The 69,098-nt window shown below is 46.3% G+C and overlaps 2 protein-coding genes, 2 long non-coding RNA genes and 1 pseudogene across 5 annotated transcripts; 1 reads left to right on the plus strand and 4 right to left on the minus strand.

The window, feature by feature from the left end:
* Nucleotides 1-3,067: 3,067 nt before the first annotated feature.
* LOC136467170 (uncharacterized) lies at nucleotides 3,068-12,692 on the minus strand. Its single transcript, XR_010761536.1, has 3 exons — nucleotides 12,111-12,692; nucleotides 10,236-11,065; nucleotides 3,068-5,323 (listed from the first exon to the last, which is right to left on the minus strand). It is a non-coding gene; the product is annotated as an uncharacterized lncRNA (long non-coding RNA).
* Nucleotides 12,693-16,079: 3,387 nt separating this feature from the next.
* On the minus strand, nucleotides 16,080-18,583 carry LOC136463584 (uncharacterized). Of its 2 annotated transcripts, XR_010761041.1 has the most exons (3): nucleotides 17,998-18,583; nucleotides 16,853-16,952; nucleotides 16,080-16,245 (listed from the first exon to the last, which is right to left on the minus strand). It is a non-coding gene; the product is annotated as an uncharacterized lncRNA (long non-coding RNA). The 2 variants fall into 2 exon arrangements; XR_010761040.1 differs by having other exon boundaries at nucleotides 16,080-16,952.
* A 7,455-nt stretch (nucleotides 18,584-26,038) lies between these two features.
* LOC136465737 (uncharacterized) lies at nucleotides 26,039-32,539 on the minus strand. Its single transcript, XM_066464355.1, has 2 exons — nucleotides 32,177-32,539; nucleotides 26,039-26,131 (listed from the first exon to the last, which is right to left on the minus strand). The coding sequence occupies exons 1-2, from the start codon at nucleotides 32,537-32,539 to the stop codon at nucleotides 26,039-26,041; spliced, it is 456 nt and encodes a 151-aa protein (XP_066320452.1).
* A 12,469-nt stretch (nucleotides 32,540-45,008) lies between these two features.
* On the minus strand, nucleotides 45,009-45,850 carry LOC136463585 (uncharacterized). Its single transcript, XM_066462570.1, has one exon. It carries the CDS (start codon nucleotides 45,615-45,617, stop codon nucleotides 45,282-45,284), a length of 336 nt encoding a protein of 111 aa, XP_066318667.1. The 5' UTR covers nucleotides 45,618-45,850; the 3' UTR covers nucleotides 45,009-45,281.
* Nucleotides 45,851-49,676: 3,826 nt separating this feature from the next.
* Nucleotides 49,677-53,081, plus strand: LOC136465738 (uncharacterized; annotated as a pseudogene).
* Nucleotides 53,082-69,098: the final 16,017 nt, after the last annotated feature.

A 69,098-nucleotide genomic window follows, 5' to 3' on the forward strand; every position in this document is an offset into this window, starting at 1 on the left:
ACCGTAAATCTATTTTCGAAGGCGGGCGCTCTATAAGGCCCGCCTCAAAGAAAAGTGCCCCAGCTCGCAGCCCAAAAAAAGCCCATCTCTGCCTTTCTACCGGGCTCATATATAAACAACACTTGTTGACCCTAGCCTCACATCGCCCCTCCCCTCCCAGCGCCCCTCCTCCCCTCCTAAATAGATCGAGCGCAGCACCCCTCCTCTCTACTCGCGCCCTCCTCCCTCACACAGGCACCCTTTCCCTCGAGACCAACCGATGGTTGTGCCCCTCCTCCCTCACCGGCTCCCTCTCCCTCCAATACCAAGCGAGAGGTGGTGCCCCTCCTCCCTCTCCTCCTCCTCTCCCCACTGGCTTCGCTATGCGAGAGGCCCTTCTTCGGCACGAGGGGTGGGGTGGCTCGAGGGTGGCATGGGGATGCGGCCCCTCATCCAGCGGTGGCGGTGGGCTCCCTCCCTCCCAAGCCTACCCGTCTCCCTCCCTTATGAGCCCCTCCCTCCCAATCTAGATCGGTGGTGCAAGGTGGCCGAATCTAGCATGTGGCAGTGCAAAGGAGGCTAGATCCGGTGGGTGGTGGCGTAGGAAGGTGGATCCCAGATAGCACGATGGCTCCTCCTAGCGGATCCGATGGATTTGCTCCCCCTTCCCAACCACGACGGTGTCTGGGTGGCTCCTCCAATGGATCTAGTAGATTCACGCCCCTTACGAACCATGACGGTGTCCAGGCAGCTCGTCCTAGCGGATCTAGCTCGTGGGCTAGAAACAGGCTTGCCGGTGGGCTTAGGAATGGGCTCACCAGTGGGTTCATGGATTTTTTTTTTATTTTTTTAATTTATTAACCAAGGTGGGCGTTCTAAGGCATCCGCCTCCATTAATAGATTAACGGAGGTAGGTAAAACAACCGCCTCCATAGGTCCCATATTAACGGCGACCTTTGATTGGAGGCGGTTGCTTTGCCCACCTCGATAAATCAAAAATGCCCACCACCAAAAAAGATTATGTAGTAGTGGTACCTTTTGGCTCTCTGCTAGGGAAATGCCAAGAACCCATCACAATTACCATGATCAGAGCCAGAGACAAGCACCACCCTCCGCTCAATGATCCTCACTACACCAAGCCATCTAGGTGGCGGCAACCACCAAGAGAAACAAACAAAATCCATAGCGAAACACAAACACCAGGTGCCTCTAGATACAATCACTCATGCTATGCACTTGGATTCACTCTAAATCTCACAAAGATGATGAATCAATGATGGAGATGAGTGGGAGGGCTTTGGCTTAGCTCACTAGGTTGCTATGTCAATGAAAATAGCCAAAAGGGTGAGCTAGAGCTAGCCAAACACCTTATATAGAGAGGCCCTTAGAAAAGAGCCATTGGGAACATCACAGAGCGCTACTCGGGGTGACTGGACACGTAGGTCCAAATGCTAGGACTTAGATGCCCCAACATTCGGTCATGCGCTGCCATCCATGTGTCCCCATGATTCAACCTCGGTCGCATGATCCCAATAGTCACTAGCCTTCCTTGCACAGTTAAGTGATGACTAGATGTGCAATCCCAAAGATCGGATGCACCGGTGCCACACCTACTCACGCGCGCTCTTGCTGCTTGTCCCAACGACCGAACACGCCGCTCACTTCACATGATGCCACGCCAACCGGAGTCAGGTTGATTCTAGAGAGGATCTAGAGCCAGCAAAACATGATTGGACGCGTCTGCTGGACCTTGATCGAACGTAGGCCAGTGTTCGGTCCTCACACGCCATGCGCACCGCCTTGTGTTAGTGTACATCAGCCTTCACCAGACGCACCCCATGTGTGTTCAGTCACTTTCTACTTTAGCATCCAGTCAAAGACCCTAGCTGCTTCCTCACTACGCAACACTTGACCGGACACAAGCACAGAGTTTGGTCGCTGTGAGAGCAGCGTTCAATCACTGAAAAACAGTGCCTCCACTTCACCAACTTCTCCACCCTTGCTCAAATGTGCTAACCACCAAGTGTTTCACCTTATGCACGTGTGTTAGCATATTTTCACAAACATTTTTAAGGGTGTTAGCACTCACTAGAATCTAAATGCATATGCAATGAGTTAAAACATCTAGTGGTACTTTGATAACCACATTTCGATATGAGTTTCACCCCTCTTAATAGTACGGATATCTATCCTAAATGTGATCACACTCGCTAAGTGTCTCAATCACCAAAACACAAAAGCTTCTATCAAGTTTCACCTTTGCCTTGAACTTTTGTTTTTCTCTTTCTTCTTTTCCAAGTCTAAGCACTTGATCACCATGGCCATCACCACCAACAAGATCATCATCATTTGCTCCACCACTTGGAATGTGCTACCCTATCTCATGATCACTTAGAGTAAAAGGGTAAACACTTAGTGTTTCATCAATTCACCAAAACTAAACTAGAGCTTTCAATCTCCCCCTTTTTGGTAATTGATGACAACCCTTTCATAAGGATATGAATTGAAATTCAAATGAATTCATGTTGCTTGCCCAAGCATATTTACCATGTTTAAAAGGATTTGGAGAAGTTTCATGAATCTGAATTGGTAGCATTAGCTCCCCCTACATATGTGCTAAGAGTTTAGATAGAAGCTTGCACATATGTGAAAGGGCCTTGAAGTCACCAAGAGGGGGGGAGGTGAATAGGCCTATTTAAAACAAACTCGCAGTGGAAGTTAAATTGTAGGTGTAGCACTGCTGCTCCCAAGGTGTAGCACTGCGGCACTGCCTCACTAAAAGTGTGGCACTGCTGCACCTATAGACAAGCTCGAACTACAATTCAAAAACTACCCAAGGAAAAGTAGATCGATCAAATTACTGATGTTCCTAGGATAGTGTAAAGCCTATTCCACCACCAAGATGTTGGCGGAAGTGCACGAGCAAGTAGATCGGGACCAAACCCTAGAATCACCACAAATACAAGTATATCAATGCAAATCACAAGAACACAAGTGACACACCGATTTATCCTGTGGGTCAGCTCACCACTAAGGCTTGCCTATATCCATGTTGTTGAGGTAGCCACAAAGGCTTTGGTCTATTTTTACCTTATCCTCGTTATCAAGTTAAGAGAATGAACTCTTGAGATGAGATGTGATTTTACTAGATGATTGGGGTGATTACAAACCTCCTGGGGCTACCACACAAGTTGGCAAGCTCCATGGGCGATGCTCTTGCTAGCTAGGAGCGAGCTCTAATAGTATCAAACACAATCCACTGGCTTGAACACGAACCAAGTGCTCTAGGTGATGAAGAACAGTTGGGGCTGCTCTCTAATGCAGTTGGAGGCTCAAACTCTCTTGGATTTGGAAGGGAATCAAAGGGAGAAGCTTGAGGGTCTATAATGGTGAGTGAGGGAGAGAGAGAGAGAGAGAGCAGCTCTTTTCTATTTTTAACAAGCTGAAATGAGCAGGAGGTTCAAGAGAGCCATTGGGGAGGAAGAGAAGGGGTATAAATACCCCTTGCTCCCAATGGTCAGTTTAGTCGCGGTAGTGTTGCTGCTGAACTACAGCAGTGCATCACTTTAGCGCGATAGTGCCTCACCTGCCAGGCAGCATAAAAGATAGGATTGCAAAGCTTGCTGTCTTGGCTAAGGCTTTAAGGATATTTGGTGGGTAAATGAGCACTTGGTTGTACATTAAAACTTGTGCATTGTATCCCCCCTTTATAGTACGGCTTTTCCTAAACTCAAATTCAAAATATCAAAGAATTTAAACACCTTTAAGTCGATCACCACATCCTTTTTATAATTGGGGGCTCCACCATCGAATGTATTGTTCTCATTCCCATTATACCTTGAGCATGTGACTTGAACCATTTTAACACATGTGAGTTCAATCCATGGCTTCAAGTCACTTCCAATAATGATTTGATCCTCAACACAATATGACTCCTCATAGCTCGATTAGTTCCTCAAATCAACGCAAGTACTCTCTTCTTCACCTTAGCCATGGTACCTTGGTCTTCAAGCCATCGCTTGCCCTTCACCTTTGCTTAGTCCCTCGAAGCCCTTTCCTTGCTATCTTCACCTTATCAAGCCATACTCAAGTCACATCATATTAAGTATCCATTGAAAACCCATTTCTTCAAAATTGTGATCCTTGCTTGAATATCTTCTAGATATGAATGTTGAGATCAATCAGGCTTTAGTTTGATTCACATAAAGACATATGAATCAACATCAATATGGTCAAGCTAATTCATGATTCCTTATGTCCTCTTCATTTTGGCTTGACACTCCTAATACTCACTTCAATATCTATCTTCATTCTTTTAGCTTGATCAAGTCAATGCAAAGTGATTTTTCAAATCTTTATCCATACAAGCAAACCAATGTAGAGAACATCTTATATCCATTATACATTGTCTCCATTGTCATTTCACCTTTGCTTAACATTTCCTCACTTATATACTCTTGATTCATTCTTCAATCCTTGATCAAAGCTAATCCACTATCAAACTTTTCATGTTCATGCAAAGCAGGCCATTATTGAGATCAATCCAAAATCATCAACTCATGTCTCTTTTAACATTTGCCAAATATGATTGCTTTCTCATGATACTATGATATTCCTCAACATGGAAGCCATTTCATCAACTCCATTTGCATTGTTGTCCACTGGAACTATATTATTTCCATGATCTTCCAATACAACAATACACAATTTTGGCCTTGATTTGAACATTATGTGGAATATCATCAAGTTTGCCTTCTTGTTGAACCTATATACACTTCTCATTCCATAATCCACAAGTGTATGCAATAAACTCAATTTCCTATTCAACACTTAGCAAACTTGTTAGACCTTTAATGGTGTTGTCATTCAATTCACCAAACCCCACTAAAGAGCTAGATGCACTTACAATACACATGAATTTGAGTTGTGGGAGAGTAATGTCTACCAAATTTGAGTTGTGGAAGAGTATTTTTTTAGATTAAATACTAGGTTCACAAGCCCACAAATATGTCATATTCTACCACTAGATCATGTCAAGCAAAAAAGCAATAGTGGTACCATACAATCATCAAATTCATTTGATTTTCATGAATGAGCCTATAAAACATGAGGAATGACTAGATACACTAAACATGTCCTTAGCAAAGGATGTATGCATGCCAATCAACTTTTACCTTGGATTGCTTGAAGGAGATCTTGACGCCAAAAATTCAACGCTAGGAACACAGGGATCAATGCCGGGGAGAGGTCGTGTGGAGCAGATCCTGAGCTTTCTCTTCGGGCTTAGGAAGGGCATCACCGAACCAGACGGTCATGACCTTGGGGGCGTGCCAGTCAATTTGACCTGCAATTGATAAGGGAGCAAGATTGATCAGTAATTTAAGGTGGAACATGTCGGTCGTTTGTCCAGACAGTTCCAAATGTGCGGCCAAGTGGCCAGTAAAACAAGGCTATCGAGTAGAGAGCTGATATACAACATGTTCATGATGTATGATAAGTAAAACAAGCATATCGACAATCATCAGTTACTCAATTACATAGATCTAACCTGTCGATTATCATGAAAGCATGCAAAAGATATAAAAAGATAGATGTAAAAGCATATGATTTGATTGAGAAATATACTAGCTTTTAACCAAGACAAAAACAAGTAAAAAGTGTGTAGACATCCAATATATATTCTCAAAAGACAGGCTATCGGCTAAATAGCTGATTCCAGCGAAAGAAGGGACATAGCATGCAACCACTCAACCATTAGATGTGTATAGACCCGTACACCTATCAGATCCAATCTACTATCTTTATCAGTGGGGGTCAGATCTAACTGATGTAGCCATAATAAGGATAACAAATTAAACCTTCAAAGCATATAGATCTATAAACGCTTATCGAGATTATGGGAACATACTATGATCATGAAAGCTCAAACGATCGGCTAAATAGCCGATGCAGACATAGCATGCATTCGAAGACTATGTTTGGCCATAAGCAAGGCTTACTACCTGACGATTTCTAGTCTATGATGCTAGCAGTGAGGATCAGACCTAACCAATGCAGCCATAAAAGCACTTCTAGACCGGATCTCATCAATTAGCAAGCCTTAGCTATGGCTAAACATGCCTTGACCACATGTTATATTCGACCAAGAGCGGATTAGAATGGATAGACTAGCAATAACCATCGTCAAAGTAGGATATGAATAATGTAGGCAACGGGATGATGACGATTCAAAAAAGATATAAAGCTGATCTATCTCAATCTTAACCGGGTAGGGGATTTGTATCAAAATTCATATGAGATCAGACTTAACCGAGGGTAGCCATGTGGATTTTGATAAGAATCGAGGATAACAATCGACAATTGCAAGAGATCAGACTTAACGAGGACAGCCTTACAATTAACTGACGATAACTAACTTATACCAAGCTTGTAAGAGGTCTGACTTAACACTACTACAGTGCAGGGATATAGTAACACCAACTTGTGTTATTATAGGTTAGAAAAAGTGCCATGGCAATAATGCTAACTAATTGCAACACAATTCTAAAATGGTTGTAGTAGCACACACCTATTGCAACGACAAACCACACATATTGCAACACATTTAGTCCGTTGCATTATAGGCACATATTGCAACCATTTTATGGAAATGTTGCCATACGACCCACCTGTTGCTACCAAAATAGTGGTGTTGCAATGGTGTGGTGTGGCATTAGAGGGAAAATGAGTGATAATCGAACCAACTTTCTTATGTGTTGATTATATAATTGCAGGGTCAAGTAAGTAGAAGGTTTGACCAACATGTTCCTCAGTGTACATGTTGCTCTCATGATTTTGCTCAAATTTTCATCTTTAGTGTACATGTTCCTCTAGTGATCATGCTAAATCTACACTATCTTCAGCTTGGCCCAATAGCTTCATAATAGGCTCAGACACACAACTTTTTCAATCATCTACTTAGTCCTGCTCGGGTGTCATGTGAGGACCTCAGTACAATTGTCTACCAGCTAGGATGACAGTAGTGCAATGCCTTTTGCCAACCACGAATTGGAAGATGATCCAAATGTATATGTTTCTCTATAATACTTTGGTTGTAACATTATGTCGTGTTATTATAGAGAATATACTTGTCACACATTTTACGTGTTCCATTTATGTGTTACAATATAGTACCACTTTTGTAACATTTCACTTGTAATATTAACTTTTGTGTTACTATAATCATTGTTAGTAACACATTTTTATAAAAAATGTCTTTTGTGTTACAACCCAAGTCTGTAACACATAATTTGTGTTACTATGAAATTTCTTAAGAACACATTGATGAATGTGTTACAAGCTAGTGTAACAATATCCTTGTTTTGTAGTAGTGTAATCGAGGGCAGCCTTGCAAACACAATATAAGTTATGATGGAAACTCATAGGCAAATCGGAGATCGGACCTAACCAAGGGCAGCCCTGCATACCAAAGAACTCATCGAAATCTACTCTACTCCTACTCCTAAGGTGTGGCATGAGCCAAAAAGTAAAGGTACTGATTTGTGATGATCGTTGGAGATGTCCATTACAATGACCAGGGTTCAATATTTATACCCAAGGCCTGACTACGAGTCCTGGTCGAATAGGACCAGTTACAAACTTGGAAAAGAAAATCAAAACTTCCTAATTTAAGATAACTTGGACTCCAATCTTTTCCTTCTGAGGAGTCTGACGTGTCTTCTCGTTCCGTGCCTTGCTGATCCTATCGATAGGGCTCATTCCGTTGATGTCGTCATTTCGCTAGCTGATCTGGCAATCTATTTTGCCGATTTGATTGGAGGACTTAGCCTTCCTTGATAATTTCTTGTCTTCAAGGACTCCCTATCTTGAACCAAATTTTTGTGTCAACACATGCTCCCTAATTTCGAGATAGAAGTGATTTTATTTCGAAATTATCTTCTGTGCTATTTTGAGGCCGTCAATGTGTCTTCAATAGGGACTGAGAATTTTATCCTGGGCCTCACTAGCTCTATTTCTCTTTATGCTCTCAGCCATTTGCATGCTTTATGGGTATGCCACTTCTTTGTTGGCATCCTATGTCCTACAGTTCCACGGGTGTACTATTGCTTCATGGGTGTTTGGATTCGGCTTCTCTGGTCAGCTAAATACTCATATGATCTTGACGAGAACGACCCAACAATCTAGCCATGTCCCTCTCGCTTTTGCTTCGCTAAGCGCCCTCGGCTTTATTAGATCCTCCTTGGACCAACGTGTCACCATGAGAACCCCTGGTGGCTAGAAGAATTCTTGTGTTTAGGGTGATTGTGTCGTCCATTTTAGTGCCTTGTCAAGCAAGGGAACCACTCGCAGTGGTTAGAAGAATTCTTGTGATATCACTTGAGTCTTCTCACCATCGGTATAAGGCTGTTCCAGTGTTTTCAAGGGCTTGAATATGTGGACACCTTCCCCTTATTTGCTCTGCCTATGCCAAGAAGCCTACAAAGTTGACCAGTGTATTCTTGATGAATAGGTCTATTGCTACTTCCATCTCTTAGCCGATGCGATGTTTTTTGGCTTTATGGGGTTCAGACTCTCTTCAATCCAATGAAGTCTTCTTAGGCTGGCTAGTCAGTTTTGGGTGTAATCCTTTTTGTAATAACCCTCCATGATCTGAGGTATCATAATCATGGAAAGCAATAAATTTGAATCCGTTGCATCTCCTAATTTTTCACAAACTATCCCCTCGATCCTTGGAGTGACGATTCCTTTCCATAACCGATTCTGATTGCGCACCCTCAAGGAGGTCTATCATCATGTCTTCTGTAACATCTTGCCTCTATAAGGTCGGGTTCGCTTACATCTGGTAGCTTTTCTAGGACATAGACTGCCCTCACAGACCCACACAAGTTTTTTCTGCACATTTTGTCCTCACTCATGTGCACCCGGGAAGGACTTCCTAGTCGGTCACCCATCGCTACAGGCCAAGCACGCTTAACCTTGGAGTTCTTAAGAGATAGGCTTCCGAAAAAGAAGTTGCAACTTATTGGTATGAGTATCCTATTAATCCTATTAAGCCCTGGGCCGGGGTATTACATCCTCACCCCCTTAGGAGACCGACGTCCTCGTCGGTCAACCCCAGGCCAGGAACGTCCCCTCTTGGCCACGTCCGTGTGTCCAGTGCCAGAGCATGTGCCATGCTGGGTGACCACTCTGGGTCCACACCAGCCATGCGTACCATGCCTGCGCAACTGACACACGCGCCCATGAAACCACAAGGGTCGGCTCTGATACCATTCTGTAACATCCCGTCTCTACAAGGCCAGGCCCGCTTACATCTGGCAGCTTTTCTAGGATATAGACTACCATCATAGACCACACAAGTTTTTTCTGCGCACTTTGTCCTCACTCATGCGCACCTAGGAAGGACTTCCCGGTCGGTCACCCATCGCTACAGTCCAAGCACGCTTAACCTTGGAGTTCTTAAGAGATGGGCTTCTGGAAAAAAAAGTTGCAACTTATTGGTATGAGTATCCTATTAATCCTATTAAGCCCTGGGCCAGGGTGTTACATCTTCTAGGCTATAAATACGGGCCATGGTCATGGACGAGAAACCAATCTACCACACCTCAATTTTCTTGTGTCCCGAGCGCGAACTGCTCCTCTCATCTTTAGATCCAAAATCATCATCTTTTCCATAGAGATGAAGAATGGCAAGCGACCTGCCAATGAGATTCCTGATGCATTCGTGCCGCCATACCAACATTCTCGTCTCTAAGAGTAAGGATGAACATGGTTTTGTGATCCTTGAGTGAATTAATCTAATCTTTCATATCTACAGGGCCAACTCAAATGGTGGCCTCCTTCCCTGCATGATCGTTGGTCCTAGTGGCACACAGGTGGTGGCTCTAGTAAACTCCTCCATGGAATCCTCTAATTCCCATGGGAACGACATCTGCCAACTTCTTCAGGAGAGAGATGAGGCTCGGGCATGGTATTCCAATGCGGCTCGCAATCTTGGGCGCATGGACTTCCATCTGAATGCTCTGCAGGATGCGCTTACCATCTTAGAGAATAGGGCCAACTTTGCTCAAGCGAGGTTGGCCGAAGCTGAGGCTAGAATCACAAGTGAGATTTCTTGTAACACCCGGTTTTAAGGACAAAGCCGAATGCACACCATATGTGAGTTTTTAGAATCAAATCTCATATATAGCTACAAATGAAGGGGCAGTATCAATTCACAACGCTTAATATATAGCGAACTTAGCAAAAGAGATAACCTTAGAAAGCAATCAACGGATAGAAACCTCTGATCTCCGAGTGCAGACTTTACTCCACTGGATCCAACTGACTGGTTGATCACAAGCCTAACTCCTTCAGACTCTAGCAAACTGATATCCAGCCTGAGGTGTGGGGGAAATTGCAAGAGTGAGTCCATGTCGAACTCAACAAATATAGCAACAAGGTATTGTAATCCATAACCACATGATCAAGTGTAATTGAATAATGAATTGCACATAAACAATTTAAATGAACATACAACAATTCCCTCAGTTTTCCGGGCCGCCCGTATCCGTGGGCACGGCTATTATAATAGTTTTACACTCTGCAGAGGTTGTACACTTTCACTATGAGTCATTATTTCCAAATGTATGGGTTTGCAAGGTCCAAAACACCGAAAACCATATAAAGCCACCCAAGAGCTCGTCTAACCGGCCAGGGCCGCAGGGTCATTAGATATAGGAACCTCCCTTCCAAAAATAAAGTAAAAGGCCGCTTCCAAAGCTAGGCTCAACAGGACAGAGGCTGTCCTATACCCAACTCGCAGACCTCTAACCAGCTAGAAAAGGGTTTCTCAAATAACTAGAGCCAGAGCCATATAGCCCTCACAGTTGTACTGTAAATCCCAGCTTTTGCCAAAGGATAACATTCATCATTTATGTTTATATCACATTTCATTAAACAAGCCCAAGATCATGGTCACAGAAAGAAAACCCAAGCTATACTTGCCTTAAACACCGATCCTTCGGTAAGCTTTAATCTTCAACGTTTTCTTCTTCTTCTTCTTGATCTCCAACTTCTTATAGATCACCAACGTAAAACTCACCGACTGGACAAGACCGAAAAGCACCACACAAGCATCCGAACAAGCATGCATAGCAACATAGTAGATTAGAACAATACACCAATCAATTGAAAAGATTCGAAATCTAATCTACACATTGCTGCGATCACACACACGCGAAAGGCACGCTAATCGGAGCTACGGTGCGAAAGAAAAACGACTATCGAAGATTTACTATTGAAAAGAACTCTTAGCTCCATTTATTTTAATTATATAAAATTATGTATATGTATATCTAGAGAAATATCTAAAACATACTGAGTCAATTTGTATTTTAAATTAGAAAACTAAGATAAACTTATTATATTCTCCGTATTAATGTTGTCGTACAAATTAAGCAACCTAAGCTTTAACTTTACAAAATAAAATAACATGTGAGAGCAACTAATAGAACAATTATATTATGTCTCATAATTGATCCAAGCAAGTCATAATTAAAAAGGCATTAGTGTTGGCATAAGTCATATTTTATAATTATGAAGGATTATACATATGCTTTAAGTCATTTAAACATTTAACACGAAAAGATAAAGAACATATAATAACTAAACGAAAGCACTTATGTTTCAGGATTAAACTAAATCACTTATAAATCAAGAGAGATTAAGGGTAACATTAATTAGATTTACAATAATTTATAAATGACCGAAGTATATGCCTATGTTACTTTTAATTAAAAAAACTCAATTGCATAAGCACAAATCAATTAATATTTACTTATAAAATTCAAAGATGTGAAACACGATAAATTTTCCTACTAATGTGTACCTCATGATCAGCACGGTCGTAAAAGAACAAGAACGAAATTAAACTGATTGTTTTTAATTGGAAAACCACTCACTAATTATTAATGCAATTAGTATTAGATTAATAAATTCATAATTAACTGACTTGAGAAACTTTACTACTACTGCATAGAGCACAAAATTACAAAGCTAACGCAACTAGAATCGCTCGAAACGGAGTTAAGACGATGAAACGGTAAAGGGTTAACGATCGGTGGCAAAACTGTAAATACATCATCTTGTACCTTGTGATCTTCACGTACGCAGCCATGGGGAAACTGCTGTTGCTGCACACGCGCTGGGCAGGGAGGGGCTCGGCTGGGGCTTGCTGGCCGGCCAGCGGCGCAGCGCCGGGACAGGGGCAGCGCAGGTCCACGGCAGCGCGGGATGGCTGGGCCTGCTCGGCCCGCACCAGTGGCGGTGGCCAACCGACCATGGGCGGCGGCGCTTGCTGCTCTCAGACGCAGCAGGGAGGCCGGCCGTGGGGCGCGCGGCCCTAGGGGCAGGCGGCCGACGGCCGTAGGAGCGCGGCATGGCAGCGTGGGCAGCGGCCGGCGCCGGAAGATGGCCGGGCACCCAGAACACGTCGGGGACCATGGTGGAGCTCGCCGGAAAATAGAAAACGAAGTTAGGGAAAGCATCAAACGGACATGGATTCGAGAAACGGAAGGCACGACGGCGTAGAGGACGAAGAGAGCAACCTCGTGGTGGTGGTGGTTTTCGCCGGAGACGTCCGAGGTGGCCGGAAAAGCTCGCCGAAGGTTCGCCGGAAACCTAGCTATGGAGAACTTCGGCGTCTGATCTGCGGGGCTACGTTTGGCGGCTCGAAAAACGGGCTGTACTTCTGGAATCCACGCATCGAGGGTTACGCCGGCATATATATATACGTAGGGTTTGGATATTTTGGAAATCCGAGATATTTTAGTAAATATTGATTTTCGGAATTAAAATAATTACAGAAAATCGGGAATTACTATTTAGGCTCCGAAAAATATCTCTGAGCTCCGAAAAATACTAGAAAAATTCCTGGGGATAGATGGAAGAATAAGGAACACAACCAAAGTGGTTTAGCTCCCGAAAAAGACTTTTGCATTGATCAAGGAAAAAGATAAAACTCCAAGAAATATGAATTTAATCCCGAAAAAGGTCGGAAAGATTCCCGGAAAGAGAGGCATCGTCCTAACGTGTCTTAAAACCTTTTCCAAGCCTTTAGATTTTAAAAACAAGGCATCTTATCTAACTTTTGTTTTTGCAAAATTTCAAATTCTTTTAAACCACTACTTGAAAGCAATATTTTAAAGATTGAGATTTGAATTTATTTTCCTAACCACTCATCACAAAAGTATCAATGCAATGGCATGTATGCACAAACATGTTGTTACCCTTATGTTGGATTTTAATTTAAAGAAAAATTTCTCTTACCTATGTTTTTATGAGCACAAAACTACAAAATAAATCATTTTTACTCTATTTCTAAAAGTGCAAAATTTGGGGTGTTATAATTCTACCCCCTTAAGATGAATCTCGTCCTCGAGATTCGGAAGATGGTGATCAAAGACACTAGAATACACACTGCCATTAGATCTTCTTCACTTTCTCGAGTAGTTCCACCATCTTAACAAAGATTCCTCTTGACTTTGCACACCTGTTAACTTTTACTCCAAATAGCATACTCGCTGATCCCAAGATGTTGATAGGCCCTCTAATTAACTATCAAGTATCCACAAACAACTCTCTGGTACTCTTCCAATTGTTAGGCCTCTTCTCTTTTCCTTTTTTTACAACCTCAATGAACTGTTGCAGCTGGGTGCTAGCTTATTCTTCACACTGACACTCCATATGCTTCCCACAAAGACCACATTGGAATCCATTGGATGACAAACTCTTGTCCTCACTAATTCCAAAATGTAACACAATACTTCTCAACATGTCTTGCTAGATTTTTTTAGGCCAAGATATCAAATCGACCACTTCATACATCCATATTCCAATTGATCCTCATGTATTGCTCTCTTGGTCCAAAATAGATTCCAACTTCAAAACACTATTAACTATATATATGCTCAGGTTGAGTTGTGACTCTCAAACACAAAACTTAATCCATGGTGCCGTCCAATCTGCTTAGCATAGCTCTTCCAATTTGCTAACGGCATTGGCAACGACTTTTATTTCTTCTAAAGATAACACATACTTCTAAACCAAAAACATTTGGTTACTTGAACCCAACACTGATGTCACAATTCTCAAACCAACTTATTGAAAATGTCCCTTAGATTCTTATGATTCACGTAGATATCACTCTTCATGTCCAAGTAGATAATACCACTATGCTCCACAATGGATAACTCCAGATCTCATATGTCAAATAGTCCATCTCAAGCCTCCATAGTTGTCTTGATGCACAATTCACTGCTTTTCTTACATAGAGCACATCGATATCCTTGCCAACCGCTTTATAAAAGAAACTCTTGTGTTCAACACTATAACACCTCTAATGAACGTGTGATAGAATCTTACCATTTCGAGGAACTCTGAATCCCTCTTGCATACTTAAGCGGGTTCCAGCTCAACACATCTCTCTTGAGCGATTGTCCATATAATTCTATCATTAGAGACATCCCACAACCAAAAAGAGAACTCCATCCAAACTAAACTCACTTGAGTTGCCAAAGAACCAACTGTAGAGGAGTCCAATCATCATATTTTCGTATGCCATCAGTGCCAACTTGTCTTGAGTTGAAGGTTGAACTCCCAAGTGATGATAGCTTGAAGCGAAGACCAATCCTGACAGAATATTTGAGCTCCTTGTAGATGATCCAACCTGTTAACAATCTTGAACAAAGATCCTTGTGTCTGATAGTGATTCCTCAACCGTAGGAATAACCGATACTTCCAAGTGAAGCTCTAGATTGTATGAGACCTCCATCTTGCGATTCCTTTATGCCTTGGCTACCCCCCTTAAGAACACATCAACCAGGGGCACCAAAGAATAGCGTGCATCTTCTTCTAAATGAGATAGTTATCATGATGTCGTCCTATTATCCCAAAGTGACTCATGTGCATTGGCAAAAACCAGAATCTGCAGTTCCTCACGAGCATAAAAACAGCAGCGTAGTAAAACTAGTATAACTTCTGTTATGTAAATCCAATGAAGTTGTACTTTATACCATTGGAAATCTTATGAAATCTTCTACAACTTTATTTTAGAACACTTTTCCAGATTCGGCAGTTAAGTTGGTCAACCACAGCACATAACAGAAACTGTCCCAGATTACAGACTGCACAGAAACCGTGGCTTGTGTTGTTTATATCTCCCAAAATATATTAGCTATGATAGTGATTCCAGAGGCATATGAAAGATACAAAGGTCTAGTTGTATCCAGAAAAATTCCACAAACTTTGCACCCACCAAAATTGCATTATGACTAGAATACCACAGACTGCTCTAGATTTCTGACAACACAGATATATCCTCTTATGATTTTCATAACTTCATAACCATAATAGCTATCAGGGTGATTCTTGAGGTCAGAGAAACATGTTGAAGTCTAGTATTCTCTAAAAGTTTACCATGATTTTTGATTGCCCGAAAACAAAGATATAAACCAAGGATGACAGGTTGCTCCAGAAAGATAGGATAGGAAAACAGGAGAAAACCAAAACCCAACTATCTATTCATTAATCCTTATGTCTATAAACTAAATGAATTTGTGGAAAATCCCACAAAATCATTGCACTCATTACAAAGATTCAAAACAAAACATAATCATAATGACAAGCCAACAAGCACTTATGGTGCACAATTCACTCATTGACTTAAACTTGCGATACTATCATCTTCTTCATATTATGGGTAAAGATCATATAGCTTAACTTCAAATTGCGCGAGAAGGTGGTAAGACAAGATTCTAAAAGCATATCAAAGCAAGGAGTAGATGGGAACAAAAAGCTTTTAAAGAAGCATCAAGGAGGGGACGGATATCAAGGGTAAGAATGTAGTAGGGAAGAAAATATCAAGGTTTATAGAACAAGGATTTTTGCTGTAACTTGTAAATCTTAGAACGACCAGCTTCTACTAGGCTTACGTCCTACAGTCAGCATTGCTCTGATACCACTTGTAACACCCGGTTTTAAGGACAAAGCCGAATGCACACCATATGTGAGTTTTTAGAATCAAATCTCACATATAGCTACAAATGAAGGGGCAGTATCAATTCACAACGCTTAATATATAGCGAACTTAGCAAAAGAGATAACCTTAGAAAGCAATCAACGGATCGACAACTCTGATCTCCGAGTGCAGACTTCACTCCACTGGATCCAACTGACTGGTTGATCACAAGCCTAACTCCTTCAGACTCTAGCAAACTGATATCCAGCCTGAGGTGTGGGGGAAATTGCAAGAGTGAGTCCATGTCGAACTCAACAAATATAGCAACAAGGTATTGTAATCCATAACCACATGATCAAGTGTAATTGAATAATGAATTGCACATAAACAATTTAAATGAACATACAACAATTCCCTCAGTTTTCCGGGCCGCCCGTATCCGTGGGCACGGCTATTATAATAGTTTTACACTCTGCAGAGGTTGTACACTTTCACTGTGAGTCATTATTTCCAAATGTATGGGTTTGCAAGGTCCAAAACACTGGAAACCATATAAAGCCACCCAAGAGCTCGTCTAACCGGCCAGGGCCGCAGGGTCATTAGATATAGGAACCCCCCTTCCAAAAATAAAGTAAAAGGCCGCTTCCAAAGCTAGGCTCAACAGGACAGAGGCTGTCCTATACCCAACTCGCAGACCTCTAACCAGCTAGAAAAGGGTTTCTCAAATAACTAGAGCCAGAGCCATATAGCCCTCACAGTTGTACTGTAAATCCCAGCTTTTGCCAAAGGATAACATTCATCATTTATGTTTATATCACATTTCATTAAACAAGCCCAAGATCATGGTCACAGAAAGAAAACCCAAGCTATACTTGCCTTAAACACCGATCCTTCGGTAAGCTTTAATCTTCAACGTTTTCTTCTTCTTCTTCTTGATCTCCAACTTCTTATAGATCACCAACGTAAAACTCACCGACTGGACAAGACCGAAAAGCACCACACAAGCATCCGAACAAGCATGCATAGCAACATAGTAGATTAGAACAATACACCAATCAATTGAAAAGATTCGAAATCTAATCTACACATTGCTGCGATCACACACACGCGAAAGGCACGCTAATCGGAGCTACGGTGCGAAAGAAAAACGACTATCGAAGATTTACTATTGAAAAGAACTCTTAGCTCCATTTATTTTAATTATATAAAATTATGTATATGTATATCTAGAGAAATATCTAAAACATACTGAGTCAATTTGTATTTTAAATTAGAAAACTAAGATAAACTTATTATATTCTCCGTATTAATGTTGTCGTACAAATTAAGCAACCTAAGCTTTAACTTTACAAAATAAAATAACATGTGAGAGCAACTAATAGAACAATTATATTATGTCTCATAATTGATCCAAGCAAGTCATAATTAAAAAGGCATTAGTGTTGGCATAAGTCATATTTTATAATTATGAAGGATTATACATATGCTTTAAGTCATTTAAACATTTAACACGAAAAGATAAAGAACATATAATAACTAAACGAAAGCACTTATGTTTCAGGATTAAACTAAATCACTTATAAATCAAGAGAGATTAAGGGTAACATTAATTAGATTTACAATAATTTATAAATGACCGAAGTATATGCCTATGTTACTTTTAATTAAAAAAACTCAATTGCATAAGCACAAATCAATTAATATTTACTTATAAAATTCAAAGATGTGAAACACGATAAATTTTCCTACTAATGTGTACCTCATGATCAGCACGGTCGTAAAAGAACAAGAACGAAATTAAACTGATTGTTTTTAATTGGAAAACCACTCACTAATTATTAATGCAATTAGTATTAGATTAATAAATTCATAATTAACTGACTTGATAAACTTTACTACTACTGCATAGAGCACAAAATTACAAAGCTAACGCAACTAGAATCGCTCGAAACGGAGTTAAGACGATGAAACGGTAAAGGGTTAACGATCGGTGGCAAAACTGTAAATACATCATCTTGTACCTTGTGATCTTCACGTACGCAGCCATGGGGAAACTGCTGTTGCTGCACACGCGCTGGGCAGGGAGGGGCTCGGCTGGGGCTTGCTGGCCGGCCAGCGGCGCAGCGCCGGGACAGGGGCAGCGCAGGTCCACGGCAGCGCGGGATGGCTGGGCCCGCTCGGCCCGCACCAGTGGCGGTGGCCAACCGGCCATGGGCGGCGGCGCTTGCTGCTCTCAGACGCAGCAGAGAGGCCGGCCGTGGGGCGCGCGGCCCTAGGGGCAGGCGGCCGACGGCCGTAGGAGCGCGGCATGGCAGCGTGGGCAGCGGCCGGCGCCGGAAGATGGCCGGGCACCCAGAACACGTCGGGGACCATGGTGGAGCTCGCCGGAAAATAGAAAACGAAGTTACGGAAAGCATCAAACGGACATGGATTCGAGAAACGGAAGGCACGACGGCGTATAGGACGAAGAGAGCAACCTCGTGGTGGTGGTGGTTTTCGCCTGAGACGTCCGAGGTGGCCGGAAAAGCTCGCCGAAGGTTCGCCGGAAACCTAGCTATGGAGAACTTCGGCGTCCGATCGGCGGGGCTACGTTTGGCGGCTCGAAAAATGGGCTGTACTTCTGGAATCCTCGCATCGAGGGCTACGCCGGCATATATATATATACGTAGGGTTTGGATATTTTGGAAATCCGAGATATTTTAGTAAATATTGATTTTCGGAATTAAAATAATTACAGAAAATCGGGAATTACTATTTAGGCTCCGAAAAATATCTCTGAGCTCCGAAAAATACTAGAAAAATTCCTGGGGATAGATGGAAGAATAAGGAACACAACCAAAGTGGTTTAGCTCCCGAAAAAGACTTTTGCATTGATCAAGGAAAAAGATAAAACTCCAAGAAATATGAATTTAATCCCGAAAAAGGTCGGAAAGATTCCCGGAAAGAGAGGCATCGTCCTAACGTGTCTTAAAACCTTTTCCAAGCCTTTAGATTTTAAAAACAAGGCATCTTATCTAACTTTTGTTTTTGCAAAATTTCAAATTCTTTTAAACCACTACTTGAAAGCAATATTTTAAAGATTGAGATTTGAATTTATTTTCCTAACCACTCATCACAAAAGTATCAATGCAATGGCATGTATGCACAAATATGTTGTTACCCTTATGTTGGATTTTAATTTAAAGAAAAATTTCTCTTACCTATGTTTTTATGAGCACAAAACTACAAAATAAATCATTTTTACTCTATTTCTAAAAGTGCAAAATTTGGGGTGTTATATTTCTTGAGGCAACTTCTATTCTCACAACCCTGATCTCATAGAACTCTGACTGTTTCTCCTTTGGATTCATCAGCCTTGTCAGTGCAGCTTGAAAGTCTCCAACTGGCTGTGGGTTACGCGGCAGGATTCATCAATGCTAGGGGAGCTGTATTGGTGGCTCGTTTGCATGATGTCCTGAATCATGTCAGGGAGATTGCTCTTCATGGTGTTCATCACAGTGCTACTATTGCCCTGGACATGGCGCAAGTTCACTCTGGATGCGAGCTTTGACTTTTTCCCCATGGTTTTCCAGTGATCGACCGTCCTAAAGACCATGAGAGCTTGATTGAGGATTTCTCCAATGCCGCCGACACCATAGCTTTCTCCTCCCTGGCCAGAGACATTGTGAACAAAGTGTTTCTCGGCCCTTAGATTGTAACAGAAAACTGGCAAATAAACCTTTTATGTTTGAGGCGATTTTTCCTCTTTTGTTTCCTTATGCAAGGCGGATCTCCCTTTTTATTTTTATTTTGTGTACTACAGGCGATGCATACCGCACCGGCTTTTGCCTCCTTAGGCTGAATTTTGGTTATTAATTTTAGTTCTGAAGGTGATATTTCCTTATATCAGCTATAAAAGCTCGATTGAAAATTCAATCGGCTAATTCAAGCATCGATCCAAATACTCGAATAATACTTCTTGAAGTGCTTTCCATTGAGCGCTCTGTTGAATTCTTCACCTTCTAGCGTTTCGTAGAAGTAAGCATTGCTAGGCACGCATCGAGTAATACGATAAGGCCCTTCCTAGTTTGGTGACCATTTGCCATATGCACTGTCTTTGGTCCCAATTGGCAGGATCAGCTTCCAAACCAATTCACCTTCATGAAACTGCTTGGCTTTGACTTTCTTGTCATAATACTTGGTGACCCTTAGTTTGTTAGCTTCGATGTTTTTCAAAGCGCAAAGCCAATGACAATTTAGGTCTTCCAGATCGTCCATCATCAAAACTTTGAAATCACCGGCTATTAGATTTTCTTGAGATTCAATACACCATGATCTAGTTGTGATCTCCCATGGAAGAATGACTACATGTCCATAAACTAATTCATAAGGAGAGCACTTAGTTGATCCATGTCATGCCATCCGATAGGCCCATAATGATTCATTCAATGTTAAGTGCCACTTCCTTGGCTGATCGATTATCTTCTCCTTGATCAATTTAATCAATGTCTGATTGGACGCCTCTGCTTGTCCATTGGCCTAGGCGTAGTAGGGAGAAGGGTATAATAATTTGAATCCTATGCCAACAGCAAAGCTCTCGAACTCCTCAGAAATAAACATTGCCCCTTGGTCGATAGTGATAGTCTAAGGGATCCCAAACTAATCGATGATATGCTCCTGGACAAAGTCAATCTTGTTTTTGGACATCACCGTCTTCAGTGGGATTGCTTCAACCCACTTGGTGAAATAATCCATCACCACCACCACAAACTTATGGCCTTTGCTAGATGGTGGATAAATTTGGCCGATTATGTCAATTCCCCAACCTCTGAATGGCCATGACTTGATTATAGGATTCATGGCTGATGCTGGTGATCTTTGGACATTACCGAATCTTTAGCAATTCTAACATCCTTTGTAATACTTAAAACAATCTTTTAGCATTGTCAGCCAGAATACCTTGACCTCTAGATAATCCATTTCATTTTATAAGCCAACTAATGAGCCTCACAAACTCCTTCGTGGACTTCACCCATGAGGACCTTAGCATCTTCTTGACTCAGGCATCTAAGTAATACCCCATCGATCGTCTTATAGTATAGTTGCTCATCTAGTAGTACATATTTGATTGATTTATACCTGAGCTTCCTAGAGACCTTTCATGATGGATTCCTAAGATAGTTCATTATTTCTTCCCTCCAATTATTGGCAACGACCTCGTTGCTGAGGATCTCTTGAATTTGTCGGTAACCAGAAGCACTTTGAGCTAGCCAGTTAGCTTCTTGATTATGAGCTCTTAGGATATGCCTGATGGTGACCATAGGGAACTCGTCGATCTGGCTTCAACTTTTCTTATAGTAACCTCTCAAGATATCATCTTTACACTTGTACAGGTTGATCAACTGATTAATCACCAACTGGGAATCTCTAAAGATTTCAATTGCATCGACCTTTACTTCTTGTAGAAGTTGAAGTCCTTTGAGGATAGCCTCATATTTAGTTTGATTATTGGTCATCATTGGCTTGATAGTATATGCAAATTCAAAACTTGACTCTCGGGGAGAAATAATAACGATGCCAATACCACCGCCCTGCTTGCACGATGCGCCATCGAAGAATAAAGTCCAGGGCATCAGCTCCACATAACCAATACTAGGTCCATGACGATGAGTCACGAAGTCAGCCATTATCTATCCTTTGATTGCCCTGGCCGATTCATTTCTTAGGTCAAACTTAGACAATGCAAGAATCCACTTTTCTACTCTCCCGTTTAGAATTGGCATCAACAACATATGCTTGATTACGTCGGCCTTAGATACCACAATACACTCGGTCGATAGCAAATAATGCCGTAATTTGGTGCATGAGAATATAGGCACAAGCACAACTTTTCTACAAGAGAATACCTTGTTTCTAGGTCCAAAAGCCTTCTACTTAGATAGAAAATGACTCGTTCCTTTTCTTCAAATTATTGCATTAAGGCCGATCCAATTGTATGGTTATCAGTCGACACGTACAATTTACAGAGCTTGCCAAGCTATGGAGGGACCAACATCGGTGGAGCCTTCATGTACTCCTTAATCTCATCAAATGCCTTCTGTTGTACGTCATCCCATTTAAATTCTTGATCAAGTTTTAGCTTCAACAGGGGAGAGAACGACAATATCTTTTCTGATAGATTTGGGTTGAATCTCCTGAAGAAATTAATCTTGCCGATCAAAGATTGTAGCTGGGTCTTATTTGTTGGTGGAACTGCTTCATCGATAGCCTTCATACTTTTCTACCCAACTTCAATCCCCCTTTCGTGCACCATGAAACCCAAGAATTATCTGGCTGATAGTCCAAAAGCACATTTGTTTGGGTTCATCTTCAAACCATGTTTCCTTGTGCACTCTAGAGTTTCCCATAGATAAGCTAGGTGTTCTCTATAACCTTTGGATTTCACAACTACATCATCAATTTATATCTCAACTATTCTATCGATCAACTTATAAAAGATATAATTCATAGCTCGCTGATAAGTTGCACCGGTGTTTTTCAAACTGAAAGTCATGACTACCCACTCATATAATCCAATGGCTCCAAGAGATCTAAAAGTAGTTTTAGGAATATCATCTTTGGCCATAAAAATCTAATTATAGCCTGCGTTGTTGTCCATGAAGCTGATAACTTTGTGCACTGATGCTACATCTACTAATAGATCAGCTATCGGCATTGTATAACCATCCATAGGTGTAGCTTTGTTTAGGTCTCTAAAATCAATACAAACCCTTAGTTTCCCATTCTTCTTGAGCACGGGGACTATGTTTAAAATCCACTCGACATATCGACATTACCGAATGAAATTGGCTTCATATAGCCTTGTGATTTCTTTTTTAATGTCTTCAAGCAATTCAGGTTTAAATCTTGTTTGGGGCTTGCTTGAATGGTTGATATCCATCTTTAATAGGTAGCCGATGTTCTACGATCGATCGGCTAAGACCGGACATCTCGTAATATTCTCAAGCAAAAAAATCCCGGTAATCTTTCAAAAAAACCTATTAATTCTTGTTTATATTTAGGGTCTAATTTAACACTTACATACGTCAACCTAGGCCTATCACCAGGTCCGATATCAACTTCTACTAATAAGTCGGCCGACGCAAACCCCTGTCCTAATTTTCCTTCAGTATCGTCAATTGGGGAATCCATTAAGACACATTTTTAAAGTTGACTGCTTGGATCGGCTGTTGACGTCCATTACTAGTGATGTTTTCTTTCACAATCTCACTACAAAGGCGCTTGTGCTTTCCCTACTCACATTATGAGGATGCCCTAAGCTCTATCAGTTGAACGAATACCAGATCAATATTAGCCGATGGCTTACCCTTGTCGGGTGTTTGCTTGACGCACCATGTACGAGGTCTGTTATACTTCTGAGCTTCTAATTCTCTTTTTCTCAGGTGTTGAACTCTTCTTTTCTAGCTCCTTGTTAGACCTCCTAGACACCATTGGCCCTTTTGCCAAATATACTCTTTCTCTTCATCATGATCGATCCTATTTTCATCATGGACACACTTGCCTAACCGATCATGAACTCCTTTATTTTTTATACACCGATCCATGTTGTTAGATTGATAATTCAAACACTCCTGGATGGACCGGCGGTTGGCTTGAGATTGCCTGAACTCTGCATACTAATTACTACACTTGGGGTAGTTACGTCTTGTAGGCAATTTCAGTCCTTCATTCCAACAGTGTCTAAAGAAAGGACAACTCCAATGTAGCTCAACTTGTTCTCTTTCGTATCTTTCTTCTTCACACCGACGCTCATATTCTTCTTCTTTAAGCTGGCCCTGATACTCCTTTCCCTTCTAGCATTGCCACTTATTCAACAAGATCCTAGAAGTGACCCGAGGATGTAAAGCACCAACTCTGGATGTCTTGCCTTGTTCATATTAGCTCTTTTGCTGATCATCCTTCTTGAACTCATTTGTCGATATCTGAACTTTGGGGTCAACTGACCCATTTCCCATGGACTGAGCTGATGTCAAAACCTTTGTTCTTCCCTTAGCTAACTGAAACTCCACCATATGCACCCCTGGGAAGGGATGTCCATCTATGCCCATTGCTTATTTCTTGGCTGGCTCGAACTTGATCTTTACTTGCTCTATGGCCTTCTGAATATGTACGCGGAAGATTCTACACTCACTAGTATTATGAGTGGTGGCATTGTGGAACTTGTAGTATTTCTTCTCCTTTAACATCTTAGCTAAAGGGATCATATGATTTATAGGTAGTCTCAACTGCTTCTTCTCTAGTAGTAAGTCAAAGATCCTATCAGCTTTCTTGACATCAAAGTCATAAACATCCTTCTTCTCCTTCACCCATGGACACAATACTAGAGCCATGCCCTAGGTCCATTCAGTGGTTGCAACTTCTTCATCTTCATCAGAGTTTGCATCATAGGGATTAGTCATAGCAATAGTCCCCTTCAAATACTTCTCTTTATGTAGGGTCCGGTGCTGACTTTCAAAAGCAGACACTTTCTGAACTAAATGGGCCAAGCTTTCAAAGTCCTAGCCTTCAAAACTTCTCTCTAATCAATGGAGACATCCCTTGAAGGGCCAATCCAACCAATTGGCCATCAGACAGATTCAATGAGTAGCAATGGCTCCTTACTTCTTTGAATCTCTAAAAGAACTCAGAGCCTGACTCATTGCTTCTCTACCTCATGCTTGTTCGATCTGTAAGCTTCTTTTCTCCTGTCCCATTGTAGAAGTATGCGTGGAACTTTCTTTCCAGATCAGCCCACCTAGTGATAGAGTTTGGTTCAAGCGAAGAAAGCCAACTGAAGGCTAGTCTAGAGAGGGACAAAGGGAAGAACCAAACTTTGTGTGCCTCCTCAACAGATGCATCTTTGAGCTGAACGACATAGTAGCTGATATGTTCCATGGTTGTCATCTCATCTACCTCGATAAATTTAGAGAAGTCTGGGACCTTATAGCATGGAGGGAGCTGCATAATATAATACCAAGCAGGGTATGGGTGCTGGTAGGAGCCAACTTGCCCTTTGGGCTTCAGACCAAACTAGCTCTGCATCATAGCAACTATCCTATTGGTGAATTCATTAGCATCCATGCCAATGCCTTTTTGTCTTGGCTGTCCTTGGGCCTGGGCTTGAGATCCTTGTGCTTGAGCTTGTTGACCCTGAGCCTAAGACTGTTGTCCTTAAACTTGTAGCTACTGTCCCTAGGCTTGAAGCTGCTGAATGTTATAGTTATAAGGATTTCGATAACTAGGGTGTGGCATCATCTCATACGTGATGGCGACAGAAACTAGATGATAACCTTCTAGATATTCAATCTGGACCTTGTGAGTGGTATATCCTTGTAACCGACTATCAAAAAAGTTAGGACCGACATCCTTGGTGATCCATTGTACTAACGGAGCAATTTTATAGGCCGACTGAGGTGTCTAATAGGAAGTAGTGAACTTTCCCTGAGATGGCCGTTGCACAACCTATTAACTGATCGACGAGGTTGGCTACTAGACTGAATAAACTTGGTTTTGTCTAGTTGGAAGCTAATTCGTCTGTGTGATAGAGGCACTTGGAGATTGCTAAGCTGGTGGTTGACCCCTGTCACTTGACCTTGACCTTGCCCCCAACTATTGGTTGGATTGGTACTTGCCCCCTGCAGTTAGCTAAACTTGAGGGTCTGGGGCTTGTCCTCCTGAAGGTTGCTGCACTGGTGGCTGCTGATACTTCCCACCATTTGGTTGTTGACTAGAGCTAGTCACATTGCTTCCCACAGCCGAAGGGTTGAAGCAACTAAAGTATGCCAGTCCTATTTGATCAACTGGTGCCCCAAAGAAAACTATCTTCATAACATTGCCAACCATATTGCCAAGCGTCTGATTGTGATTGGTAATGACTTCATTGACAGTCTTGTGGATCATCTAGGTGGCAAGTCTAGCTTTAGCTTCTTCATCCGGATCACTCTGTCCATGTAGGAGAACTCTTGGCAGTAGAGTCTTCTAGATGACTAATTTGCATGTCCTGCTATAGGATAGTAGGCACTTCTCTTTGAATTCCTCTATTGCCTACTCAATGAGCGCCTTCTGGTCAACAAGCAAGTCTTCATGGTTGACCTTGAGGATGGCGTTGTTGTTTTCCATGTTGACGAAGGCATTTGACTTTTAATCAAAGGATTGTGGTCCCATTGGGTGTGCTAGATCTATGTCGACGCTAAAAATGAGACGCTGGAAACATAGTGATCAACGCCAGGGGGAGGCTACGTAGAGCAGATCCTGAGCTTTCTCTCTGGGCTTAGGAAGGGCACCACTGGACCGGATGGACATGACCTTGGGGCGTGTTAGTCAATTTGACCTACAATTGACAAGGGAGTAAGATTGATCAGTAATTTAAGGTAGAACATGTCGGTCGTTTGTCCAGACAATTCTGAATGTACGTCCAAGTGGCCAGTAAGACAAGGCTATTGACTAGAGAGTCGATATACAGCATGTTCATGATGTTTGATAAATAAAACAAGCATATCAACAATCATTAGTTACTCAATTACATAGATCTAGCCTGTCGATTATCATGAAAGCATGCAAAAGATGTAAAAAGATAGACATGAAAGCATATGATTTGATTGAGAAACATACAAGCTTTTAACCAAGACAAAAACAAATAAAAAGCGTGTAGACAGCCAATATATATTCTCAAAAGACATGGTATCGGCTAAATAGCCGATTCCAGCGAAAGAAGGGACATAGCATGCAACCACTCAACCATTAGACGTGTATAGACCCGTACGCCTATCAAATCCAATCTACTATCTTTATCAGTGGGGGTCAGATCTAACAGATGTAGCCATAACAAGGATAACAAATTAAACCTTCAAAGCATATAGATCTATACATGCTTACCGAGATCATGGGAACATACTATGATCGTGAAAGCTCAGGCGATCGGCTAAATAGCTGATGCAGACATAGCATGCAGCCGAAGACTATGTTTGGCCATAAGCAAGGCTTACTACCTGATGATTTCCAGTCTATGATTCTAGCAGTGAGGGTCAGACCTAACCGATGCAGCCATAAAAGCACTTCTAGACGAGATCTCATCAATTAGCAAGCCTTAGCTATGGCTAAACATGCCTTTACCACATGCTATCTTCGATCAAGAGCTGATTAGAATAGCTAGACTAGCAATAGCCATCGTCAAAGTAGGATGTGAACAATGTAGGCAACGGGATGACGATTCAAAAAAGATACAAAGTCGATCTATCTCAATCTTAACCGGGCAGGGGATTCGTATCAAAATTCATATGAGATCAGACTTAACTGAGGGCAGCCTATGGATTTTGATAAGAATCGAGGATAACTATAAGCAATTGCAAGAGATCAAACTTAACTGAGGGTAGCCTTATAATTAATTGATGATACCTAACTTATACCAAGCTTGTAAGAGATTAGACTTAACTAAGGGCAGCCTTACAAACACAATATAAGTCATGATGGATACTCATAGACAAACCAAAGATCGGACCTAACCGAGGGCAGCCCTGCTTGCCAAAGAACTCATCAAAATCTACTCTACTCCTACTCCTAAGGGGTGGTGTGAGCCAAAAAGTAAAGGTATTGATTTGTGTTGATCATTGGAGATGTCCATTACAATGGCCAGGGTTCAATATTTATACCCAAGGCCTGACTATGAGTCCTGGTCGAATAGGATCGGTTACAAACTTAGAAAAGAAAACAAAAACTTCCTAATTTAAGATAACTTAGACTCCAATCTTTCCCTTCTAGGGAGTCCGACGTGTCTTCTCACTCCATGCCTTGCTGATCATGTCGATAGGGCTCATTCCCTCGATGTTGTCATTTTGCTAGCTGATCTGGTAATTTGTTTAGCCGATTTGATTGGAGGACTTAGCCTTCCTTGATAATTTCTTGTCTTCAGGGACTCCATATCTTGAACCAAATTTCTATGTCAACAGGAGAGGCATGTCATATAAGTGGGGGTGGATCAACACATATTTGAGAAAACCAATATGTTCAACTCATTCTGTAGCTTGCAAAACCTTTTATCATCAAGTGGCTTGGTGAATATGTCGACAAGTTGATCTTTGGTGCCCACACTCATAATTGAAATGTCCACATTTTGTTGATGATCTCTTATGAAATGGTGGTATACATCAATGTGCTTTGTTCTTGCATGTTGAACTAGATTGTTGGTGAACTTAATAGCACTCTCATTGTCACATAGCAATGGCACTTTCTTGAACTTGATTCCAAAGTCATTCAAGGTGGCCTTCATCCAAAAAATTTTGTGCACAACAACTACCGGTGAATATGTATTTAGCTTCGGTGGTTGATAATACAACACTATTTTGCTTCTTTGATGACCATGAAATAAGTGATCTTCCCAACAATTAATATGTGCCCGAGGTGCTCTTCCTTTTAACCTTGCATCCCGCATAATCCAAGTCAGAATAACCAACTAGCTCAAACTTTGCTCCTTTGGGATACCACAAACCAATATTTTGTGTATGCTTCAAGTACCTCAATATTCTCTTTGTTGCCTTTAAATGACTTTCTCTTGGTGAGGCTTGGAATCTTACACACATGCACACACTAAACATGGCATCCGGCCTTGATGCGGTCACATAGAGTAGGCTTCCAATCATAGAGCGATACAACTTTTGATCCACTATGTTGCCACTTGCATCACTATCTAAATTACCATTTGTTCCCATTGGTGTACTAATGGCTTTTGCTTCATTCATGCCAAACTTCTTGAGCATGTCTTTAATGTACTTCCCTTGACTCACAAATGTACCATTCTTCAATTGCTTAATTTTAAGACCAAGGAAGTAACTCAACTCTCCAATTATGGACATCTCAAACTCATTAGCCATCATCTTCCCAAACTCTTCACAAAAGTCTTGATTGGTTGATCCAAATATGGTCTCATCAACATATATTTGCAATACAAACAAGTCTTTGCCAATCTTCTTGGTGAAAAGAGTGGTGTCAACCTTTCTCATAATGATCCCTTTAGAGAGTAGGAAGTCCCTCAACCTCTCATGCCATGCTCTAGGTGCTTGTTTCAATCCAAAAAATGCCTTCTTCAACTTGTACACATGGTTGGGCTTCTTGTCATCTTCAAAACTAGGAGGTTGCTCAACATATACTTCTTCATTAATTTAGCCATTGAGAAATGTACTCTTGACATCCATTTGATAGAGCTTGATGTTGTGTACACAAGCATAGGCTAGCAAGATTCTAATTGCTTCTAATCTAGCAATTGGGGTATATGTTTCTCCAAAGTCAAGACTTTTAACTTGTATATAATCTTGTGCTACCAATCTTGCTTTGTTCCTTACTACTATCCCATCTTAATCATGCTTGTTTTTACAGACCCATTTGGTTCCAATCACATTGTGGTTCTTTGGTCTCTCAACTAACTCCCATACTCGATTTATTGTGAAGTTGTTCAATTCTTCATGTATAGCATTCACCCAATCAACATCCTTCAATGCTTCTTCTATCTTCTTTGGTTCTATGGATGATACAAGTGAGAAGTGCTCACAAAATGATGCTAATCTTGATCTTGTTTGTACAACTCTAGAAATATCTCCAATTATAGTGTCCAATGGATGATCTCTTGCAATATTGGTTGGTTGTAGTATTGGAACTTGATTGCTTGCACTTACTTGCTCATTGGATTGAGATGATGTACTAGCCACTTGATCTTGCATATTGTCATGAGAGCCACTTGTGCTTGCTTGATTTGTATCATCTTGCACATTTGAGTTAGAGAGCACTTGCACTTGATCATCTTCTTCATCAATCACTTGCCTAGGCCTCAATTCACCAACATTCATGTTCTTCATGGCATTTGAAAGTTAAATATCTCTAACATCATCAAGATTTTCACTCTCATCTTGGGAACCCTTGGCTTCATCAAATTTAACATCATGAACTTCAAGAGTACCACTTGCCAAATTCCAAACTCTATATGCTTTGCTTGTAATAGAGTAACCAAGCAAGAATCTCTCATCACACTTCTTGTCAAACTTACTCAATCTAGTGCCTTTCCTTAATATATAGCATTTGCAACCAAAGACCTAAAAATATGCAATGTTAGGCTTTCTACCATTCAAGAGCTCATAGGGTGTCTTCTCCTTCAAATGGTGATAGTAGAGTCGGTTGCTACAATATCAAGCCATGTAGATTGCTTCAGCCCAAAAGGATTGACTCATATTATACTCACTAAGCATAGACCTTGCCATGTCAATAAGTGTTCTATTCTTCCTCTCAACAAGGCCATTTGATTGTAGAGTGTACTTGGCTGAGAATTGATGTTTAATTCTAAATTCATCACACAACTCATTAATTCTAGTATTCTTGAACTCACTACCATTGTCACTTCTAACCCTCTTGATGGTTGTTTCAAACTCATTGTGTATGCCCATGATAAATGATTTAAAAGTTGTAAATACTTCTCTCTTGTCCACTAGAAAGAATGCCCAAGCGTATCTAGTATAGTCATCCACTATCACAAAGTCATCTTTATTTTCACTGATGCTAGTGTATTGTGTTGGCCCAAATAAATCCATGTGCAATAACTCAAATGTTTTACTAATGTTTATTATGCTCTTCTTAGGATGGGTATTTCCAACTTGTTTGTCGGCTTGACAAGAGCTACAAAGTTTGTCTTTCTCAAATACCACATCTTTCAAGCCTCTAACTAGATCATGCTTAACCAATCTATTCAATTGTTTCATTCCAACATGATCAAGCCTTCTATGCCATAATCAACCCATACTTAACTTAGTGAACAAGCATGTTGACAATTGAGCTTCACTAGAATTGAAATCAACCAAGTATAGATTCTCATATCTAAAGCCTTTGAAGATCAAATTAGAGCCATCTACACTTATGATCTCTACATAATCTACTCCAAATATGCATTTGAATCCAAGATCACACAATTGAGCCATGGATAGCAAATTGAAGTTCAAGCTCTCAACTAGCAACACACTGGATATGCTCAAGCCATTGGATATTGCAATCTTACTAAGTCCTTTGACCTTGTCTTTGCCATTGTCACCAAATGTGATACTATCATAGCCATTGCTATCATTGGTATTGATTGAGTTGAACATTCTTGCATCACCGGTCATGTGTTGAGTGCATCCATAATCAAGAACCCAATGCCTTTCTCCGGCTTTGTAATTAACCTATAAAAGAAGATCAATTCCTTTTAGGTACCCAAACTTCCTTGGGTCCTTTAAGGTTAGTGACTAAGCTCTTTGACACCCAAATGGCTTTCTTCTTTGAGCCCACAATTGGAGTGCCAACAAACTTAGCATGCACCCCTTTAACACCCTTGGTAAGCAAATAACAAGAATCAAACTTAATTGAGGATACATTTGGTTGCTTGTTTTTGTTCTTGCAATATTGCTCTACATGCCCAACTTGCTTGCATCTATTACAAAACCAACCATTGCCCTTCACAAAACTAGTCTTATGAGAAGCAAAGGCCGCCTTACCTTTCTTGGGGGTATAGCCCAATCCCTCTTTATTGAGAGAAAATCTTTGGCTACCCAAGCACTTTAGCAAGCGGGCCACACCATCATAGGCATTGCCTAAGGCACAAGTGAGCTCATTGACCTCCTTTTTGAGGGTCTCATTCTCAACCATTAGTGAGGCATCACAAGTGAAACCATCGCTACTAGATAAGGTGGAAGTGGATGATGAGCTACATGAAGGATTAGTGGAAGCCACAACAATAGGCTTATAGAATGATTTATCAATTATATCACATGTTAAGCCTTTGTCACATGTTACAACATGCCCCATCTCATTTTGCTCATCAAGTAGAGAGGAATGAGCTTTTTCAAGCTTCTTGTGAGTCTTGCCAAGCTTCTCATGGGCTTCTTCTAGCCTCTCATGAGATGCATTGAGCTCATCAAAGGCTTGCTTAAGGGCTTTTAGTTCCTTACGCAAGTCTTTGCATTCCCTTCTCTTAATATCAAAATGTTCTTTAGCATCTTCCAACATGTCAATTAGTTTATTTTTAGTTGGTTTATCATCATCACTTTCACTTTCATTATCATGTTCCTCATCACATCCATCATCACAAGTTTGTACCTTAGTGGCCTTAGCCATGAAGCAAGTTGATGAAGTGTCAAAGAGAGAAGGCTTCTCATCTATGGCAATGCTTGCAAGAGCCTTCTTCTTGGTGGTCTTGTCATCATCAATATCATCATCATCACTTAAGGAAGCATCACTACCCCAAGTGAACACATATGAACCACCCTTCTTCTTTTTCTTGAAGGTCATCTTGTCCTTCTTCTCCTTCTTCTCCTTCTTGTGTTTCTTCTTACCCTTCTTGTCTTTCTTCTTGCCCTTCTTATCATCGTCTTTATTCTCACTATTATAGGGGCATTGGGCAACAAGATGATCCTTGCTACCACACTTGAAGCACCTCCTTGCTTCATCCTTGTTCATTGATGATGACTTCTTTCTTCTTGCATGATAGCCCTTCTTCACCATGAATTTGCCAAATCTCTTCACAAAGAGAGCCATCTTCTCATCATCAAACTCATCAAAGCTTGAGTCTTCATCTTTACTTGATGATTCTTGTTTTGCCTTGCCCTTGGATGATGTGGCCTTGAATGCCACACTCTTCTTCTTCTCATCCTTCTTCTTATCTTTCTTCTCCTTCTTTTCTTTCTTCTCAACATCATCTCTATAAGTGTCATCGGTCGTTATATCTCCCAACACTTGGTTTGGTGTTATGGTGTTCAAACCACTCCTTGTCGCAGAACTGACCAATTTATAAGAGTACAAGTACAATGGCAGCCCACAAGCGGTCGCACTGTCATACTTGAACCCATATAAACCCGGTAGTCCGTCGAGTACCACGACGGGTCTCGATAAACGATTTACAACAACCAAGATCACACATGATTCAACATACATGCCACATATTACATAAAGTTCATAGATACATTTCATCATCAGAGTACGAATAAAAGTTATTACAAACCGAGTTTGATAGATAAAGCGGAAGCAATTAAGTTTGAAAATAAAGTTTCCAACATAGTTTGATACAGTGCCAAATAGGATCACGGTCCACAAAAGCAAAGATAGGAATTAGTAAAGAAGCCTACCCAAGGCTTACTCCTCATCCATGGTGGGATAGAAGCAACTCTTGCAATAACCATGATACACAGTGCCATCTGCAACAAAGGGAAATAAAACCCTGAGTACGAGAAGGTACTCAGCTAGACTTACTCGTCATGAACCAAGTCGCGGGGGCACTGGTGGAGGTGTTGTAGGGGTGGAGGAGCAACGAGGGTGGGCAGGCGTTGGCTATGGCGGCGGCGGAGGCTCTCGGTGCTGCAGAAGCTCGACGGCTACGCGCAAGGACGAAGGAGCCGAGGAAATGAAAAACGGAGCGCGGGATGGGTCGGGCGGGCGCTGGCGGTGTTAAGGCCATGCTCTGGCTCGTCACTGCCGCGCTGGGCAGAACGCCGGCGACACGCGGCCAATTCCTGCGCCACGCGGCGGCTCAGCTCTGAGCCGGTCAGCCACTGAATCCATCGATTCAGTTCGTTCAGTGCCCGAACGGGACGCCTGACAGCCGGTTTTCTTGACGATGCAGCTGCTAATCCGTGGCTCCAACTCGTAATCCGTCTTAACAACAATCATAGCCCTATGTACCAGCTAAAATTTTCATTCAGTGAACTCATTCTAAATCGTGACCGAGACTGAGTAAAATCACCCCCAAAGTCAGCCTGTCAGTTGGTCAGGGTACAAGACTTAGAAAAAATTTCTTAAGTTTTGAAATCTTGATTTTGCTGATTTGTGTGGGACCAATTCAAGCATGTTAGAAGCTAAATCAGTCAATGACCCAAAAATAAAAGTTGTTCCTTATATCAAATACTACAACTTTGCTTTAGTGATCTCCTCCATGCAAGGTCTCTAACACCTAGTTCAAATTTGGTCAAACATGTCACATTTAAATGATGATACACATCAAAGCATGGCTTAATGACCTATTTACCCCTAACCATGAATATCAAAGTTGTTCATAATGATACTCTAAACATGTTTAAGTCATTTGCAAGGTCATTCAATCATTTCATGTAGTAGTCACTCATAGGGCTAGCTAGTGTAATCACATGAAACTTAAGTGCTGGTTCATGAAATGTGATCATTAACAAAGTCCTATTTGCTAACCTAGGTGTTGCTATAAGTTTGTGTGACTCACATCCACCAAGTACATGTGTCCATTCATGATCAATGCATAGATACATGGAGACATGAAATAACGAGAAAAGTTGCATATGTTTAAGAAACATGCGATAACAAGCAAACGTTGCAGATATTTCAATCCAATGTTTCGATTGTAAATGCTTGTTTATGAATGCTTGATGATCATGCTCATGTTATGTAAGTCAAGTTATGCAAGGCTAACACCCAAGGTGTTACACTCCTCACTAGAATAGTAACCAATATGCCAAATCTTGAGGGTAGACATCACAAGAACTTATGAGAAAAGTCCTTGTCCTTCACTTCTTCTCCAAGTGCTTTAAGATCATTAACTAGCACTTGGAGCCTATAAAACTTCTCCGACACACTCTTATCATCCTTCATATTGAAGCTAGCAAACTTCTCCTTGAAGATATATGCCTTGGCACCCTTCACCGCTTGTGTGCCCTCAAATGAGTCCTCCAACTTCTTCCATGCCTCATGAGCCACCTCAATGATCTTGATTTGCTCAAATGTCCTCTCATCCAATGCATCATGAATGGCACTAAGAGCAATGTCATTGTTTTGGAGAAGCACTTCTTCGGCCATGGAGGGAACTTCCAGATTAGCTACCTCAATCTTGGTCTCCACCACCTTCCACACCTTTTTATTGATTGACTTGATATATGTTGTCATCTTCGCCTTCCAATAAGGATAATTGGAGCCATCAAATTGGGGTGGCTTCTTGGTGTTATTGATTTGAGTTATTTTAACACTAAAGTTTGTTAAGCCTCAAATCATAGTGACCACGACTTTGATACCACTTGTAAGGTCCTAATGGCTAGAGGAGGTGAATAGCCTATTAAAAAATCTACAACAACACTTAAGCCAAGTGGTTAGTCAATTAAACGGTGAAGCAAGTGTTGCGCTAGCCTACTAAAAATACAAGCCTCCTATCCACAATTCTAGTTGCTATGATCTCTATTTCACACATAAGAGGCTATGTCACTACCACTAAGTTAATGAGCTATCAAAGACTAACTAAAGAGCCGCACTAACCACTAGACAAGACACAAGCTAGCTCTCAAAACTAATTACACTAAAGAGCTTAGCTACACTAGGAATGTAAATACAAGAGTGAGGTAGTGAAGATCTACCGCCGTGGCAAGTGACACTCAATCAATCTCAATAGAAACCCTCAGAGTCAAATGATGACACAAGATTTTTTACCGAGGTTCACTTGCTTGTCGGCAAGTTAGTCCTAGTTGTGGCGATTCACTCACTTGGAAGTCCATGCGCTAATAGGCATCACACGCCTAACCCTCAATCAGGTGCCGCACAACCAATACAAGATGAGGATCCACATGCCACGAGCAATCCACTATAGTACTTTTTGGCTCTCCGCTGGGGAAAGGTCAAGAACCCCTCACAATCACCATGATCAGAGCCAAAGACAAGCACCAATCTCCGCTCAACGATCCTCGCTGCACCAAGCCATCTAGGTGGCAGCAACCACCATGAGAAACAAGCAAAATCTATAGTGAAACACAATCACCAAGTGCCTCTAGATATAATCACTCATGCTATGCACTTGGATTCACTCCCAATCTCACAAAGATGATGAATCAATGATGGAGATGAGTGGGAGGGCTTTGGCTTAGCTCACTAGGTTGCTATGTCAATGAAAATAGCTAAGAGGGTGAGCTAGAGCCGGCCAAACACCTTATATAGAGAGCCCCTTCGAAAAGAGCCATCGGTAAAGATGGCAATGGGTACCCGATACCCGAAACCCAACAGGTATTTGCTCCATTAGGGGACGGGGATGGGATGATATCTGTACCCACGGGGATCTAAATGGGCAAGAATCTATCCCCGACGAGAATGGTGGGTATGGGGACATTCCCTGTATACCCGTCCCCATTACCTGCTGGGGAACCCGCTATGCTACAATATATGTGTATATGTATATGATATATGAAATAGGCCAAGTTAACATATGATGGGCAAAGCCCAGTTAGGCTCATATAAAAGGGATGCTAACCCTAATTTACACAGAACTCTCCCATCCTTATCTCTTTTAGTCACCGCATCCGCACTGCTCCCGTAGCCCGACTCCGTATTCCCGTCGCCCTTGGCCTCGCCCCTCTCACTTTCCCATCGCCCTCACTGCTCTCTAGTCTCCACTTTACTATGACACTGCTTGGCTACTCATGAAGTGCGAACCCGGCTGCCGTCGTCGCTCGCCACCATGGACGTTGCCTTGTGAAGCTCTTCTTCCTCCTTAACGAATTAACCTATCATTTGCAGCGTTCCTCTATTGACCCCGTCCCTCCTCATGGGACGCTGCCGCTACTGAACCACCGTAGCCGCTGGATCCAGTCATCATCAACCTCCTACTGTCAGATCCGGTCGTCACCAATGAAGCTACAGCCGCATCCAAGGAGTTGGTGGATGCTCCATCTGCACCTGCAACCGAGAAGAAGAAACCTCCCCCTGCACCTGCTGCTGAGAAGAAAAAAGCTCCCCCGCCATTATCGACCAAAGCCACCTTCATAGGTGGTGACCCCAAGCGGCTTCCCCGACCACCATAGGCGAAAGGTTCTAACCCCAAGCGCTGCTGCTTGAAGATATCCGCAGCCGAGAAGCCTGGCCACAAAAATTTTAATTCTCCAGGGTTAGTACTCAGATCTGAAGCTTTTAAACTTGATGATGATGAATATTGTTTGTCTCATTATTATGTGCAAGTTTAGTGGTATAAGTTACCAATTTAGTGTTTTGTAGTAGCTTATGTTTGAACTGGTGTTACCAATTTAGTAGATCTGAAGTTCAAGAGGGGCTTCAGATAATTGTTCTGGACTAAAAACATTCCATTTATGCTTTTTTGCTTCATTGTTTCAAGATTGCCTACTTAACTACTCATTTCTCATGCTTATGCAGGAGCTAAAACTCTAAATCCATTGCTCCAACCTTCATTGGATGCTTCCCTTCGGCAGGATCAACAATCAAGCTGGTGTGCAATTGCAAGTGCATTTTGTTATGTGCTCACACAACCCAACCACTAACTATTTATGTAATAGTCTAGTTTGTAATGTGTAATAACACTGCAGTATTGTGTTGCTGCTTAGAACTTGATGCCTACTGGTTGCTGCTATGACTGAGTGACTAAGCCTTTGGGCTAACTATGTCTATATTTTGGTGTCAAATTGTTGATGCCTTGATGGGATGGAACATGGTCAGTGGATGTGTAATATGTTAGGCTACTGGACATTGAACTTGTTATCGATCAGTTAAGACCTTATGCTGTAGACTTGTATTCTCTGAATCTCTATTTATTTTGCATTTATTAAACTAGAAGTGTTGTCCTACTGGACATTTTGTTGTGTAATTGTGGCATGTAATATTGATTATACACGGGTGTGTACGAAGGTACGGGTACCCGGCGGGTATGAAATCCCCGGTCGGGGACTGGGACGGGGAAATCTATCCCCACGAGTGGGAACGGGGATGGGGACGAGATAGATTTTAGATCGCGGGGATGAGAACGTTCTGCCAATACCCGTTGGGGACGTACCCGTTGCCATCTTTAGCCATTGGGCTCATCATAGAGCCCTGCTCGGGGTGACCGGACATGTAGGTCCAAACGATCGGACTCAGATGCCCCAGCGTCCAGTCATGCGCTGGCATCCTCATGTCCCCACAATTCAACCTCGGCTGCATGATCCCAATGGTCACTAGCCTTCCCCGCACTGTTAAGTGATGACCGGACGAGCGATCTCGAAGACTAGACGTGCCGGGGCCATGCCTGCTCATGCGCGCTCTTGCTGCTTCTCCCAACGACTGGATGCGCCGCTCACTTCACCTGATGCCACGCCAACTAGAGTCAGGTCGATTCCAGAGAGGATCTAGAGCTGGCAAAATATGATCGGACGTAGGCCAGCGTTCGGTCCTCACACACCACGTGCACCACCTTGCGCAAGCGTACGTCAGCCTTCACCGGATGCACCCCATGCGCGTCCGGTCACTTTCCATTTCAGCATCCGGTCAAAGACCCTAGCTGCTTCTTCACTGCGCAACACTTGACCGGACGCAGGCACAGAGTCTGGTCACTACAAGAGTAGCGGCCAGTCACTAAAAAATTATGCCTCCACATCACCAACTTCTCCATCCTTGCTCAAATGTGCTAACCACCAAGTGTTTCACCTTGTGCACATGTGTTAGCATATTTTCACAAACATTTTCAAGGGTGTTAACACTCACTAGAATTTAAATGCATATGCAATGAGTTAGAACATCTAGTGGCACTTTGATAATCGCATTTCGATGCAAGTTTCACCCATCTTAATAGTACGGCTATCTATCCTAAATGTGACCGCACTCGCTAAATGTCTCGATCACCAAAACCAAAAGCTCCTATCAAGTTTCACGTTTGTCTTGAGCTTTTATTTTCTCTTTCTTCTTTTCCAAGTCCGAGCACTTGATCACCATGGCCATCACCACCAACAAGATCATCATCACTTGCTCCACCACTTGAAATGTTCTACCTATCTCATGATCACTTAGAGTAAAAGGGTTAGCACCTAGGGTTTCATCAATTCACCAAAATCAAACTAGAGCCTTCAACTTGTGAAAAAATAATTCATACTAATTTTTGTCCCTAAGCCCAACATTAGTCTCTAATTGAAGTATGTCTTGCATTCACTATTTCTGGCCAAAGTTGATTGGTGTTTGCATATCCACCAAGTTTCTTGTTCTAGTTTATTCTGGCCAACACTGATTAGACTAGTTCATAGAGCTTATTTTTGGAGACTTATATGCCTTATGTTTGTCATTCTGGCCAACGCTGATTGATGAATATTTAACCATAACAGTTTTACTAGGCAAAACCTTAGCACGACATAAGTACCATCAAGCTAAGGATAAGAAATGAGATTCTAAATAAATGAGCTAACCACATGGCACCCTGATTATGTTCCAAGAGAACATAGAAATTAGTGGGAGCAAAGTCTAAGGGATTGTGTTTCTATTGTTATAACTATTTCACTAAGTTAAGATTTGATGAATGTGTTCCTAGAGAATGCAAAAATCAATGGGAGCTAGTGAGAGTTCACAAAGGAGGAAGATTAAATCTTGGAGAGATACTGGCTTAGTTTTCTGTATCAATGACTCAAGAAGACATAAATCTCTCAGTTTGTGCCATAAATCATTAGTATACCTCCATTTAAATTACTACAATTTCTATTGTGGATTTTCAAGAGTCAATTAGTGTGCCACAACAGATATATGTAGCAACCATTATCGGATAATTAGGCACATAAGTAAACCTCTATTGTTATTAAACTGCTTGTGATCCAAGATAAATCTATAAGATGATCACATCAGAAGAGGAATTTTTGTTATTCTAAACTAAGCAATTTTATGAGCTTAGGTCCATAAGTATATATTAGTGTGGGTGTTAATAAGTTTCCCCGATGAGGTCAAACCAGTAGTAAACTATAAAAGAGCCTACAATTCTAAGTGGGACTTCTAAGGGAGTTTTGAAAGATTTAAACTAAGCTTAAATCCCACTATGGTTTAGAATTTCATTAAGTGGACAATTATGTTTATAAGAAATAGTGGAAAAGTTTATTGTCCTAATACTCTACATGGGTGAAGTTGAGTTACGTGGCAATAGGAATATCGCATAAGAGTTTTCTACTCACCTAAATTTTTAATATGATATATTTTAGTGAAGCCTCGAGTTTTTGGCTATTGAAATACACCAATATAGGACCAATTGAGTACTAGGACTATCACAAAAGGCATATCAAATGAATGCTTAACTGATAGAGTTGAATAAGTAATGCCACGGCTGTCTATTTGCACATTACAGTTGCACAACGCAGTAAGATTAATTATCCCAAATAATTCTAAGAATAAGTTAGTAGCAGTTGAAGAGGAAGACGTTCCATATGCTTCGACTGTCATTAACTTTAAGAATGCTCAAGTCAATACTAGTCTAGACTTGGCATCGGGATACTTGGCAAAAATATTAGTTTATTAATCCAGAATAGGTCCACTAGAAGGTGCTAAAGAATTTTAAGTTATTGATGAGGCACCAAAAGAATCATCATGTCACTTATATGAATTAAGAAGAATTATTTTATTGCCAATTCTCTTGAGTATATATAAGAATATGCACAATTAGATTATACCTACTCTTGTAGAAAAGGACAATTTTCATTCGAAGTTCCAAACATAATTAGTATTAAGATGAGCTCAATTAGTGGCATGTTTAAAGAATGAATGCGACAGGCTATGTGGCTTAAGAGATATTATCCCAAGATTAAATATTGACATACTGCTACTACTGTAGCAACCCAGGTTTTCCAATAACCCAAAAATCTGAACTTAAACATTTTTCAAACAAAACCCATGCATGGTGAGTGTGCATACTAGAAAACCACCCATGTAGTTGCACAAGTAGAACCAAGTTAGCATGGTTGACCATTTTGCATTTAATTCAGCTTATTAGTTGCTTCTTCATGATTTTATGTGATGTAATAAAATCAATCCAACCTTTTTAAATAAATTATGTGTTGCCAAACCTTTGGCTTGGACCCTAAAGCCTTAGATGACCTCTAGTAGGTCCCACTAGGGTGTATACATGTTGGCAACACATGTATACATGCATAGGAGCCCTAGGTGTAGTGTGGAAATAGAAATAGAAATAGAAAAGGAATTAGAAAAGGGGAAAAGAAATAGAAAAAGAAAAGAAGACCAACAACAACAGCAGTCCACGCGCCTAGCCCCGTCGCCCACGTCGCCCACCGTGGCCCAGCGTTGCACCCGCACCGCACCAGCCTACTTCGCTCGCACCACAGCCCAACACTGTGTCCCCCCCCCCCCCCCCCGCGTGCGCCCATGCCCGTGTTGCCCTCTCTCTCTCTCTCTGTCGCTCACAACCCACCCCCGCCTATCATCCCCTACCCTGCTCCCTCCCTACTTAAGCCAAAGCAGAGCATCATGCCACGCCGCTTGCCATCCCAGCCATCCATGCCCCTACCCTTGCCCATACGCGTGCGAAAGCCTGCCACATCGACGATCTGTGCACCACCTGCCCTAGCTGGCGCCTGCCTACTCCTGACGTGAGCGCCATGGCCCACGCCCCTCACAGCACGCCTGCCACCGCTGTACCCCCCTTGACCAACCACCGCACGAAAACGGTAGTGCCAAGGCAACCACGCTCACCCCCACTCCCTAAAACCCAAAGCCAGAGCCCTTGATCACCCTCCACCTGCCTCCTTCCACTCCATCAGTCGTCCGCCACCACCATGGCCATGAGCTCCCTATAAAAGGGCATGCCCGGTGCCCTAGTGCCCTTCCAATGCCCCGCCACCACTGGTGGTTTCACCAGCCACACCCCAAGATCGAGAGGAGGGAAGGAGAAGGGAGGAAGGGAGGAGGGGAGGAGAAGGAGGACGACTACACCACTGACGCCGAGGAGCTACTGTCAGAGAAGAAGACATCACCCTGATCGTATTCCTCACCATAGCTGCTTGGCACGACACTGCACCACCTCTCCACGGCCTCAACTCGCCATCACACTACCATCCTACCTACCCTACCACCACAGTGAGCCCCTGACGTCGCTCTTCCGTGCTCGCTGCCATGGACGTGTCAAGTCACACCGCTGTATTCTCCCCCTTGGGAGGGCCAAAGGCCGCCCTTTTCACCTATATGGTGCATCGCACACGCACAAACGTACATGGCCAAGGACCTGGCCTTGCCGAGCCTAACATGCTCGAGAACACCGATGTGCCCTCGCCGCGCACCACATGGTCGCCATGGCTGAGGCCACCCATGGCGTCACCATGTTTCAGCCACCTCAGGCCGGTAGAGGTAGGACAAGCGCCTTTTGGCGAGCTTTGCCTCGCCAAGGGACATGACGTGCGCTAGGTAGAAGGTGAAGGAGACCCCTAGGAGCTGTTGGTCGTGTTCTGCCTCGCTAGAGCCACGTGCCTCCCATGCCACCATCGTGATCTCGCCGATCTCGGCCACCTCGCGATGCAAGGAGGGGCCGATGAGGTTCGCTATCACCCCGCGCACCTTGCCATGTAGCTAGATGAACGGAAAGCTCCCGCCTTAGCCTACTCTAGCTCGCTGGAGTTTTGCTGCGCAACTTGTCATGGTGCGGACTCTGTCGTGCTGTATGGTCACCGTCGTTAAGTCGACCGGCCTCCCCGTGATCCTAATTGAGAAAAAGGGCCACTTTTGGCCCCTATTGCAGCCGTAGCCCCCTCGCCATCATCCGCCACCATTGCCGTGCCACTGCCACCATGGCCCACCAACGTTCGAAGCCACTGACGTGTTCACCAGAGTGTGGGGGAAGCCAGCAAAGCTTGCTAGAGCTATCCCAACGCACCATAGGGCCCTACAGTCAAAACCGTGCCGCCGTCGTCCACCGTCGAGCCTATGTCGGGTGCTAGAGCCACCAAGGCACCGTCTTTGGCCCACCAGCGAGCTCACCATGAGCTCGCGAAGCCGTAGAGCCTCCTAGCGACCTTGACGAGCCACCCTAGAGTGAGAACGGCCGAGCTCGCCATCGGTGAGAGCGCCGCCGCAAGAAACAGAGGAGAGGGGGAGGCAGCCGCGCCCCTTCGCCTAGACCCGCGTGCACCCAGCGCACGGTGAACCAAAGGGAGAAGAGGGAAAGGTGGACGTGGTCCACCACAGACCGTGTCTATGGTCCATGGACCCGCACGGCGCTGTCTACCAAGGACCAGCCCCCGTGGATCGAGCCCAGTAGCGGCCCGCTTGAGCCACGTGGCCGCCTACGCGTCAGACACGTGTCTGGGCCGGCCCAACCCAAACCAGCCCAACTCGGCCCATATCTGGCCCATGACCTAGCCCACTGAGCCTAGTCAATGTTGGCCGTTGATCGGTCAACGCTGACCGTTGACCTGGCCCCACCTGTCAGCGACTAGATCCACCTCACCCAATCGAAGCCACCACGTGTCAGCACCAGGATTTTCCATTTCTTTTTTTTAGAAAATGATTTAAACTTAGAAAATTCATACGACCTCAAAAAAATATGAAACCAGTGCCCAATTTTTTTTAAAAAAAAATGAGCTCTACGTCATAGGCTTGTGTTTGAGTGCATTTGGATCTTTTGAATTTATGTTGCTTCTTTGTGATCATCTATAGGAGTCGCTTATCGTGGCTATATGTCTCGTTTGATAGACTCGGAGGAGCCACAGACCGAGGAGCACGACCCCGACTACACTGAGGAGCTTGGAAACGACTTGCCCGGTGCCACGTCCCATCCAACCTCATAGAATCTTATTAGACATGCTACAATATAGATGCTAGTGCTTAACTTTTATGCAAATGATCTGTGATAGGTTGCATGGTATAATTGCTTGTGAGCCATTACCTTGTCGCAACCTATACCCCTACACACCCGCTGTTAGGTTAGACGCTCGCTTACTTACTTGCTACTACTTCTACTATGTATTATATCTGTGATGTGATGCTTGGTGGAGGATTGTATGTGAGTGGTTAAGGAATTGGGTGCCGGTAATGTGGTAACAACCGGGGAGATCTTGGCATGCGTTTTGGGTGTGTGGTGAGGGTAGAGTTGATCGGGCAGGATCTTACGACGAGTCATTGGACGAGTCTTGCCAGGGGGGTGCAACATGGGCATTCCCTACGAGTGGTACCTGTGGCGGGTGCATGTGAGATGAGGAGATCCCGGGGTGGAGTGTCTTTGTGGAATGAAGCCCCAGGATGGAGGTGCTATCGAGGCACGGGGTGTTGGTTATCCCCTTTGAGAAGATATCCTGCCCGATCCCCCTAAAGACTGGTATGTCGAGAGAACCGAATCATAGAACCCTACGTGCACGCCACTCGTCCCTGAATGGGTGGGGGACGGATGCTGACCAGCTAGGACGGTGCCACTACTACTAGGTTGGAAGTGGATAGTGTAGGGAGGTACGGGTGTTTGGCCCACACTCTCCTAAGACAGTGTAGTGACCTCTGGTGCCCGGTACTACATCTCACAATCTCAGCGTTTCGGTGGACTCCGGGGTGGCCCAGGGCTGAGTGGTTGGGTGGCATCGCACCAGTTGGAAGGTATCTCTATATCAGCCCAGGTTAGGCACCGCCGATGATGGTGATCTTGTGGTTTCATGTGTATACGCTCTGCAGAGTTGATCGATCTATACGTATAGCCACATCCTCGGATATGGACATTCTTATGACCTACGCTTCCCTTGATCAGTGAGTGGAGTCCTTTCTTCTCTCCCCTTTGGTTCTTGTGTTGGTTTCTGGCTTTGGCATGATGCAAGGTACGAGAGGGAGTCGTCCTTGTCGTCTTGAGAGTGTGAGAGTGGTGAGATATGTGTGATGTGAGGGTTAGTTTCTAAAATTAATTTTTGCATTAAGATGAGTTAGTGATCTTTAGGCTAAGATAAGATTCTGTTAATCTAAATTCTATTTCAATATAAAAAGAATAGCCGTATATGTGCCTTTTTAGTTGTATGCTATCTTTTTCTTCTGTTTGAGTGAGACACTGAGACTTTTGACGTCACGATGTCTTTCGATTTGACGCACGTCGCTTCAGGATAATTCAGTTTTGCTCGCTCTGGCTGTCCTGTTTCTTGCTTGCTCGCTTCCTACGTTACGCTACGTATTCATCAATTGATTTCTTTCACCTCTTGACTGATGAACGCCATAATTTCAGCAATCAGTTTTAATTTATTTGGTTATATAAGCTATATATTCAAATTCAATCAATCCGTCCCACAGATTGTATCGACGGTGAGGTCAGAAACGAAATTCCAGATGATCCAGACATTACTACTACTTGTTTGCTTAACAAAACAAGAAAGAGAACGAGAACAGGAGACGGGAAAAAAGAAGAAGAAGAAAAGCAACAAGCTAAGGATCAGTCCAATCCGATCTATGCATGCATCAGCTTCATGTCTGTCGGTGTCTCCTCTGTAGGACGGTTACCTTGCCGTGGGGATCGACGGTCACCTGCTGCACTCCGGCGCAGCCTAAAAACCATCCACGGCGGCGACGGCGCGGCGCCTCACCAGCACGGCCTGGTGCTGACCACGAACGGCGTGGCGAAGCATGGCTCCAGGCCGATCCACGGCGGGCAGGTCGACGACGACGACGTGCCGGTCGGAGCCGGCGGGCCCGCGAGCGCCGCCAAGTAGATCGCCGCCAGCCTGCGGGCCGCGCGCCGCAGCCACCGCGCCGTGAGCCAGCGCAGCCGGAGCCTGCGCAGGATTCCACGCCCACGCCCGGCCCTGTCGCCGCCGCCGAGCCGGGCGACCGGGAGCCTCCGGCGGCGCCTGCGGCCGAGCCCGCGCCAGCGCAACCGGCGGCCCGTTGGCTCGACGTTGCATGGCGCGCCCGGCATCCCCTTCTGGTCTGTCGGTCTGGTCGGCTGCTGTCTCCCTCTCCTCGCTTCCCTTCCTCCTCGTCTATCCTCTGTCTTTGCCTCGTCAGGCTGTGTGGCGTTGGGAGAGAGTGATATATGGAGCCGCCGGCCGCCTCCGCCCGGCTGGACGGTGGAAACCTCCAAAGGCACTTATACCTGTGGGCTCTGGGCTGTAGCGCCAGGAAACTTGCATGGCCTGGTGACGGGTCTTATGGCAAGGATTAATTCGTTGTAGCGCCAGGAAACTTGCATGGCCTGGTGACGGGTCTTATGGCAAGGATTAATTCGTTTATCGCGCCTTATTTGGATGCGCATGTATTCATCTCAATTCATATACGTGGAAGTAGATTTGAGTAAAATTAAACTAAATTTTATTTTATTCTATTCTAACATATATAGATTAAGGTGGATACACATGCATCCAAACAAGACCTTACTATGGCATATTATAATTTATATATATATAAATTCCTTTATCTAACTTTATATCTACTCCGAGATTGGCATGACATGATTTATTCTAAAAATATTCATAATGTATAACTTTATTTTAAGATAATGTTCTTTCTAATCACAGTACAGACACATGTTGACTGGGACGTCGCTTACATTTAGACGTAGATTGTGGATATCTCATGGATATCAAATGTTTTTTTTTCTAATTATAACTTTATTCATAATAGCTTGTATTAGCATTTATATATAGATTTGAGGGATATTTAAGTTTATTTTTTATAACAGTAGATTTGGGAAATTTCAATATAAATTAAAAGGATTATTTTATATTATTTTTTATAATGGTTGATGTGGTTAAATTAATTTAGGTGTTACTTTGCATTATCTTTGGTAATGGTAGATGTGGGTAATAATTTAGATAAAAATTATGAGGTTATTTTAATTATGTCTCATAATAGCAGTTGTGGGTAATTTAGATAATAATTTAGGGGTTTATTTTCAATTATCTTTTATAATGGCATACGTGGGAAATTTTTATGAAAATTTTAGATGATATTATGTATGTTTCATAATGTTAGATGTGGGTATTTTTTTGTAAAATAAATTAGATCCCACTCCTCTATTCAGATTAAATATATGATATTTAATTTTCAGACTGCTCTAAAAATTTCTCAGATTTATCTTTCTTATTAGTGCATCTCATGACGATTATTGTGGAGTCTCCTTAGAGCTTCTAATTAGTAATAACAAAATGTGACTTGATGCTACGGTGACACCCACTCCTCTATTCTCTCTGTTTTCCTTGACTCGTAATACCTAAGTCATAACTCGTTTATTCGCAGAGGTCTCATACGACACCGTTTGGTAGGGCTCTGTTCCACTAGTCTATAAACCGCTTGTGATGATTTGTACGACTGATTTATTGAGAGAGAAAAATAATATACCATGGCTGAAGCCGGCTTATCATGGCAACAGAGCCTAGAGCTTCAGGTGACTTAGACTGTAGCTCCTTCTTACACTATATTGAGAAGCTATTTTTCTCTTCTCTAAAAACAAAGGAGTCGACGAAACCATTATTTCTGGCTTCACCGACTCTTGCTCCTGTATGTCCTACTGTAGCAAAGAGCCGGAGCCAGACCAAAATAGGGTCTTTTAGGCTATCTCCAACAATTAAAACGCAAATAGGAGACCTATTTCTTCATTTGGGTCATGCAACACGGAAGGGTCACGCACCCAAACACTCCCGTCTCCAACAGCCAACGCATCAACGCCCAGCCAGACTCGCGGCGCGCGTCCTCACCCTGCGGCGCTTGCGGAGGCGGTGGCCGCTGCCGGCGCCGTGCATCCTCCACCGCCACCACCGACTCCACCACGTCACCGACGCCGCCGCTGCTCCCCCTCGACGCGACCCCACCGGGCGAGGCCGCGCCGTCACGGTTCCGGTGGCGCCCCAACGAGTCCCAACTCCGGCGGTAGGTGCGAGGCCTCCCGGCTCGGATCCGGCGAGGTCCTACTCCGGCGGCAGGTGGGCGAGGCCGCCCTGGCGCGGTTCTGGTGGCGCCCTACTCCGGCGGTAGGCGGGCGAGGCCTCCTGCGCGGATCCGGCGAGGAACCTCCTATCGCAGGCAGGAGAGGCCGCCCCGGCGGTTCCGACGGGCAGTGGCTCCGGCCGGTACCGATCCGATCGGGTAGTGGCACTTCGATCTGCTTCGCTGTTGTCACCTATCTGCTCCACCCCGACGCCTGGGCCCACCACTACCGACCGCAAGAGTTTTGCGTCGTGGGGGAGAGACAACGCATCTTTGCGTTCCGGCGCAGCTCGTACCCAGAATAGGTGTTCTATTTGCATCTGCCTTTGGAGACTGATTTTAGTACCAAAAACACTATGCAGTACCCAAAATACGTTTGGGTCACGCTTTGGCTATTCCGTTGGAGACAGTCTTAGTAATCACTGGTTGGCCATGCCATCATGTACAGGCTTTTTGTTCACTTATTAGGCGAGATGCCCCACGGGCTACGGCAAAAACAACTTGAGCAGCAGCAGTGTCTCACAGCAAAATTGACCTAAACTAAATATTGTATTTGACAGAAGCTAGCATTATTCTCTTTTGTATATTTGGCAGACAACAAAGCATCGAAATACGGTATGCAGGGGTAACGGACCCTGTGTGACGGCGAGGGCTCGTCCACTCACCTATTTTGCGTTTCTCAAAGCACAGGTAAATAGATTAGCCCACTCATAAGGTAACGGATCCCTGTGTAAGGACGAGGGTTCGGGGATTTTCTCGACCTACGTGAGAGGCCTATTCTACCTTAAGCACAAAGTTGCAGGGGTTGTCTGTCACAGCAGGCTGAGTTTTTTTTATGAATGCATGCTGTGTGGTTGCCTTTGGTTACCTGCTCGCTTGGGTGCGCAGTGCGCTGCACAACTTAAGGGGTGTTTGGTTGCCCCTCCTAAATTTTAGTCGTTGTCCCATTGAATGTTTAAACACATGCATGGAGTATTAAATATAGACTAATTACGAAACTAATTACATAGTTTGTGACTAATTTACGAGGCGAATCTTTTAAGCCTAATTAATCTATGATTTGACAATGTTTTACTACAGTAAACATGTGCTAATGACAGATTAATTAGACTTAAAAAATTCGTCTCGTGGAGTACCGATGGATTATGTAATTTATTTTTTTATTAGTATCCGAATACCCCATGCAACATCCTTCCGACATACCTCCTAAATTTTAGTCATTGGATCAAACACCCCATTATCTGAACCTTAACATCGACGCACCACTACTAGGCTGTACTAGTAGGCACTAGCGACTGAAAAGGAACACGTTTTACTCGAACAACTGATGAGGCACACGCACATCCGGTTCCTGCTGCCCCCACCCCCGATCGAGTCAACTACTCAGAAAGCAGCCAAAGTTTGTTGGGTTAAAGGTGGTGGTGGTTTTCGCGTCATGCTCTTGCTAGAGCAAGAGTTTTGGCTTCCGTTTGCAGTGCAGCGATGACTGATGAATGATGACTGCTGTCTGCTGATGAGGAAGGCTTCCCATCCAGCGGCCAGTAGATGAGCTAGCAAGCATGCCTAGGTACGCCTCCCTGCTGCGGGCTGCGGCGCTCCTATGCTTGACTCCCGCACTTATAGACAGATAGATATAGACATTACAGATGGATAGCACATAGCAGGCCTCCACCGCGCAGATCGACGCCGTTGCGTGCATCCGAGCTACTGAACACTGAAATCCACCGGATCTGAGGTCCAAAGTCCAAGCAGAGCAGAGCACGAGGATGAGCAGAGGCATGCACACCAACATACTATGTGACGTCCGCGGGGCCGGGCTTGGCGTGAAATTCGGACACTGCACCGCGGTAGGGCAGGAGGGTGGTTGGTAGGTGAAAGATGGACGGAAAGGGGGAACAAACCAGCCTGTTCTTGACTTAATTTGCATATTACAAACGCGCACTAGCCAGAGCAAAGTTGCCCCCGGAGAAAGGAAGTACCGCGGCTTTAATCAGAAGCGAAACCCCCCCCCCCCCCCCCCACCCACACACACACACAATCTCTCCCTCTTCTTTAAACGCCGCACCTTTTTACCCTCTTCAAAGTCCAAACTGTTCATTGTGGGAACAAGAGTCGTTTCACTGAAATTTAGCTTATGCTGATTTGTTTCCTAAAAAATGATGCTAAAGTAGTTCAAGCGAACAGGGCCTAAGAATTAAGAGGCAACAGATACTGGAGCGGGGCCAGTGGTAGCAAATATTCGCCAAACGTTGATGCAGACACTAGCAAGTCCTGAATCCGTTCACCAACGGGCTCGGCACCAGAACCCACCCGCGGCTACCTCAGGTTTGTTGGTTCCTTTGCAAGGCATAGCAAAGCATGGCCGGACGAAAGGAGGGCCGGTCACTTCAAGTTTTGTCCATGGCGACCGCGGGGCGTCCATTTTCTCCTCTGATGGATGATGGTAGTAATAATATTCTGCCTTTTGCCTGTGTGGTCAGGTTAGGTTGTTTTCGGGCCTGCTTTTCTGGTGCTCAAAATTCTCGGAGAGGCGCCGAGTCTGCATCCCCGCTAGGCGTCAGCTGATCAGCTTGTTGTAATGTTCTCTCTTTCGCCCCCTTTCGGAATGGATCGATTGTGTCCTTACCGCCAAACTTTTACCAGCAGAACCCAGTGGCAAAGTCGCGTCATCGACCGGTCACTTGTTCTGATAAGAGTTAAATACATGGTTCATCAACTTGCGCTCTAGTTTCACTTAGGTCTATCAACTCTGAAAGTGGGTTTTGGGTCTATAATCTTTGCCAGTGGCGCACTCCTGACCCATACCCCTTTGTTTCAATTTTTTAACCGACGTGGTTGTCCATCTAGACGTCCAGGTTGGATTTGGCGAGAGAGCACGCACCTGCGACCTCATGCTGCGCCTGCGACCTCATGCCGGCAAGGAAGCACGCGCGGCCCCTCTCCCGGTACTCCCTCTCGTCGGACACGCACCGGCTCAGCTCGCGCAGCTCAGCCACCAGCGCCTTGCATAACGGGTCGTCGGACAGCGCTGGCGCGGCGCCGACCGGCTCAGCAGATCCCGGCGAGTACCCGGCGCTCGTCAAGGCCGCGGCGAGCGACGGGTTCGCGGTGCTCGTGCACGCCAAGGCGCCCGCGGCGGCCGTGGCGGCGGAGTCATCCTCGGCGCGCGCGCCGCTGGATCTTGTGACGGTGCTCGACGTCAGCGGGAGCATGGAGGGCCACCAGCTGGAGCTGGTGAAGCGCGCAATGGGGTTCCTCATCGACAACCTCAGCTCCCGCGACCGCCTCAGCGTCGTCGCCTTCTCAGACGACGGGCGCCGTGTCATCCGGCTGACGCGCATGTCCGAGGACGGGAAGGCCGCGGCCAAGCGCGCGGTGGAGTCTCTCGCCTCGTCCGGCTCTACCAACATCCGCGACGAACTCGACGTGGCCGCTATGGTGCTCGACAAACGCCGGCACAAGAACGCCGTCGCCAGCATCATCCTCCTCTCCAACGATCAAGACAACCAGAGCAGGCAGCATGCCGGCTTCCGCCCTTACAATAGATTCAACACGGCCAACACCTACGACGTCCTTGTGCCACCGTTTATCAGGCCCACCGCCGACATAACACCTGGTACGCGCCGACGAGGTGCACGACGATGGCGACGTTGGCGACGTCGAGCAGCCAAAAGGGCTCGTAGAAGCCGAATCCCGTGAGGAGGTTGTCCGGCGCGACGTCGCCGAACGCTGCGTACACCATGCACTCGCACAGCATGTAGAAGATGGTCGTGGTCGCCACGCTAAGACGCGTCGCCTTCTGCATCACCTTCGACTCCGACGGTGGCGGGGCCTTGATCGTGTCCTGGAGAAACAGAGCAACGTTGATTAGGAACAGAGCAATCTCTAGGTGATGGAAACAGGGGAAAGCTCTATAGAGGTCTTGATGCTTACTTGGATTTCGATGAGGATGTTGGAGAAGGAGCAGGCGAAGGCGATATCGCCGAAAGCCTACAGGCTGTGCCAGACCTTCTGTGTGGAGGTGACGCCGGCACCGATGCTGATGCCGGTCAGGCTTCCCTTGAACCCACCATTAGCTGCAACAGTTGAAACAACCGTTTAGTAACTGAACTGAGCAACGAAATGACACCATGAATTAATATTTCTTGACAAGCCGGATTGAAGGAATGAAGGACGTACAGATGGTCTGTGCGATGCCGAGGGAGAGTCCGATGCAAGAATAGGTGAAGGACATCACGGCAGCGACGATGGAGAGCCACGAAATCTGATCGAAATCCGGTATCTGCGAGAAGACGATCTGCACGGCGCCAAAGACGATCATGTACGGGATGCTGGAGCTGCTACACGGTTCGGCATGCCCATGGGTGTGGATGCATCCAGCCCTCCTGATGGCCTTCATGCTGATGGACGACGCGATGGTGTACCCAATGGCGACGCCGATGAGGTTGGCGTACTGGATCACGCCGCAGAACACGACTTTCGCGTCGCCGAGGTTGGAGCGCGCGGCGTCCATGTAGGTGTAGTTGTGCTTCCCCGTCTCCGGATCGCCCGTGCGGTAGCACTCGGCGAGCAGCGTGGCCGTGTAGTAGGTGACGAAGGCGAAGAGCAGCATGGCGGCCGGGCCGGCCACCCAGCCAAGCTGCGCAATGGCCCAGGCCAGGGAGAGCACCCCGGAGCCGATGACGGCGGTGATGATGTGCGCGCTAGCCGTCCAGAACGTGCCGGCGCGCTGGGGCCGGCAGTCGTCGTCCAGCCACGCGGCCTCCCCGGCGTTCCCGGCCTCCATGGTGACCTCCATCGGCGCCACGCGGTTGGTGCCTTCGTGTGCCGCCATGGATCAGCCCAACCGGTCAAGCTCCCTCTCTCAGAGCGTGAGGACTGAGGAGGCACGCATCTCCCTCGAGTGCCTGCACGCCGGCGTGCGCGTCCGGGAGGTCAAGTCCGGCAGCTACGAGAGCCGCATCGACGCCACGGTGGACGTCGGCGAGCTCTACGCGGACGAGGAGAGGCGCTTCCTGCTCTTCGTGGACGTGCCGTGGGCCTACTCCATCGACGAGGTGGCCACGCGCCTGTTCAAAGTCAGGTGCACAAACCTTGACACCGCGGCCGGGCAGTCGGTTGACGTGGCCGGTGAGGACTCCGTGGTCCTGCGGCCATTGGAGGCGGCAGAAGTGGCGCCGTCCATGGAGGTCGAGCGGGAGCGTGCGCGCGTGGAGGCAGCGGAGGACATGGCTCTGGCGCGGGCCGCAGCCGAGCGCGGCGCCTACGCCGAGGCCGCGCGCATCCTCAACGCCCACCGGGATCTGCTGAGCCGGTCGGCGCCGCGCCGGTGCTGTCCGGCGACCCATTGTGCAAGGCGCTGGTGGCCGAGCTGCGCGAGCTGAGCTAGCGCGTGTCCGACGAGAGGGAGTACCAGGAGAGGGGCCGGGCGTGCTTCCTTGCCGGCATGAGGTCGTAGGCGCAGCATGAGGTCGCAGGCGTGTGCTCTCTCGCCAAATCCAACCTAGAGGCCATGATGGACAGCCACGTTGGTGAAAAATTTGAAACAAAGGGGTATGGGTCAAGAGTGCGTCACTGACAAATATTATGGACCTAAAAACCCACTTTCAGAGTTGATGAACCTAAGTAAAACTAGAGCGCAAGTTGATGGACCACCCATGCATTTAACTCTTCAGATAATTGCTCCACTGCAGCAGTGCTACCTCGATTTCAGACATGCTTGAACGACAGAGAATTGTATCGGAGAAACCGTACCGAAGCAGCCAGCCACTGGACTGGAGGATGTTCAAAGGACCGATACATGGGCCGGTTCAAAGTTCAAGCGGATCAACCCGTGAAACCAACCCATATCAAAACCGATCAAGCCCAGTCTGAGTTGGTTTGGATAAGGTTCAAAGTCGCTAAACGCCTAAGCCGTACGTGGAGGTGGAGGCGATCTTGGCGGCGACGGTGCACATCAGTCATCAGGACAGGATCATCTTGGCTGGCGAGTGGCGACGGGGCTTTGGTCTCGACCAGGCTGAAGTCTGAAGATGGGACTGTGCGGGTCCATCTTAGCCGGCACCGATGGCTTCGCTGCCACTACTACATAAATCGATTTTACCAATGTTATTTTCGAAGCTTGTTTTATTACGATTGGTGATCACTGTTTCAAAATAAAAATCGGACAACGGTTGAAAAAACGGCGGTGAAAACTAATCCTTTCACTGCAGGTTTTTCTCGGAACTGAAGTAAAAATGATTTTCAATGTCGGTTAACGGTGAAAACCATAGCTGCATGTGCGTCCTCTAATCCACCACAAACCTGGCCTGTGATGTGCTTCTTGGAAGTCACTAACAAGCGAGCACCATGCACCTGCATGGTGCTCCGAGATTGACTATAGGGCACAAACACAGAACCATGGCCCCGTTATCCTCTCCCTCTCCCTCTCCATCGTCACTATCCCCTGGTCAACCACAACTCTCTCTCTCTCTCTCTCTCTCTCTCTCCCCCCCCCCCCCCCCCCGGCGACACTGCCCTGGACAGCCATCGGCGCGTCGTGCGGTGCAGCGCGCAACCCAACTGCGGCTAGCCCCTGATGCGGTAGCATAGCTACATTGCCAATCATTAATCAATACCCTTATATAGTCATACTCATCATTGTATAAGTGAAGTAGCAGGGGTTGGGCCTAAGGGTGACTTCGCGTTGTGCTATTGGCGAAGAGATGGGCAACAACCTTGCCGTGTGAACCGACGGCCGGCTAGTAGCAACTGGGCTAGTCAACGCTTGATGCCCAGCAAGTGTGGGAGGATCTGAGCACCAAGCACCCAACAGGCTAGCAAGGGCTAACCGAGGTCCGAGAGGAAAAGGAGGCGACTAGGCGAGGTCGCCACTTGGTACTTAGTAGCCAATAGGTCATGAGGGGCCGATGACCAATAGGGAGGGCCGCCGGTATGCCACTACACATAGGAGAACAGAGGGTCGACAGGTCTGCGTGGTCAGGGCTCGACCGCTTGACAGTAGGGGCAAGCCAAGTGATCCATCTATTAGGTTGGACTGCTAGTTCCAGGTAGGGTTGTACTTGGTCTCTAATAAAGAGGGGTACTCGAATGTTTTTGGGCTCGCCCTGCACTAGGAACCCCCTTAGCCCGGGACATAGGTCATCCCCTTGTGGGCGTCACTGTGTTGCATCCTGTGGAGGTATGTAAGAAGCCCAGCGCTAGTGACATCTTGACTCATGTTGAGCACCGCGGACGAGATGGCTGATGCAGCTGTAATTGCGGCTAGAGTTGTCGTCAAAGTGGTGGAAACCCACGATGGGATCATAATCGCGGTGGTAAGCGGCCATGAAGTGGCTGGCAAAGTAGTCGAGGCATAGTACAATGGCGAAGTTGTTGATGTCGATGACACTGATGGCCTAGGCATAAATGCAGCTGGCTCAGAGACACAAGTCTCAGGGCACGAGTCATCCCTACGACCTTGCCAGCTTCTCCTCCATCAGTGCATCGATGTATGACGTATCCCACCATCAGGGACTCCACATTTGTCCATCTTCCACATTAGTCGATCCATCTTTCTAAGATAGGGCATATATATGGTGACAAATGTGGACTTTCACCGCCTGGATACAAAGAAGAGACGGGGACGAAGAACCCTGCGTGCCACCTTCATCGTGACCGCACGAGTAAGGGAAACTAACGGAGGGGTCTAGTGACAACGAGGTCGAGGGACGCAGGGGAGGGGTGAGGTTCTACCAGTGTCGTCGTTGCGCGGGGGGGGGGGGGGGGGGGGTGAGAGATGAGAACTAGGCTTGAAGCCATAATTTAGAGAAAAGGATAAATTTCTGATCATGAGAGAGGAAAATAACTTTGGCCCGTTCGCTTCGCTGAAAAATAAGCCGAAACACTGTTCTGGTTGATTTGTTGTGGGAGAAAAACACTGGCTTGGCTGAAAAAATAAGCTTAAAAAAGACGGATTATAAGAAAAGCAAACATTACCTGTATTGTGTATGGAATCAAAATTAATAAACTATGGTGAAGCTTCGTATGGGAGCCATGTTGTCCTCCATTCCATTCCATCGACTTGATATTTGATCGGTGGGCACTGGGGAACTGGGAAGGTTGGGCGTGGAGTTCGATTTTGTGGCGGGAGAGCGACGAGACCCTCGACTGGGGACGTGGGACGCGTTTGTTGCGCTGGACGCCCGATAGGTGAGTGGGATGAATCAGCGTCGCCACACCCACACCCACACCCACACCCACACCCACACAGCTATCACGCGACTATCTGGTTAACTGTGACAGTACAGACAATAATGCACATGCACTGCACTAACCGTACCGTCGTGTATCTATGTAACCCCGTCCTAGCGGGCAGCCGCAACTCATGGTGTCACGCCATTGCCGGTGTCCTCGCCGACACGACGGCAATTTTTGTATACAGAATTAGCAGGCTGACACTGTGCAGCGGAGAAACAAGGAAGGAGAACCCAGCAGCAAGTGTGATGTTGCCCCGTCAGCTCACCCAACAACCACGCTGTCGGTCACGCTGGCGCGGGCCGGGACGCAGCAGCCGCCGCCGGAGCCGCCTCCTCCTCCTCCTGGGCCTCGGCCGCCGCTCGCCGCCGCTGCCGCGCGCGCAGGGCCAGCAGGAACGCGGCAAGCGCCACCTGCATTGCGACGGCCACGCCGGCGAGCGCGATCCCGAACCGCTCGCCGAAGTTGAGCCGGCGCCACCACACCGACGTCGGCGCCGGAGGAGGATGGCGCGCGCCCCCGCCTCGCTGATGCCCCGGCGGCTGCGGCGGCCGTCGGGCGTGGGTTTCGTTGCTCCCGGACGACGCGGGCTGATGCGACGGAGGCGGGTGGTGGTGGTGTGGCGCCGGCGCCGGCGCCGGCGCCGGAGCCGGTGAGCCCGCGGCTGCCGCGGCGCTGGGCAGGGGAGGAAGCTGGGAGGAGAGGAGCAGCGGGGCGAGGAGGGCGGTGGCGGTCAGCAGGGCCCGGACAACGCGCGGCGCCATGGGGATTGGGGAGCCTATTCGGGCTGGGGTGGAGCTGCAGCTGCAGGCTACTGGGCTCGAGTCTCTCTGCCTGGACTTGGATGCGGAGTTATGAGCGGAGCGCGACGCGGTTCTGGTTTCCAGCTTGTGGTGCGGTGTTGCCGATTGCCGTGTGGGGAACGGGACTGGGACTGGGACTGGGACTGGGGACTGGGGACTGGGACTGCCGTGCTGTGCTGGTCCATCCGGAGAATGAATGGCTGCGGCTAACTGGCCGGCCGACCTGTCCTGATGGCGATCTGCGCTCTTCCTGACCTGTCAGTGCCGAGGGAGGCTACCATGTGGGCCTGGAGCCATCCGCGTAGCGAGCGCACGACGGTCCTTGTGAAAGGACGTTGATGTTGCCTCGAGGGGTGAACAGGCCTGTTTAAAATAAATTTACATTGAAAATTAAATTTTAGGTGCAACACTGCTGCTTTTAAGGTGTAGCACTGCAGCACTGCTTTACAAAAATGTGGCACTACCATGCCTGCAGACAAGGTCGAACTACAATTTAAAAATTGTCTAAGGAAAAGTAGATCGAACAATTACTGATGTTCCTGGGGTAGTATAGAGCCTTATTCCAGCACCTGGATGTTGGCGGAAGTGCACGAGCAAATAGATCGGGACTAAACCCTAGAATCACCACAAATACAAGTATAGCAATGCAAATCACAAGAACACAAGTTAGACACCGATTTATCCCGTGGTTCAGCTCGTCATTTTGTCGGTGTTTCGAGTTACCAACTAGTAAATTTCTAGTATTACGCGTCTGGCTCGGATGGTGTGCTTAGAGGACACGAGGTTTAAACTGGTTCAGACAAAAAGTCCCTACGTCCAGTTCGTCGCTGCTGCTCGTGTTACTAGCACTGAAAGTTTGTAGTACGGGTTACAAACGAGCGAGAGAGGGACAGGTCCCAAGTCTCTGATGTACATGTGCTCCTAAGACGTGTTAGGGCGTGTGTTTTGATGTCTACAGCCGTGTAGAATGGTGAACCGCCGTCCCTCTTCTTAGGACGTCCTGTTTTTCCTTTTATAAACGAAGAGAAAGAGCAGGTTACAGAGAGAAAAGAGGGAGAAGAGCCAAGAAGAGAAATGTTTCTAGGACCGTCGGGCCTTTCTACTCCTTTATGCGGGCCCCGCCGACACTGTAGAAGGTGATAGGGACGGCTCCACGCCGGGCGCCTGTTCGCCGCTGATGCCACGCCCTTGCGTTGTTAGTGGGTCGTGACGTCCCATTCCGTCCCGACGGGCGACGCGACGAACCAGCGTGCTAGTCAGCGGTCGTACATGGAGTAGACAGCATAGTGACCACGCGTCTATCACTGTTAGTGATGTGAGTTCCCTGGAGTGACATTTCATGAGCATGGTTCATGTTGAGATGTGTCTGCTCCCTGCACGATGCTAGAAGTTTAACATTGGGTCGTACTTTCTGGCCCGTAGTGGTTGGCGACGATACGGGCTTCCGTCAGGAGCCACACCTGAGGGGTCGGGCGAGATGGAGCCCCCGACCTAGAGGCCGGGCGAGGTAGAGCCCCCGATCTAGAGGCCGGGCGAGGCAAAGCCCCCAACCTAGAGGTCAGGTGAGGCGGAGCCCCCCGACCCAGAGGTCGGGTGAGGTGGGGCCCCTGACCTAGAGGTCGGCGTGGCGGAGCCCCAAACCCAAAGGTCGAGCGAGGCGAAGCCCGCGCACCTAGGGTTCGGTTGGAGCTGTAGTCGTGCTCTTGACTCCTCGGATGAATCAATGTTGATGACCATTAGCTCCTCCTCTTCGGGTACCCTAGTATTGGTCCCCAACAGTAGCCCCCGAGCCTACAGAGGAGTAGAATACCCCTTCGAAGGCTTTTCTCAACGGGAGGACTCTAAGGGTCTTGGCCTTCTTTTATCGCCCACGGCATGTCCTAGGGACGGTGATTTCCTTTCGTCGTGATCAGACCCCTCGAGGTGTAGCCGTGAGATTTGGTGGGTCGGAAAAGGTCTTTTCTGATTCCGACCCCTATGGGGGTCTGTCGTTCTACGACCACGTGTTCGGTCTCCTTGTGAGTCCAACATTCCTCGAGCCTCCGCCCGTAGCAGGGGTCCGGTCGAGGGTCGACACGTCTTTGTGATCGTCTTCCCTGAAGCATTTTTCTGATAAAAATGGAGGGGCTGAGCCATGCCATGATTTTCCTCTATGGACAAATCATGGTGCTCGGTGAGCTGTTAATGGGCTAGTCTGAGTGGGGCCCCAGCATCCCATTCGTGGGGGTCGGGCTTGGGTCAGCTGGTGACCGACTTCAGATTCTCAGTGGTCAATCCGTATAGTTCTCGGGTCCGTTCGACCAGTCCCAAGGGCTCTCTGCCTTTCTTCGAGGAAAAACAATGGATTGTATCCGGCCAAGGGCCGAGACTCGAACATGGGCCAGGATGCCCATGGCGCTCATGCACCCGGGTACTAGCCGCTAGCGGACCCATCCCTTTCCACCCCTCACTCTAAAGGTGCCCAGAGCGGTTGTCAAACCCGTCGGTGGGTCAACCTTCGAACTCCTGGGCCTAGACGGGTCGTAGGAGCATTTTTAGCTCTATATCCCTCTTACCTATGACAGGTCATGGCCTGTTCAGGGAGGCAAAATGTCTGGTGCATTTTTTGAGGGGACGACCATAGGTTGCGTGCGTAAGCCCCACGATGAGACGTAATGACAGGTCGTGGCAAGCGCGGAGATCTAGGCGGGCGATTGGTTTCCTCACACCCGTCGTCACTATAAAACTAAAGGGTTAGCCCTCCGTGTTTCATACACACACATGCATCCTTACTTCCACAACCACGCCGCTGCCGCCAACGCTTAGGTTTCCTGCCTCTGCATCTCCACCGTTGTTGAGCTCGCATCCATCCAGCCCCACCTCCAATGGATCCATGGTGCCATTTCGACATCACCTTCCAGCGCATGGAGGGCCTCATCCATCGCGGTCTTCTCCATGCGTGGACCTTGGCTGAGGAGTGGTTGCTGCCTGACACGAGGATTTGTCATTGCCACTCGATGGCTACATGGTGTTGTTCACCCACTTCCACGAGCGTGGGCTCGCGACCCCCGCCCACAAATTCCTTTGAGGGCTACTACACTTCTATAAGGTTGAGCTACAACATCTCAATCCTGATGGGATCCAGCACATGGCAGTGTTCGTCATGTTGTGCGAAGGATTCCTTCGTCGTCAACCTCCAGAAGAAGAGGGAGAAGGGCGACATGTAGAAGTTGCACATGCCGATGGAGTGAGCCAGCATCCAACTTGAGAACAATCAGGTCGATGAGTACCTATCCATATGGCTCTTGATGTCCAATAAGGGGTGGCACTCGCAGTGGTTCTATCTCAAGAATGACGCCGCTGCCCCTCTACCAGAGTTCACCAGGCGTCTGATCGAAGAGGCCCTAGAGCAGTGGAGGAAGTGGGGCATCCTAGAGAAGGACAAGAAGAAGATCCGAGACCACATCGTCATCATCCACATGCGAGGAGGGTGGCGCCGTTGGTGACACGCGCGCTCCCGCTATACGCGATGGCGCCCAAGGCGTCGTTCGACAGAACAGCGCTCGCCGAGGGAACGCTCCCTAACTCTAAGATCACGCAACACATCAAGGAGGCGACGGAGCCTTTGTGGGACGATGTGGGTGCCACCCTCAACTTTGTCTACCTGGTGCCAGGGCATCCTCTGATGTGGCCGGAGCCAGGCTTCGTTGTCTTCGTAAGTTTCTCTTTCTCTTGCCTTCTCTTCAATTGATTTCCCAACCCTATGAGACTAACTTTGAGAGGGGTGGGACCAGCCAAGGGACCTCATCCTCATGAATCACCCAACACTGCTACTGAGGGATTCAGCCATAAGGGCAACAAATCACGCTGAGGGCGAGTGGCTGAGGAAGGCGAAGGAGGACAAAAAGAGGAAGAAGCAGTGGAAGTTGCGGGCATAGGAACGAGGGGAGGACACTGACAACGATGATGATGATGATGGTGACGATGATGAGGTGATGGAGGAAGAAGAAATGGTAGCCGATGATATCGAGTGGGACAACCTGGAGAACAAGGATACGCTGACAGACACCAGTTCATCCTTGCAGGTGTCGGGACCCTTCCTGTTCCATGGAGGGGTGGGTACGTCTAGGGAGCCGATGGAGGTGGGCCATTCTAACGATGCCCCCTAGGAACCGATAGAGGCAGGATGTACCGTCGGCCTGCCCTAGGAGCCAACAGAGGTAGACGGCTCTAGCGTCACGCCCGAGGTGCCAACGGAGGCGGGTGGCTCCGGCATCGCACCCTAAGAGTCAAGGGGAGCAGGGTGTTCCGCCAATGTCCCCTAGGAGCTGCTAGGGGCGAGCCCCTTTGCCCAAGAGCAGGGGCAGGCTCAAAATGGCCTCGTCATGACGAGGCAGAGCAAGGGTCGGGGGGTTCATCCCCCAAATGCATCTATCGCCCGACGGCGCTGACGTGAGTTATCAATTCCTCTGTTTTTTCCTATTTTAGTTGGATTTCATCGTGACTTATGTTTTTCATCCCTTTCAGCATTAGCAGGCAGCGGAATCCTTTGGCGCTGACACCAAAGAAGAGCATCACCCTCCAATTAGGGTGGCGGTTGTCGGCTGGTGTCACCCCCATTTTGGACTGGAGTAGCCCAAGTGTGACTACATTGCTGGCCAGTCAGGCGCCGCCAATGGTGGCGCCTATGCCCTCGGTGGGACTAGCGAACGCGGGCATTCAAGGGGTGCCTTCGGAGGTTGCAGAGTAGCCGATGATAGCCACAATACTGCTACCAACTGCGCTCGTGGTACCGACCATGGTAGGCATGATGCAGCCGGTCATGACCCTACCGATGTAGGTGGAGGTGGCGGCGACCGTGACAGATGGGTCACCGTCAGGCACACCCGCAGTGTCGCCTAAGGCATCGGCGTGACCCATGCCATCGATGACCCAAGCGACGGTGCCTGGCGTGGGCCAGATGAAGGGGGACATGGTCGAGGGGTCCCCAGGAGTTGTGGTGCTAGGAGAGAGGTTTGCGTCCACACTGCTGACCCCTTCTGTTATTGGAGGGGCGTCCCGATGGGGATGTCACGGCGGGAGGGTTGGGCTATGCTTGGACCGGCGAGGAGTCATCCTTGGCCTTGATGTCGGTGGGCAATGGCTCGCCCGCACGGGGCGAGCCCCTGCTCTAGTGGAAGGATCTGTAGGATCCGATGTTGATGCTTTTTACCCTTGATGACGCCGTAGAGAGCATGGAGCTAGAGAGCCCCGACATAGGGATCACGTCCATGCTCGAGGCCCTAGACCATGCCATAGGCGCATTGCACAATGTTGTTGTTCCCTCTGGTCGGGTATTGCTTGGTCCTGCTTCTTGCCCTTTTCTTCCTCTATATACTTTTTGTATCCTGACCATCATCTCTCTACAGTCCCTTATAGCTCGCAGTTAGGAGAAATCTTGGTTCCTTCATCAATAGAAGGAAGCCTGGGACCGCCTTGTTGAGGAGGCTCGGCTACGTGGGGAGGTGAAGCTTAGCTCGTTGCCACCCAGCAGAGGGTGGTTGAGCTGACTCCCCTCACCGAAGAGGCGGCCAATCTTCAGTCGCTGTTGGCCGAGGGCCATTGGGATGCTAACGAGGCCAAGATGACGAAGAAGCCGCCAAGGTCAGGAAGGAGCAGGATGAGTTGCTTTAGAAGGATGCCAAAACCCACCAGCGGATCCTTGACCTTTTGGGTGAGGTTGAGAAAGAAAGGGATCTAAAGCTAGGGGCCGAGGAGAAGCTCACGGCCCTAGAGAAAAGGATGAGCCTAGATGCCACGTTGGTCACTCAGCTATGTAAGGAGCGGGATGAGCTGATCCAAACCACAGAGAGGCTCTGCTCAGAATGTGGTGCGGCTCATGAGGAGTGTGGCTAGGCTTTTCAAGAGCATGACTAGGCCTACCAAGAGCACGACGAAGCACAACAGAAGGTTGGCTCCCTCTAGGCCGAGCTCAAAAGGGAGATGCCTCAGAAGCTAGAGGCCAAGAGCATTTCTATTGGCCTGGCTATGGATCTCGCTGAGGTGAGGAAAAATCTTTAGGTGGAGAGTGATGAGCTCGGTATCCTAAGCGCTGCCCTTGGAGTGGTCTGCGATGACCTTGAGGTGGTGCAGTCGGAGGGGACCAGCTTGCTCACGGCTCGTGCCGTCGAGATCACAGCTCGGGTGCGCTAGCTCAAGAGGAATGTCCTTCGTACCGGGGTCCATCAGTCCTTCACAATTGCTCATTCTCATTATGGGGACATCATTGATCTAGAGGCGATGAGCCATGGTTACGCGCCCAGTTATGAAGTCCATGAGCTGGAGGAGATGGAAACGGTGGTGGCTCCCCTTTCGTAGGACCTGGCGGATAGGATAGAAGGCATAGTTCTCTCTTAGAGGGGCTAGTTAGTTAAATAGGTCGGGCGGTCATTTTTGTAATAAGCGGATAAGTTCCATCCCATTTGTTTCATTTAAACAAGTCTATTCTTTCATTTTGGTTGAACAAATTTGTTCTTTCTCCCCTTTTATGTGTAAAAAAGGGTAAAGCGCTCTGACCATTCTTGTTGTTAAGATTGTATAGCTCGAGGTGTGGGTGAGAAAATCTGATCACGCTAGTAAGCAAGAGTGCCATAGCCGCTGGGGTGTAGGTTTCTTGCAGTCCGACTAGCCTTACTCAGTCATTCATTTCTACAATCCTTGCCTCTAGGTTTTTAATGTGAGAAAGGGGTCGGGCATGAGTGAGACCCGACCCTTTATCGTTGCCGAGGTCGGGTTTCACTAAAGATTGAGAAGACGATAGCGAAACTGGTAGGAAAAAGTGTTTTTTTGTTTTAGAAACATTATTCTTAGTTTTCATTCATACCCCCTCCCTAGGATCCAAACCATCATTCTACGATCGTGCATTCGGTCTTCTTGCAAGTCCAACTTTCCTCAAGCCCCCGCGCATAGCGGGGGTCTGGTCAAGGGTCGGCTCATCTTTGTGATCGTCACCCCGTCTGTGATTTCCACAATTGGAGGGGTTGAACTAACATCACTTGCCTCGATGGCTCAAGAGTTGCACTCGGTGAGCTCGCTAATGGGCATGTTTGAGTGGAATCTGGGTCCATCGTTCGTAATAGGGTTGGCATAGCCCTCATGTGGCAATCCACTGCTCTTTAACCCACCTCCTAGCAAATGCCCGAGTTGTTCGGGAGACTGACTTAGGTGGCCTGCTAGCCTCCCCTCAATGGAGATTATGTGGGTATGGCTCGAGATTAGGATCGAATGAGAAGGTCAAGATGACCCTATCTGCTTCTGAGCGGGGTCAGGCAAGGGCTGCTAGGGCTCATCTATGTTTTCTCCCCTGGCTCTATTTGATGTGATGCGGCCTTGAGCCCTTCGCGGGCCGGCCTTCGAACCTCGGTCGGTCGCCGCTCATATCGAATGAGACAACTACTTCTTCGTGACGTGATGTGAAGCGTTGTGATGCAATAATTGTATATGTGATGCTTGGATGTATGAGAATGGATGAATGAATGATCATGCACGAGAAAAGTAAAGTGGGGGTTGGTAAAGTTACCTCGTTGGCTTGAGTGATGGGTTCAGAGAGCTCTTATCGGATATGTTCGAGTGGAATCTGGATCCGTCGTTCGTGACAGGGTCAGCATTACCCGCATGGGGCATCCTACTGCCCTTACCCATTTCTCAACAATGACCCTAGCCATCTGATCGACTTGGGTGACCTGCTGGCACATGACTTACCTCGATGGCCCGAGTGACTGGTTTGGGGAGCTCTTATCGGATATGTCCGAGTGGAATCCAGATCCATCGTTCATGACAGGGTCGGCATCACCTGCATGGGACATCCTACTGCTCCTTACCCATCTCTCGACTGTGGCCCGAGCCATCCGATCGACTTGGGTGACCTGCTAGCATAGTACATACCTATGGAGATAGATGATGAGATCATCCCCCAAGAAATTAGTTAGGCGGATAAGCTAGGCGGTGAACTCGTAACAAGTGAACAAGCTCTTAGATTTCATTATGGCCAAACAGATTTTTAGCCCTTCTCCCCCTTTTGTATAAAAAGGTTAATGTGTTCTAACCCATTCTGTCATTAAGGTTGTAAAGCTCAGGGTGCTGGTGAACAAACTCTGATCATGCTGGTGAGCAAAAATACCATAGCCACTAGGGCATAGGTTTCTTGCAGTCCAACCAGTTTTACTCAGCATTCATTTCTGCAACACTTGCTTCTAGATCTTAACGCAAGAGAGGGTTGGGCATAGAGAATGTTTGCCAGCTGGATATACTCTTAAATGTGTTTTGACTCTTTCCGTACTTAAGGCTTAAGAAGCTCGGGGTGCGGAAAAAACTCTGATCACGCTGGTGAGCAAAAACACCGTAGCCACTAGGGCATAGGTTTCTTGCAGTCCAACCAATTTTACTCAGCATTTGTTTCCGTGATCTTCACTTCTAGGTCTTAACGTGAGAAAGAGTCAGGCATAGAGAATGTCTACCGAATAGATATGCTCTTATCAGCCCACAAGTGAGGCCCAACCCCCTACCATTGCTGGGGTTGGGTGTCTCTAAAGATCGAGGAGTTGATAGCGAAACTGATAAGAGAGCATGCATAAATTAAGGGTAAAAGCGACGTAGTTGTTCGATGTTCCAGACATTGATGAAGACTTCGCCGTCGATGGTCCTAAGCTTGTAGGTGCCTAGTCGGAGCACCTCCGCAATGACATACTGTCCCTCCCAAGGCAGAGAGAGCTTGTGGTGGTTCTTGTTGCTCTGGACGAGGCGGAGCACTAGGTCCCTGAAAGCTCTAGTTTGGTTTTGGTTAATTGATGAAACCCTAAGTGCTAACCTAGTTTATCAAGATGATTATGAGATAGGTAGCACTACTCCAAGTGATGAAGCAATGGCGAAGATCATGACAATGGTGATGGCAAGGTTATGGTCAAATGCTTAAACTTGGAAAAGAAGAAAGAGAAAAATAAAAGGCTCAACGCAAATGTATAAAATGTAGGAGCCATTTTGTTTTAGTGATCAAGACACTTAGTGAGTGTGATCATATTTAGGATAGATAGCCGTACTATTAAGAGGAGTGAAACTCATATCAAAATGCGGTTATCAAAGTGCCACTAGATGCTCTAATTCATTGCATATGCATTTAGGATCTAGTGGAGTGCTAACATCCTTGAAAATGTTTGTGAAAATACGCTAACACATGTGCACAAGGTGATACACTTGGTGGTTGGCACATTTGATCAAGGGTGGTGAAGTTTGGGAGCAAGAGTAAGGAACTCCACCGGTGGAGTGTCCGCCCGTAGAGTGTGGACAGTCCGACGGTGCCACTGGTGCCCTAGACAGAAAAATTGGAGGTCACTGTAAGTGACCGGACGCTGGCCTTAGTTGGACTGGAGCATCCGGTCAGTGGTAGCAGAGGGCGCGTGTTTTGGTCTTCGACCGGACGCTGGCAGGGTGCGTCCGGTCAGTGCTGACGTACGCTGACGTAGGGCGTACAGAAGAGAAGTTGAGTGACCAGACGCTGGGTGAGTCCGGTCGAGCATGACCGGACGCGTCCGATCGTGAAATCTCACATTTGGAACCTTACTGGAAATGACCGGACGATGAGATCCAGCGTCCGGTCACTTTGTAATTGACGCGTCCGGTCATGTCATGACCGTTGAGATCAGATGATTCCTGTTGAACGCAGGATGGCACGTGGCTTACATCGGTTGACCGGACGCTGGGTCTAGAGTCCGGTCAGTCTGACTAGAGCGTCCGGTCAGCCTGCAGTGTGCCCAGTGAAGGGGTACAACGGCTCTATTTTGTGGGGGCTTCTATTTAAGCCCCATGGCTGGCTCAAGCTCACTCTCTTACATATTTTCATTGATATAGCAACCTTGTGAGCTTAGCCAAAGTCCTCCCACTCATCTCTATCATTGATTCATCATCTTTGTGAGATTGAGAGAGAATCCAAGTGCATTGCTTGAGTGATTGCATCTAGAGGCACTTGGTATTCGTGTTGCGCTGTGGATTTTGCTTGTTACTCTTGGTGGTTGCCACCACCTAGATGGCTCGATGCAGCGGTGGAGGATCAGCACGAGTTGGTGATTGTTTGTGGCCATCTCCGGTGATTGTGAGGGGAGTTGTACCTTCCCCGGCGGAGCGCCAAAAGATAACTCTAGTAAATTGCTCGTGTCATTGAGTTACCTCACTTGTGGGTCAGTTCTTGCGGTGTCCAATCATGTGGACAAGGTTTGTGAAACATCTCTTAACCGCCGAACCACCAAGTGTTGGTCGACACAACGGGGACGTAGCGTGTTGGCAAGCACGTGAACCTTGGGAGAAAATCGATTGTCTCTTGTCTTTGGCATTCTCCTGGTGATTAGCTATATATTCATCTTGTGATTGGTTCATCCCCTACATGTCGGTATAATCACCCTACTCACTTATTTACATTCTTGCAAACTAGTTGATACAAGCTCTTTAGTGTAATTAGAATTGAGAGCTTGCTTTATTATTTACATTCATCTAGTTGAGCTCTTTAGAGTAGCAAGGTTGAGAGCTCTTAGTGAGTAATCACATAGCAAGTTTGTGTGCCTAAGTAATCATTGCAACTAGAATTGTTGGATAGATGGCTTGCAACCCTTGTAGAGCTAGAGCAAGTTTGCATTACGCTATTTGTCATACTAATCAAATTGCTCTAGTTGATTTGTAGATTCTTAAATAGGCTATTCACCCCCCCTCTAGCCATATTAGGACCTTTTAATCCCTGATGTTAAACGCCCGACCCCGCACTCGACGACTATGGTGCCGGCGTAACGCTTGCTGGTACTTGGCTGAGCGGAGGAGGGCAACGTCACGTGCTTCATCTAGCTGGTCCATGGCATCCTCGAGGGATACCTCGGCTCCCTGTTCATCATACGACCTGACCCTTGGCGCTCCATAGTCGAGGTCGGTCAGGAGGATAGCCTTAGAACCATAGACCTTGAAGAATGGCATGTAGCCGGTGGCCTAGCTTGGGGTCGTCCTCAAACTCTAGAGCACCGTGGGAAGTTCCACGACCCATCGTCTGCCAAACTTATTCAACCAGTTGAAGATCCAAGGCTTGAGGCCTTGTAGGACCATGCAGTTCATGCACTTGACCTGCCCGTTCGTGCGGGGGTGCGCCACGGCGGCCCAATCGATGTGGATGTGGTATTCATCATAGAATCAGAGGAACTTATTTCCTATGAACTACATGTCATTGTCTGTGATAATGGAGTTCGAGACTCCAAAGCAATGGATGATGTCAAGGAAGAATAGTACAACCTACTTGGACTTGATTGCGGAGATCGGTCGAGCCTCTATCGACTTTGTAAACTTGTCTACAGCGATAAGCAAGTGCGTATAGTCCCCCGGGCGCCCTCTTAAGAGGTCCGACTAGATCGAGCCCCCAGACCATGAATGGACACATGATGGGGATCATTTGGAGTGCTTGGGCCGATAGGTGGGTCTATTGAGCATAGTATTGACACCCTTCGTAGGTGTGCACAATCTGTTCAGCATCGGCTACTACGATCGGCCAGTAGAAGCCTTGTTGGAATATGTTTTCGACTAGGGTCCTAGGCATGGCATGGTGCCCATAGATCCCACCATGGATATCACTCAACAACTACTTCCCTTGTTCCATGGGGATGCAGTGTTGTAGGATCCTAGTGTGGCTTCGCCTGTAGAGCTCGCCATCAATAACGACAAAGGACTTGGCAAGACGCATGAGCCGTCGAGCCTCTATTTTGTCCGTCGGCAGCACCTCATGGAGGAGGTAGTTGAGGTAAGGCGTCCTCCAGTCATCTAGAGGGTCGGGCTCTGTCACTAGATCCTCATCAAGCTCCATGACTTTGGGGTCGGATGGAGCTACTGGTTGGTTAGCCACCGAACCCAGGGTAGGTGGCCCGTCACCCGTCTATTTCGGCTCCTCATAGCGGACCGAGGGCTTGTACTGATCGCTAGCGAAGATGCCCGTCAGCACTGGCTCTAGGGCGGACACCATTTTTGCTAGTGCATCGGCCGCCTCATTGAGACGCTTCGGCATGTGATTGAGCTCAAGACCGTCGAACTTGTCCTCTAGCTGGCGGACTTCTCAGCAATATGCAGCCATCTTGGTGTTATGATAGCTTGATTCCTTCATAACTTGGTCGATGACCAGCTGGGAGTCACCCCAGATGTCGAGCCATCAGATACCCAACTCAATGGTGATATGTAGGCCATTGATGAGTGCCTCATACTCTGTGACATTGTTGGAGGAGGGGAAATGGATACGAACCATGTACCTCATGCGTACCCAGAGGGGCAAAACGAAGACAATCCTCGTGCTGGTGTCTTTCTTCATCAGCAATCCATCAAAGTACATCATCCAGTACTCTTGGTCGATGACTACTGGCGACATTTTGACCTCAGTCCACTCTGAGGTCGAGTACGCATCAAGGAAG

Source organism: Miscanthus floridulus, chromosome 7, assembly GCF_019320115.1.
Source record: "Miscanthus floridulus cultivar M001 chromosome 7, ASM1932011v1, whole genome shotgun sequence".
Lineage (NCBI taxonomy): Eukaryota > Viridiplantae > Streptophyta > Magnoliopsida > Poales > Poaceae > Miscanthus > Miscanthus floridulus.

What these genes read in the sequence shown, in the direction of transcription:
- LOC136465737 (XM_066464355.1), bottom strand. Translation starts at nt 32,539, where the DNA reads ATGGCTCTCTTTGTGAAGAGATTTGGCAAATTCATGGTGAAGAAGGGC. An exon ending in CCACCAAGAAGAAGGCTCTT is followed by an intron (nt 26,132 to 32,176) that starts GCAAGCATTGCC and finishes TTTGATTAAAAG; the next exon opens with TCAAATGCCTTCGTCAACAT.
- LOC136463585 (XM_066462570.1), bottom strand. Translation starts at nt 45,617, where the DNA reads ATGCCGGGCGCGCCATGCAACGTCGAGCCAACGGGCCGCCGGTTGCGC.